This window comes from Paroedura picta, chromosome 6, assembly GCF_049243985.1.
Source record: "Paroedura picta isolate Pp20150507F chromosome 6, Ppicta_v3.0, whole genome shotgun sequence".
Classification (NCBI taxonomy): Eukaryota; Metazoa; Chordata; class Lepidosauria; order Squamata; family Gekkonidae; genus Paroedura; species Paroedura picta.
In genome coordinates, this window is record NC_135374.1 from 10,142,419 (window position 1) to 10,213,622 (window position 71,204).

Sequence of the window (71,204 nt, forward strand, 5' to 3'; positions counted from 1 at the left end):
GAATTGATGATGTTACTTCAGGGTCATGTGGGCAGTGAAAGAGACATGTCCTGTGCATTGGGCGGACCTCCCAGCTCCTCCCGGGGAGACCCCCCATCCCCTGCTGTTTGCCTGGATGTTGTTGTTGTTGTTGTTGTTAGGTGCAAAGTCATGTCCGACCCATCGCGACCCCATGGAGATTGATCCTCCAGGCTTTCCTGTCCTCTACCAATTGCCTGGATAGACTTGGCAAATCTATCTGCCCCTGTACGGGAGTCACTCTTGAGTCTCCAACTGTCTCCCCTCTTCCCTTCTTCTGGATCTGCCACCTTAGAAATTCCCTTGTCATTCATTGAACCCACTTTCTTCCAATACAATAAAGCCCGGAGTTAATACAGTTATACATTCACCAATCCATTGGAAGCAAATGGGACTATTAGGTAAAGGTAAAGGTAAAGGTATCCCCTGTGCAAGCACCGAGTCATGTCTGACCCTTGGGGTGACGCCCTCCAGCGTTTTCATGGCAGACTCAATACGGGGTGGTTTGCCAGTGCCTTCCCCAGTCATTACCGTTTACCCCCCAGCAAGCTGGGTACTCATTTTACCGACCTCGGAAGGATGGAAGGCTGAGTCAACCTTGAGCCGGCTGCTGGGATTGAACTCCCAGCCTCATGGGCAAAGCTTTCAGGCGGCTGCCTTACCACTCTGCACCACAAGAGGCTCTTGTCAAATTCCTTTCTTTTCATATTTCCATTTTGTATCTGTTCTGTCCAGGTCTTTTCGAGAAAACCTCGCCACATCAAACTGGGACTTGTTCATCACCATGATTCACAAGGTCAATGTCCAGCCTGTTCAGCTGTCTGGGAGAACATGTTCCTGCTCCAGAAAGATGGAGAGGAGTCATTTTCTAAGGTAATCGATTTCCCCTGTTTATGACAAGCTCTGTCCGGGTAGAAGTTATGAAGCTTTTACCGCTAACGTATTTCTTTGGCTTAGTTGTGTCCTGTTAGATAATCACTCCTGGAATTAAGTGTTCTACTGATTTGGGGTGTGTTAAGATCAATCTTAGTACTTGAGTTGTAAACGGTTGTTAGCACTGTGTAGGTATTAGAAAATTACAAGTGGGAAACCAGTAGAAGGGGCATCACATTTCCCTTCTCTCGCCCTCTTTTCCTTCCCCTAAGCCCCCATAGCCTCTTTCTTTTACTCCTTCCTGCCCAGCAGCCAATGTACCTTTATACGGCCCCCTGTTTTCAGCTTTCCCTCCCTTCATCTTCCTGGAAGCCTCTCTCCAAGAAGACTATACCATAGATGCTTAGGGCTGATCCTACGTTGAGCAGGGGATTGGACTAGATGGTCTGTATGGCCCCTTCCAACTCTATGATTCTATGATTCTATAGTAGAGGAAATTCCTAGAGTGCTGCCCAGAAGTGACATCACGGGCTCTTAAAGCTCCACCCTCCTTAGGGACAACCCTAATAATCTCCAGGCATTTTGTCATGGCCTTTCCCGTCAGCTCTGACAGCTCCTCTGAGGAAGAGCTGGACATGTCTGCAGAGGCAGTGCAGGCACCTGAAATTAATCAGTTTACAACCCAGTCAGAAAGAAGCAACAGGGTGTTTGAGACCAGAGGAAATTAGTCAGGCTTCAGACACTGACAGTTCTGACTCTCCTCCTCCAGCTCCTAGGTGCAGATGGAAACTTAGGGCAGAACTACAGAACAGGTGGAAATCTGCTCATCTGCAAAGAGAGCGCTGCTTGCAGGAAGCAAGTTCTGAATAGCTGCAGAAGCAATCCCCAGGCAAATAGCACACTAGATTTAAGGCTCGCCTGGGAATAATGTGGTGTGAAAGCAAATGTGTGTCAACCTGCAACAGCCTGGCTCCACCTGCACATCTCAAATCTCCTGGACTAGAACCCTGACCTTGCATTTGGAAACATCTTGTTTATACGGCTCTAACTTCTCGGCTTGCTTTTGGACACTCCTGTCTCTGGTACAGTTTGGTGTAGTGGTTAGGAGTGCGGACTTCTAATCTGGCATGCCAGGTTCGATTCTGCGCTCCCCCACATGCAACAAGCTGGGTGACCTTGGGCTCGCCACGGCACTGATAAAACTGTTCTGACCGGGCAGTGATATCAGAGCTCTCTCAGCCTCACCCACCCCACAGGGTGTCTGTTGTGGGGAGAGGAATGGGAAGGCGACTGTAAGCCCCTTTGAGCCTCCTTCGGGTAGGGAAAAGCAGCATATGAGAACCAACTCTTCTTCTTCTTCTTCTTCTACTCCTCTGGTGTTGACTTCTTGGCTTGTAGATGTCTCTGCTAATTGGGACATGCCTTTCAGTGCAGTCCATGGCTGCAGGAACTCTAGTTCCAATACAGACGGTGTTCAGTGACTGACACCTGACCTGCCTGGCCAGCACAGCTGGGAAACTAGGGTGCCAGAGCCTCCGGTCATGTGCCTTGTCCCAGGACTCAGAAAGAAACTTGTGCTAAGACTATACAGTAAAGAAAGGAAGTAGTTCCACAGATCTTATGGGGAGCCAGTCCCCTGCATGCAGCTGTTCTCCCAGCATGAACTCTCTCCTCCCAGGTTTTCTAAAGCCAATGTTTTTATTTTCAATCAAGGTGAGGCAGATTTTAAAATTATAGTGCATAAGGTTATGTTTAAAGTGGGGGGGGGGAGGAGACACTCAGAGTATAATTAATACTATTCAAACACTGTGCCTGAACACCTGTTCTCCCTTTTTTCTAAGCCACTGGAGAGTGTCCAATGTGATTTATACTCTTTTATCTAGATTAAGGACCAGCCGGAACCTGGGGGGGGGGGGGGGGGAGACGCATACTAAACTCACTTCTTAATGTACTTGTGTACATTTTGAGCTGATGCGTAGCCACAGCGGGGATGCCTAGCAATTTGCTTAAAAATTATTCAGAAATAGGTGTGGAGCCATCACACGTGATTCCACCACCCTGTGCTTGTTGCCTATTTCTCTGCAGCATTTTGCTGCGTTCACATGGTTTTTTCGTTTCCTTTGCCATCCAAACTGGAATGTGGAAATTTGGGGAGGGGGGGTAGCTTCCACACTATGGCCCACTTTCTAAGTTTTCAGCTCTTAATTAGCTCCAGCACCAACCAGAAACACTGAACAGAGAACATCGGAATGACATGAGCTGTTTGGCTCGCCAAATTGGTCTTTATCGCAGGCTACTCATTGGTCCATGAGTCGGCTTAGCGAGAGTCAGGGATTGGTTCGCCTACAATTCCTCATTTGCATAGCGATCAGTATTAGCACTCTGGAATCCACGTACAAATGCTTCTTCACAAAAGAGGTTTGAAAATGCCCAGAGCGTCGTGACTTGGCTTCCTGTTCCAAAACAGGAAGTGAGATCCCAGCACTGGTCAGAGCTGCTTGATTCTCCATTTCTCCCACAAACAGTGCACCATTGAGTGAGCATTGCACGGTAACCAGGCGTGGCTTGGTGACCAATGAGAGACCAGGGACAGGAACATGGGGAAGTGGGCATCAGTGACAGCTTGATGTCACTTGGGGGGGGGGGGACTCTCATAAGTTATGTGATGCCTATCTACAAACCACCAGAAGTTCTAGGCTCAAGTAATAGAGCTTCTAGCAATTCCTAGGCCCAACTCTTGGAACTGATATTATGCCCAATGGTGCTTTTAAAGATGATTGTTCTCTCTCTGGCCACAGAAGGGGTATCAGGAAACAGGAATTCCGCCACTCTGTTGGAGGCTGACATCTTCAAGAATTTTAAAGGGTGCCTTATAGAGGATGGAGCAGGGTTGTTCTCTCTTGCCCCAGAGGGACGGACCAGAACCAATGGGATGAAATTAATTCAAAAGAAATTCCGTCTAAACATCAGGAAGAATTTTCTGACAGTTAGAGTGGTTTCTCAGTGGAACAGGCTTCCTCGGGAGGTGGTGGGTTCTCCATCTTTGGACATTTTTAACCAGAGGCTGGACCGCCATCTGATGGAGAGGCTGATTCTGTGAATTCTGTGAAGGCTCAAGGGGGTGGCAGGTTACAGTGGATGAGCGATTGGGATGTGAGTGTCCTGCATAGTGCAGGGGGTTGGACTACATGACACATGAGGTCCCTTCCAACTCTATTATTCTATGAATCTATCTCCCATAAGGTTTACCATAGAGTTTGCAGCAATTCTGAGAGAGCTATGAAATTATTGTTGGCCTGATGGCTGTTTTTTGTTGTTGTTATTGTTGTTTGTGGGTCTTTCCTCCTGCCACCACTCCAAGCTGCGTTGAGAAATGGGGTAGAGGATCCTCCATCCCCACTGGGGGGGGGGCTTCTAGGGCATTGCTGGGAGGTTACCCCTCAGAAGAGGCAAGTAGTATTCCTTATTCCAAAGGAACTGGTTCACAAGCTATTCTGCACGGGCTGTATGAACAGGAATGTGGCCAAAAGCATCCCAGAGTTAAGCCAGTGCGGTTTCTAGCTGGAGTCGTACACAAGTCCGGCTGTAAATATACCTAATCAGTGCCCATTGTGAGTATCGGCCGTTCATTCCTGGATAAGAAAAGTGCCTTTGGAGTATCATGGAGATACTGCTAAATTGAGAGCTCTCTCCTGGCAGTGAAGCATTAGACAGCGAAAGGAAGGAAGGAAGAGTAAATTGGAATCAAGGACATTGAATCCCTGCAAGATGTTTACAACTCCTGCCAACAATGATGTTCTTGTAATCTCTAGTTCAAAACAAACTCTTTTGGAAGAGAAGTTATCCTCAATTGGCATCTAGTCACTGCTGCCTTCTCTTAACACTCCTCGGCCCGATTCAAGGTAATTCGAGGACAACAGCTTTTCGATGAAAAGTGGAGTGTTTATGCTGAAAGGAAAGAAGTAAAGAGAGCCCCTGTTGCGTAGTGATAGAGCAGCCTTTTAGAAAACTTTTTTATTGTTGAAGGACCCCCTGAAACGTTCTTCAGGCTTCGAGAAACCCCAGGAGTGGCTTGATTGTGCAGAATATGGTAGGGAAGCAGAGCTGTGGACACACCCATTTGGGGCCCCTCCCCTTCCCACCCCCTCCGGGCCCATCATTGGCCATTTGGGGAGGATGGGTGGGTTGTCAGGACCATATATGGTCCTAAGGTAAAAGTATCCCCTCTGCAAGCACCAAGTCATGTCTGACCCTTGGGCTGACGCCCTCCAGCGTTTTCTTGGCAGACTCAATACAGGGTGGTTTGCCAGTACCTTCTCCAGTCATTACCGTTAACCCCCCAGCAAGCTGGGTCCTCATTTTACCGACCTTGGAAGGATGGAAGGCTGAGTCAACCTTGAGCCGGCTGCTGGGATTGAACTCCCAGCCTCATGGGCAGAGCTTTCAGACAGCATTTCTGCTGCCTTACCACTCTGCGCCACAAGAGGCTCTATATATGGTCCTATCACCCGATAAATGTTAAACAATTTTAAAAAATATGTTACAAATTAATGAACTCCCTCCCATTCGGGAAACCCTTCCAGGGCCATCAAGAAACCCCAGGGTTTCACCCCAGGCTTTCCCTGGTTGAGAAAGCTGGTGATAGAGCACCAGGCTAAGAGACAGATACTCAGATACCCACTCTGTATGAAAAGGGAAAGGGGAAAGATTTCTTTTATGTCTATAAACTAATAGAATGTGTGGCACCAGATAACTATGGAAAAGCTAACAAGAAGGAAACAGGTTAAATGCTAACATGCCGATGGCCTCCAAATCCAAATTCGAGTGGCTTGACCAGAGATCTGAACTGATGCCACAAATCAATTACCCAACAACCCTCCGAAACTCCAGCCTCTCCAGGCTCCCCCTCCCCAAATTCCACCCTCCCCACTCTCCAGGAATTTTGCACAGCAGAAGTGGTGACCCTTCAGTGTTTTTATGGCATGTAGCAGCAAACTTTTTCAGGCATAAGAATAATGCATCCCTTCACTTGTAAATCCAGTCTCCATTCTGAAAAGGGTGCCTCTGACTCATAAACCTTTGGCAAATAATGGAGTATCCAGTCCAGGACTAGATCGACCTCCGAGGGTCTGACTCTGCAGCCCATTAGATCCATCTGTGTGTCTCCTCTTCTATTTGTTACCATTTTGCCTCAATTCAAAGCAGTCTCTAAAAGCCCCCACCGTCTTTCCCATCAGACCATAGCCTGATCTATGCAAGCCTTCGGCCTGTGTTCCGAAGGCAGTGAGCTGATTTTCAGCCGGAGCGCTGGGCTTCTCTCAAGGAAAGATTTATCAATTATACATCCCGTGTTTGAAAGGAAGAGGTGGCATTTGGTCCTCTAACTGAGACTTATGGGGATGTTCCAACATCTTGGGCTGTCCTCCAGAAAATTAGATGGAGAGAAAAATACCAATCCCTTGCGTTGCCAGTAAAAGTCTTATCCTTGGCTTGAAGATTGCCTGAGCGTTGCGCGCCATAAATCCCAGTCTCGTTTTAATCATTTCCAGACTTCCTGTCCCATGGTCCGTCAATTTTCTTCTCTCTTCCCCTGCTGGCCAATATTGCCAAGTTCCGGTTCATTGCTTTCACAGGGGAACAGCCTCTCACAAAGTCTAGCCCATTCTTTCTGGAGCCAAGAAGTTATAGAGAGCATTCATCACTGCATGGAGGAAACTCATACAGTGGTGAAACTCGGGGAATATGGCTCTCATGACAATGCAGATATCAGCCATGGGGTCTCAGTGTGAGTCAGACCCCTAGTGCTGGGAAAGCAGGAGGTTGGCATCCTCACACATAGGGTTACTAAGTCTCTCCTGGCAATCAGGGGCCAAGGGACCAAGCCCTATGAAGATAGGTTGAGGGACTTGGGAATGTTCAGCCTGGAGAAAAGGAGGTTGAGAGGGGACATGATAGTCCTCTTTAAGTATTTGAAAGGTTGTCACTTGGAGGAGGGCAGGATGCTGTTTCCATTGGCTGCAGAGGAGAGGACACGCAGTAATGGGTTTAAACTTCAAGTACAACGATATAGGCTAGATAGCAGGAAAAAGTTCCTGACAGAGTGGTTTCTCAGAGGAAGAGGCTTCCTCGGGAGTTAGTGGGCTCTCCATCTTTAGAAATTTTTAAACAGAGGCTGGAGAGCCATCTGACAGAGAGGCTGATTCTGCGAAGGCTCAAGGGGGTGGCAGGTGACAGGGGATGAGCGAGAGGGTTGTGATTGTCCTGCATAGTGGAGGGGGTTGGACTAGATGACCCATTCGGTCCCTTCCAACGCTGTTATTCTATGGTGCTATGATTTATTGGGTGATATGACCATATATGGTTATGTTAAACTGCTCTCGCCCAAATGGCCAATGATGGGCCCGAAGGGGGGGGGGAAGGGGAGGGACCCCAGGTAGGTGTGTCCACAGCTCTGCTTCCCAACCATATTCAGCACAATCACACTAATCCTGGGATTTCTCAAGCCTGAAGATTGTTTCAGGAGTTTCTTGACTGTAAAAAAGTTGAGAAAGGTCCCCATAGAATCTACCTTCTGTAGCTGCCATTTTCTCCAGGGAAACTGATTTCTGCAGTGTGGAGGTCAGTGGTAATTTGGGGAGATTGCAAGGCCTCCCCTGGAGCCTTTCTTTGGAGCAGCATTTCCACCAGAGGTCTTTGGTCAAGGTCTTTGGCCGAGCCACTCAAACTCTGCGGTGATTTGGGGTCATTAGCGTTTCAGCACCCCGCATCTTTCCTTCTCTGTGGGTTTTGCAAGAAGAACCTTTTCCCTGATGCCACCCAATACATTTGCTTATAGGTATTAAGCGAAATCTTTCCTCTTTCGCACGGCCGGGGATTTAACTCTGGCTGCCGGCTGAGGATGAGCAGATTAGCTGCAGGATAAGAGAAAGCACACAAAGAAATCCCCACTTCTGCATGCATCGTTACATATTTATGCTTTTGGGCAAATAAAACCTGGAACAGGAATTACCACGAAGCTTGCTGTCTTTGCAAGGCGCGCTGGATGTCTCGGGCGTCAGAACCACACCATCTTTCCTGACACACATTATGCACACTGCAGCCCACGCCAGGGTGTCGCCGTTCTGTTGCAGTGGGGCAAAAAGCCCCGCCATTCCCCGCATATGCATGGGAGAGGGGCTCCCCCGGCACACACTGGCTGCCCCAACGCAACGGCCCTGCGCACGCAACGCGAGGCCGGGAGTGCTCTGTAGCAGCAGTGGCAGCAGCAGTGGCAGGGGGGGATTGGGGGTATGCTGCTCTCCCACAATGGTGAGGGTGGGGGACGCCTCTGTCAGCTCCGCTAAACTGCGGAGCTGGCAGGGGCGAGAGACGTCCCTGTAGGGACTCCGTAGGTTGAGGGAGGAGCTGGACCCAAAAGACCGGCTCCTCCAATTATGCACTGGGCTAGCCCGACCTAGACCTCACCTGCACCCTTGGTGGACCCAAGACTGCGGAAGAATCCATGTTTCCTTAATGCAGGTCTTGGATGGTGGCGACGCTGAGCATAATCAGGGATTTTCCCAGAAGCCCTGTTGTCGCCATCACGGGCATTCCAGCCTGTGCATAATGGGTCAGAAAGATGTAAACTTTAAAGCAGAATACCAAAGGAGGCTGAAGTGTGTGGCTCATGGTACAATGAAGCTCAAAATAACTGCTGCAGGAGGTTTCTGTTCTGAATGTGTAGTGTTTGTTTGTCTATCACCCTGTTTTTGAAGAGCTAGAGTAGCACAGATAATGGTATTGCTCCTCTTCTGGCTCTGGAAAGTGGTTCAGAGATAGAGACCGGCACAAGGTTTTTGAAGGATTTAACTGGGAGATTTGGAGAATTTGGTTTTTTTTAGTTAAGGACAATTGCTCTCTTTCTTTTCCTCTTGTGGCATCTGGTACACATTATCTTTGGCATTTTCTTAAAGAGTTCGATCTTCTTTTTTCCTCCTTTTCCATTGGGTTTGAGGATGGTGTTTGGGGAGGGCAGACTTTGGGAAGGATGCGACATCACTTTTGGTTGCTGCTCTAGGAGTTTTCATTAATCTCAGTGGTAAGACTGCAGAGATATGGGTGAAATTCCTAGAGCATCGTTACGGAGTCCATATTCTAGGCATCTTTTCTCCCGCCCTTCAGTTTCTTGAGCGTGGTGAAATGGTCTCATGGGGAACAAGATATCTGCCATGGGCAAGCAAATGACAAGTCTAATGTGGGTCTAATGCGGAGGGCAGGGATCAAACCCCACTCAGTCATGGCATTTAATTTTGCACCACTCACACTTCCTCTCCGCCTGGCCTACCTCTCAAGATTGTTGTGAGAGAGATAGAGGAAGCAGGGAAAGCCATGCATGCTGCCCTGATGATACACCCCAGGTATGCCCTTCATTGTCCAAAGAGGAAAGCAGCTGCAATCCTCCATTCCTCTCTTGCACCCAGTCAACTCTTTACTTTCATCTGTATGGTTGTGTTTAGATTAGATTGTATGCATGTTGTTAGGGACCATTTCTGTTTCTTTAAGTAAAAATCCTTTTTATTAATCTTTAGAACTGCCGTTGTGTAACATTTCTGACCAGATACACAGGTGGAGTATCTCATTTGTTGCCCCTCCTGCATTGCTTATTTGTCTCCTAGAATTGCTAATTCCCCCATCATAAATTCAGAAGACAGGTCTATTTCAGGTAACTCTGACTTTTTGGAAGCAGGATACAAATGTGATGGATTTTAAAAGTGACAAGACAGCTGATATGAACCACGGTAGGCCAGAAAGCTGAAGCCAAGTGAGGGGGAGAAGTTCCGAAACAAGAAACAGAGAGATATATTCACCTTGTTTCCTTGGAGACGTGCGGCAGAACTGTTCAGGAAAGAGAGAGAGAGAGAGAGAGAGAGAGAGAGAGTGCAGAGTTCAAGTGTTCACAACCTCCTGTGAGGAAACTCCTCAGTGACAGCAAGAATTTGCTGGAATTGCTACTTCTGGGTAGTAATTTGAAACTATAAGGTGAGAAAAGCATTACTTCTGACTGTCATGAGGTAGAGTTAGTGGAGGTGACCTCCTTGAGCGCCGCTTCAAAGTAATTAAAGGAAGCCGTGCTAAAAAGAGATGCTTGGCAGATTACTCCTTCGGTTTCCCACCTGCACATCCACCCCTTGGGTCTCTTTCCCTCACACCTGTCTCCCTTTTCATAGCTCTCAGCAACTCCCGGTTTTTGATTTCTTCTGGCTCATACTGATTCTTCCACAAATACGTGCATGGCAGGTCTAAATCTCTACTCCGTGGAGTTGCCAACTTCTCTTTCTTTGGACTGACCATGTCAGGGGTAGTCAAACTGCGGCCCTCCAGATGTCCATGGACTACAATTCCCATGAGCCCCTGCCAGCTTTCGCTGGCAGGGGCTCATGGGAATTGTAGTCCATGGACATCTGGAGGGCCGCAGTTTGACTACCCCTGGACCGTGTGCTTCTGCCATTAAGAGCAAATTTAGAAAAATAGTCCCCAAAACCTCTCTCTCTCTCTCTCTCTCTCTCTCTCTGCCATGCATAATACCCCCAGATCCCAGTCCTACACATCAGCCAGTACACCATGCTGGCTCTCCTGGCTCCACACAGCTACTCTTCTCATGCAGAGGTCTAAGGAGGCCGCTGCCAAACTGTTAATTGGCCCATAAAACTTAGCATTGAACAGATGTTTGACCCGCCTCTGTTAGCGGGTGCTAAATGTTCACTTCTCCCTGTGGGCAAAATCTCTGACTGGGTATTCCGGCGTATCACGCAATTGTTAAAAGACCAAGAGAAGAACTGGAGAGGGTTTCCTTTCTGGCCTTTTATCACCAGTTGTTTTATTTCCCCCTGCCATGTGTCAGGAGCAGGAGACAACCCAACTATGAAGTGCATTATGAGGCAGTAATAAAACACATTATGTGTGCCAGGACATTAGCATGGCTGCATTAGAATATACTGGCCTAGTGGTGGGTATTAAGCTAAAGTGCCTTTTTACATTTACGACACATTGGATAAAATGCAGGAACACACCACATTTTACTACTGAAAAAGGAAAGGTTCCTTCAACGACGGAGCAGGTGGTGAGTGTACAGAAGAAACAGGAAAGCTTTCATGCCAAACCACCTTGGAGTATTTCCTAGGACAACAGGGCTGCCAACCTCCAGGTGGAGCCCGGAGAAATCCTGGGACTACAACTAGAATCACGGAATCATAGAGTTGGAAGGGACCTCCTGGGTCATCTAGTCCAACCCCCTGTACTATGCAGGACACTCACATTCCTATCGCTCATCCACTGTCACCTGCCACCCCCTTGAACCTTCACAGAATCAGCCTCTCTGTCAGATGGCTCTCCAGCCTCTGCCTAAAAATCTCCAAAGATGGAGAACCCACCACCTCCCGAGGAAGCCTGGTGGGTTCTCCATCTATCTAAAATAAGGCAGGTAAGAGATGTTCAGAGATGGCCAGCCTCCACACCACAAGCCCTAATATTCCTTGAAAGAACTAACACCCAAATCCTTGGAGGTCTCCCAGCCAAATAATAGCCACGGTCAGCCCTGCTTAGCTTCCGAGATTTGATGGGTTCGAGATTGCCTGGGCTATCCAGGTCAGGGCACTATGTGACAGATTGACAACGTGGCAGGTTGCAATAGACAGAAGACTGACTTGGCAGACAGCGTGGACAGAAGGACGGATGATGTCGGGAAAGACGGCCTATTTCAGGCAGCGCAGTGTGATCCTGGGGCCTGTTTCATCGAGCGGCTGGTGTTCTAGCAAAAATATTTTGAAGTCCTGCAGCAAGAATAGGTCTGCAGGCCATGATTTGGCTCTCTCTCGCTTCCAGGCTGCTCAGGTCCATATGGCACCACCTGCTCTGTTATGTGAAGCATGCCCAAATTTTCACACGGCTGTAGCTTCACCAGCGAGCTGGGTTCGGACAGACGGGAGCCTGCTGCTTTGGCTGCTGCTGGGCTGATGGCTTTCCTTTCATGACATCGGCTTGGGATTTCACCTGTTTTCCGTGGCTTTGGCCAGCGTGCCTGGCATAGCGTTCACCTCTGTGTGCTGCCATTGGAGAGGAAGGAGGTTAAAAAAGGACTCCAAAGCATCTCTTTTCCGGGTTGCGGTCCATGATTTCTCTCTTTAGGAGGTTGCTGGAATGGTTTTGTTTAGGACTGTGTTCAGTTTGGACCATGTAGAAGATGGAGCACAGTTGTCCTCTCTTGCCCCGGGGGGACGGACCAGATCCAATAGGATGAAATGAATGCAAAAGAAATTCCATCTAAACATCCGGAAGAAGTTCCAGACATTTAGTCCCAGCATTAGGCTCTTCTCCAGGGAGTCCTTCCTTCTCATGAGGTGGCCAAAGTATTTGAGTTTCATCTTCAGGATCTGGCCTTCTAAAGAGCAGTCCGGGCTGATCTCCTCTAGGACTGACCAGTTTGTTCGCCTTAATATAGGTCATATATTAAAAAATGAATTAACTGCCACCTATTTGGGAAACGCTTCCAGGGCGGTGAAGAAACTCCAGGTAGATTCAAGTGGGTAGCCATGTTGGTCTGAAGAAGCACAACAAAATTTGAGTCCAATGGCACCTTTAAGACTAACAAAGATTTATCCAAGGGACGAGCTTTTGTGTGCATGCACACTTCCTCAGAGAATGGAACATGGATCATAAGAGGACAGATATAAAGAGAAAGTAAATTAGAAGCAAATTAGTCAACAGCATCACAACGTCCCTAATATACAGTACGATATTTCCTGGTTGAGAAAGCCTGTTGTGAGCAAAGTTAGAATTGTTCACATAGAGGGACAAGAGGGAAAATCAGCATGGCTTCCGCGAAGCAAAGTCCAACAAGGGTGTTGACAATGGTGGCCTGGTAGACATTACATACTTGGGGTTTCAAAAGGCTTTGGCCAAGGGACCTCCCCTGAGTAAACTTTGCAGTCATGGAATAAGAGGAGGAGTGATGTTGTTATGTTTTGATGGTCTGATTCAGTATAAGGCAGCTTCATATATCCATGTGTCTGACTCTTTGAGGATGCATTTGCTCACTCACACACCCATGCTGCTGCCCCCACTGCAGGCGGGGGAAGGGAACACACAAAAGGAGCAATGGCAACAATTATAAGAAGTGCTGGCATTCTGGTTTCTTGAGTCAGGACACAGGAGGGAACTCGCTGGGACCTAATAATAAAATAACTAGATTCAAGTCCAGTAGCACCTCTCAAGAAAAAAGATGTGTTGGTTTTTAAACCCCTCTGCACTACCCAAAGGCATCTCAAAGGGGCTTCCAATCGCGTCCTGTGAGGGAGGTGAGGCTGAGAGAGCCCTGAGATTATTGAAGAAGAAGAGTTGGTTCTTATATGCCGCTTTTCTCTACCCAAAGAAGGCTCAAAGCGGCTTACATTCGCCTTCCCTTTCCTCTCCTCACAACAGACACCCTGTGAGGAAGGTGAGGCTGGGAGAGCCCTGATATTACTGAAGAAGAAGAAGGGTTGGTTCTTATATGCCACTTTTCTCTACCCAAAGGAGGCTCAGAGAGGCTTACAGTCTCCTTCTCTTTCCTCTCCTCACAACAGACACCCTGTGAGGGAGGGGAGGCTGAGAGAGGCCGGATATCACTGAAGAAGAAGAAGAAGAGTTGGTTTTTATATGCCGCTTTTCTCTACCAGAAGGAGTCTCAAAGCGGCTTACAATCACCTCCCCTTCCTCTCTGCACAACAGACACTTGGTGAGGCAGGTGAGGCTGAGAGAGTTCTGAGAGAACTGCCTTTAAGGTGCTACTGGACTTGAATCCAGCGGTTCTCCTGCAGGCCAAAATGTCTACCCACCCGAAACCCTCTAGGATAAAGTAAGACAGAGCTTCGCCGAGCCCTTACAAGGACATGGAAAATATCCAAATAAACTGTCCTTTGTTTTCTTTTAAGCCCCTTTTGTCCAAGCCACAGAAACCCCAAGAGTGCACCTTCTTCTTCTTGCTGTTGTTGTTTGCCTAGTTAGGGAGGCACTTCCCTGCCTCCCACCGAGGTCTGTGGCTTCAGAGTCGACTTGGCAACTGGATCTGACGCTAACGAGACCCGACAGCTTCGTTGCACCAGGGCTTGTTGCGGTTCCTGCATATGTCAGGAGCCCAGGACGTTAAAGCCTCGTCCTCCTGCCTTGACAGGAGCAGGCAGCGAGAGCCGATTGGGCCAAATAAAGCAATGCTGCTGGTGCCGCGGATGCCTCTGATCGGCCGAGCCCCATCGTGCAAAGCAGTGGTTCCCAACCTTTCTGAGGCTGGGGACCGGCAGGGCATCGGGCCGCGCCCGCGCATCAGGCCGCGCACGCGCATCGGGCCGCACACGCACATTGCGCATGCGCAATGCGCGGGCGCGGGCCACTTGGGCGCGGCCCGGCCCTGATTCCCTCTCCCCGCCCTCCCGCAGTAAGAAGCTTCCCAGGCCGCAAGCTTGCGGCCTGGGAAGTTTTTTACTGCGGGGGGGCGGGGAGAGGGAGCCGCGGCCTGGCGCCATGGCCTTCGCGGCCCGGCACCAGGCCGCGGACCGCAGGTTGGGGACCACTGGTGCAAAGGATGCAGGGCCTTCTGATTTTTTTCCTGCTCCTTTTAAGACAAAGATAGGATTGCTGGGTGGAGTCTGCATGGGGCTTTTTATCCACTCCCAGTCTGAATGAATCCCTCCCGTCTACACTGTATTCATCTTCCATTTAGATTTTGGGCGCTTTAAATTTTCCCTCTGCAATATGCAAGATTGAGCTGTGGTGACCCTATCTTTCCCCCGTGATATCCAAGAGCAGAGATAACTCGGTATAATTGATCCAGCCACTGAAGTAGGGAAGCAGTCTGTTCCTGATTGTCTGGGCACCAGTTCAAAAACTTCCTGGTTGCAAAACTTACTTCCCAAGATATTATTTTCCCTCTCTGTTTCCCTCTGGTATCTGTTTTCAAGTGACTGTGCTCCAGAACCAGCAGTGATTTGCCTCGTTCTCTGAGCGGCTGCTGTTGGCTGCTCGGCTCCCCCGGCACGTTAAGAAAGACAAATCAGTTTTAAAGTGACTGTGCTCCAGAACAAGCAGAGATTTGTCTCGTTCTCTGAGAGGCTGCTCCTGCTGCTGGCTTGGCTCCCACCCCCCTCCACACTTGTTAAGGAAGAGAGAGATGAGCAGCCTCATGCTGCTCTAAGCTTCTCCACCGGCATTCAAAAGAGGAGAAATAAAACATGCCAGCTAGGGTTCTGTGATTCGGCTGCCGAATTAGCTGTTCACGCCCAGTGCAGCCAGTGTGTGTGCTTCACCCGGCATGCCGGCACCCGCACCTCCCCCCCCCACCGCGGTGCAGCGCTGGCTGTGCCAGGCACGAATGGCCGCTTTAGCAGCTGAACCAAACAACCCTAATGCCATCTGGAGTTTCTCTGCTCTCCCCCCTCTCAGCTTCCCCAATGAAGTGCAGAACACTTTCTATTTCAAGTCGGGGGAAAGCAATGAAGAAGACCCGGGTTCAAACCGATCTGAATTCATCAGGATTGACGATGGAATAAACAAAGTAAGTGCAGAATCAGCCCTTGTTTGGGGATAAGACCTGCAGTAATGGGTTTGAACCACGTGTAAAACAGTCCCGGCAAGATAGCAGGAAAGAAATGTTTCCACAGCCAGAGTAGTTCAGCAGGGGGAATAGGCTGCCTAAGGAGCCTTTGTCCAGAGCGACGTCATGGCCCCAATGTCCAGGCTTGCTGAGCCGCTCTCTCCGAGAAGAACTCCAGCCATGAAGTTTCAGGGCTGCTTAACACCCTGTTTCTTCGCACCTGGCATTTGCTTCTCATTCTCTTTAGCCTCAGGCATAAAGCTGAGTTTTCATTAGTGGGCTGTTTCCCAGCCGTCGCTTGTGGCAGGCATCTACTTACCAGGCGCCTGTTTTTAGTGGTGGGTTTTGCCGAAAATCAGAATCCTAATTTCCTACCGTTTTCTGCAGAGTTCCCCCGATTACCCTCAGGCACTGCGAGCTCTCGGAGGAGCTGAGCTGGGAGCTAACCGGGCTGAATTGCAATTGATACCGTGCAGTCTGTATAAGTACCCCGTCCAGAATTCTGGGCTGGAGGTTGTATGGAAGAAGAGTAAAGCCCCATAACTCCAAGGAGGGCCCTATGAGGTCTTTGCTTACAGGAGTAGTAAGATACAGGCCAGGGCTAGAGATTCTGTGTCTCAGAGAGAAAGAGAGAGAGAGAGAGAGATAGCAAAAGAAAGCGTGACAGGTGATCCCTAAGGAAGTGAACGCTATACTTAAATGGTATCATCGACGGGCTTCCCTTTGCAAACATTTTGTTCCAGGGATTCAGTTTATTAAGACCTTGTGGGATTTATTGATCAGCGTGTTAATGCGAAGATAAATTTGTTCCTCAGATCCCGTTCGGGATGCTGTGGTGGATTCTGACGAGGGCCGCAAATTTCATTTAGCTACGGTAACGCTTTGTCAGCATTTGGTGTTCGGCATTTGATGATAAAGGGGCTGCAAGACCTCCTGGAATGCAGTCTTACTGCTATGCAGGATCAACAAAGAAACAAAGCAGTCCAGGCCAGGTGAATGAGCAGCCATCCTGACACTGTGAGAGTTGGCTGGCAGGTGAGCCAAGAAAATGGCACCTGTCCAGGTTTCTACGGACAGGGGCCCAAGAGAACGGGTGGTAGCAGTGCCCGGACAGATAATATCTTTCTCACGTCCTCGTCAGACTCTTGTGGTGTTTTGTTTTTAAGAACATAAGAGAAGCCATGCTGGATCAGGCCAAAGGCCCACGGAGTCCAACACCTGTCACACAGTGGCCAAAACTCAGGTGCCCTCAGAAGTCCAGAAGCCCTCCCAGTGTGACCCTCCAAACCACAAGCGCCAAGACTGCAGAGCATCCCTGCCCCAGACATAGGAACAAAAGAGAAGCCATGTTGGTTCAGGTCAGTGACCTATCCAGTCCAATACTCTGTGTCACACAGTGGCCAAAGCCCAGGTTCCATCAGGAGGACCACCAGCAGGGCCAGGACTCCAGAAGCCCTCCCACTCTGGCCCCCCAAGCACCAAGAAGACAGAGAATCACTGGCCCCGACAGAGTTTTCCATCTATAAAAAGAAAAAAGGTAAAGGTATCCCCCGTGCAAGCACCGAGTCATGTCTGACCCTTGGGGTGACGCCCTCTAGCGTTTTCATGGCAGACTCAATACGGGGTGGTTTGCCAGGGCCTTCCCCAGTCATTACCATTTACCCCCCAGCAAGCTGGGTACTCATTTTACCGACCTCGGAAGGATGGAAGGCTGAGTCGACCTTGAGCCGGTTGCTATGATCGAACTCCCAGCCTCATGGGCAGAGAGCTTCAGACTGCATGTCGGCTGCCTTACCACTCTGTGCCACAAGAGGCTCTTTCCATCTATACATTGTGGCTAAGAGACACTCATGGACCTCTGCTCCAGATGTTTATCCAATCCTCTCCTGAGGCTACCTGTGCTTATAGCTGCTACCACTCCTTGTGCCACTGATCCACATGTTCTCGTTGGGTGAAGGAGCACTTCTTTTTCTCTTTTCTAAGCCCACTACTTTAAAAGCAAACAGTTGGACAAATGGGAATGAAGGAAGTAGCAGGAATTGTAACCCGAAGACTCACTTTGTTCTTGGCCGCCTTCCTCGGCTTGCTGGGGTTGCCTGCCAATTTCAATAAATCTCAGTGCCCTCCGATTCCCCTCACTTATCTTCTCAACCAGCAGAGATCTGCAAACAATAAAGGCAATCCAACCCTGGATCAGCCTTTTCAACCTCTTGACCATGGAGAAGCCCCTGAAATAATTATTCAGGCTTCAAGGAGCCCCGGAAGTGATGTCAGCTGGCCACACCTCCCTGCCACACATGCACACACACACTCCTAGATAAAATTGAAAGGGTACAGAGGAGAGCGACGAAGATGATCTGGGGCCAGGGGACCAAGCCCTATGAAGATAGGTTGAGGGACTTGGGAATGTTCAGCCTGGAGAAAAGGTGGCTGAGAGGGGACATGATAGCCCTCTTTAAGTATTTGAAAGGTTGTCACTTGGAGGAGGGCAGGATGCTGTTTCTGTTGGCTGCAGAGGAAAGGGTTTAAACTACAAGTACAATGATATAGGCTAGATATCTGGAAAAAAATTTTCACCGTCAGAGTAGTTCAGCAGTGGAATAGGCTGCCTAAGGAGGTGGTGAGCTCCCCCTCACTGGCAGTCTTCAAGCAGAGGTTGGATACACACTTTTCTTGGATGCTTTAGGATGCTCTGGGCTGATCCTGCGTTGAGCAGGTGGTTGGACTAGATGGCCTATATGGCCCCTTCCAACTCTATGATTCTGTGATTCTATGATTCACACACACGGAAGTGGGAAGTGACCTGTCACTGGAAGTGATTTCATTGCCCCTGTTCAGGCAGGGGAGCAATGAAATTGACCAATCCCTTAGCTCAGTGGTCCCCAACCTTTTTATCACCGGGGACCGGTCAACGCTTGACAATTTTACTGAGGCCCGGGGGGGGGGGTTAGTCTTTTGCCGAGGGATGTTGCCATCGCCTGAGCCCCTGCTCCGCTTGCTTTCCCGCCAGTGCCCCTCTCTTGCTGCCGCCTGCTGGGGGGCGCTGCCAGCAGCAGCTGCGCAGTGCCACACTGAGGGGGAGCCCCAGCCATGGCGGCCGCTGGAGAGCACCAAAGGTGAGCCGGCGGCAGAGTGGCAGAGCAGCCCCCGAGGCAGCAGCCAGGGAGGAGGACGAGGAGGAGCCGTGGCCCGGTACCGACTGATCTTCGGACCGGTACCGGTCCCAGGACCGGAAGTTGGGGACCACTGCCTTAGCTTGTGTCTGAGTCCATTAAGGCAGGATGGGAAAGATCATGGACCCCCTCCAGAGCTCTCACAGACCCTCGGGGGTCCACGGACGCCTGGTTGGGAATCCCTGTGCTAGAAGAATCAGAACAGGCAAATTTGTCTCAGAATTTCTCTTTAGGCAAAAATGTAGTGTTAAATGCAGAGACAGGCGATCTGAAAGAAGCTTAGCAATGCGTTGTGCACCTGGTGGAACTATCTAAAACCTGCATTGTACACCTGTTGGAGTCTTTAAGCCCAGCACAAAGAACTGACTAGTTAACGCAATTCGTATTGTGCGGATTAATCAGGAGCCTCTTCAGGCATTTTAGGGGTTAATTTCTTGCCACAGCTGGTCCGTGCGTTCCCTGCATTTTGCTGTGATTGCACTGCAGACACCGTTCCCTGATTCTGTACATTTTCCAAATTTAGAAAGAAGAAGTCAAGTGGCTCTCTTGTCTATCTGAGATGGCTTTCATCTTTCGCTTGAGTCGAAAAATACATAAAATATATATAAAAGAAAACCCAGTGCGGTCATTCCCAAACCTGCTTTACTCCAGTGTTTTTGGGAAAAAGTACTGTCCAAGTACATTATTGCACCGTCCGAAAATAATAGGGAGCATTTACTTATCCTACCTAGCTCCCACCCAAACCTTTGGTGGTGGTTTTCATGAGCAAAAGCATGCAGGAGAGGAAGTTAACCATCTCTCTCACACGCATTTTAAAGCCACTGAAACAAATTTTAAAGCCTCTGAAGCAATCTAGTCAAAGATCCCATGCTGTCAGTTTGGGTTTTGCCCCAAGTGTCCAGGTTAAACGTCATCTGTGCATCCAGCCAATGCAGGGGTTATAGAGCCTGCGTTCAAGGCTGGAAGAACCTTTTTTATTAGATATTTCATTAAAACTTTTACTAGCCATCATTCTCCCTTGCAGAAATCAAGGCAGCTTACAATAGAAATAAAACCATTCCAAAACCACAATTAGAACCGTATAAATAAAACAACCATTAGATAGGCCACCAGTTAAGAAACAAACCAACCCTGAATCACTCAAACACAGCCCTAACTCCCTTCTTCAACTGACTTCTGAAAATTGACAGTGAGAAGGCCAGGCATTCCTCCCTCGGAAGGCTGATCCATAATTGTGGAGCTGCCACCAAAAAGGCCCTGTCTCATGTACCCACCAGATGAGCTTCTTTTATTGATGCAACGGTCAGGATGGCCTCCCAGGGCAATCTTAGGGGCTTTCCGCACCGGGATCTTTGTAGCAAATTGCTTGCTAAATGAAAAATCGCCATTTAAAATAGTGGAATTCGTCGTTATGCATACCTGCCTTTGTAGTGGAATCCAGTTGCGTTTTGTAGTGTTTCCCACAGGCTTCCGGTCTCAGCAAATATCGCTAGAAAGGAAGCGCTATTGCCAAGCTCGTCCCGCCCCTGGCCGTCAAGCAGCCTATGGGCAGCCGTTAGCATGCTCCCAAACAGCCCCTTTCCCTTTAAGAAAGTTAAAAAAAAAAAAAACACCCGTTGCAACGAATCTGTGTTGATTCGTTGCAACGGAGAGACCCATCCAGCTGCCTGGTGTGTTTGAGCTGTCATTTGATCGTTGCCACGCTCCCTCCGAGTGAAAAAAAAAAATCCCCCCCCCCCGTCTCACGGGCCCGATTTTCGGCCAGAAACAGTGTAAAAAATAAAGGGAAAATACATCAGCAAACGGTTTGTGCTTAGTGACTCTGGGGAGGGAATGAAGCCGGGGAAGCCTTTAAACAGAAAGAGGCTCGCTGGTGCGTTTATCCCCGCTCGCTCGGAGAAAAAAAAATGGCAATCGCTTCGCCGGAAGATCAGAGGAGAGAGCCAGGGGGAGGGACTTTGTAGAAACCACAACAATGTTAACGCACAGGTCTTTTTCGCTAGTGTTGCAGATTGGTTGCAGGAGTGTATCGCTTTCCGGAGGGTGAATCCACTTTTGGGGATTTCCCTGAAAGCGCTACAAGGAAGCGCTTTTTGCAGATCGGTTTCAGGTGTGTGGCAGATTGTCAATGACGTTGTGCATAACGGCAAATCAGTAGCGTTTTCAATTGGCAACCATTGTGCGATTTTGAAGGTGTGCGAAAAGCCCCTTAATTCCCACGCAAAAACAGAGAAGACATTCCTTCAGGTACCTTGGTCCTTCAGGTTGATCCTGCATTGAGCAGGGGGCTGGACTAGATGACCTTAATGTCACCTTCCAACTCTATGATTCATAGAATCATTGGAAGGGACTTCCAGGGTTATGTAGTCCAAACCCCTGCAGAATGCAGGAAATTCATAAATTCTATGATTTAAGGTCGAAACCAATTTTGCTTGGGAACAGACCAGTAGCCAGTGTAATCCCCTTAGCATCAGGGTCATATTTTCCTGGTAGTGGGCACCGACTGGAAGTCTAGCCAGAGCATTCGGAATCAGCTGCAACCTCCACACTACAAGGGTAGCTCCAAGCAGAGCACATTGCAGTAGTCCAGCCTAGACGCAACTACAGCATGGATCACTGCAACTACAACTGACTTAACCAGGAATGACACACCAGCTGAAGCTGGGCAAAAACTACTGTAGCCACTGGTTTTCTAAGATGAACCTCTGCACCACTCCCAGGCTACAAACCTGGCTTTTCAAGGGAAGTATAACGCAATCCAAGAAAGGATTCCTTTTCTCAAGGGATGTGTGACCTGGCTTGTCCTTGAAAATATCCAATTACTTGAAAGGAATTTGGCCTGTCCTCCCCGTTTCTCTTTGCATAGTATCACTTAAAGGTAAAGGTATCCCCTGTGCAAGCACCGGGTCATGTCTGATCCTTGGGGTGACGCCCTCTAGCGTTTTCATGGCAGACTCAATACGGAAGGGGGTAGTCAAACTGCGGCCCTCCAGATATCCATGGACTACAATTCCCAGGAGCCCCCTGCCAGCATTCGCTGGCAGGGGGCTCCTGGGAATTGTAGTCCATGGACATCTGGAGGGCCGCAGTTTGACTACCCCTGCAATACGGGGTGGTTTGCCAGTGCCTTCCCCAGTCATTACCGTTTACCCCCCAGCAGCAAGCTGGGTACTCCTTTTACCGACCTCGGAAGGATGGAAGGCTGAGTCAACCTGGAGCCGGCTGCTGGGATTGAACTCCCAGCCTCATGGGCAGAGCTTCAGATAGCATGTCTGCTGCCTTACCACCCTGCGCCACAAGAGGCTCTTATAATATCACTTATCAGCAGTTATTTGCTTTCGTTATGACATCGCTAGATGTCTTTATGCAGCGCTTGGCAAAGAATTATGATAATCTCTCCTGTTTCCCTTACGAGGGCTGCAGTGCAATATTTCTTCGATGTTTCAATTGAGATAATTTTCACCGGTGGTGTTTTTTTTTTTTAACTCTCTAGAAATCTTTTTATCACGGCACGTACAAACAAGTGTCTGGCTTGTAGCCCATCTTGGTGACAGGTACATCTTTCCAAATTCATATTAGTTCTCTTAATGAGATGTCTCTTTTTATGAATGTTCACTGTGTGATAATCACTTATATCTTCTTTAACATCGGTGAGACAATCTGCCGCGGTTCCGTTTCTCTCTCTCTCTCATTTGTTCCTCTTCTAATTTCACTTACGGACTGAGAAAGAAAAAAAAACACACATTTCTTGCATTTTTCTAGAGACTGTCGGTCTCTCTTGCCGGGGTGGCTAAACTATAGCTCTCCGGATGTCCGTGGACTACAATTACCATCATCCCCTGCCAGCATCGAGGCTAGATGGGCTACTGGTCTGATCCAGCATCATGACTATCATAGAATAGAATCATAGAAATCTCGAGTTGGAAGGGGCCATGCAGGCCATCTAGTCCAACCCCCTGCTCAACGCAGGATCAGCCCAAAGCATCCTAAAGCATCCAAGAAAAGTGTGTATCCAACCTTTGCTTGAAGACTGCCAGTGAGGGGGAGCTCACCACCTCCTTAGGCAGCCTATTCCACTGCTGAACTACTCTGACTGTGAATTTTTTTTCCTGATATCTAGCCTATATTGTGTCCCCTCTCAACCTCCTTTTCTCCAGGCTGAACATTCCCAAGTCCTTCAACCTACCTTCATAGGCCTTGGTCCCTTGGCCCCAGATCATCTTCGTCGCTCTCCTCTGTACCCTTTCAATTTGATCTACGTCCTTCTTGAAGTGAGGCCTCCAGAACTGCACACAGTTCTCCAGGTGTGGTCTGACCAGTGCCGTATACAATGGGACTATGACATCTTGTGATTTTGATGTGATGCCCCTGTTGATACAGCCCAAAATACCACTCACCTTTTTTACTGCTAGATGGACCACTGGTCTGATCATGACTAGATTAACCACTGGTCTGATCCAGCAGGACCCTTCATGATGCTGGCAGGGGCTTATGGTAATTGTAGTGCATGGATAACAAGAGAGCCAAAGTCTGGCCACTCCTGCTCTGTTGTACAACTCTTTGATGCTTCATGAAGGAGGCAAACAAACATCTGGTGGTAAATGACCACAGTGTCTTAAGTCCCAGAGGGGCCAAGCATGTATCAATTGCATTTTTTTAAAAAGACAGACCTCCTTCAAGGAAGAAAGGGTAGTACTCCTGGCTCTCCTTTCTCTGTTTTACCCTACCCTATGAGATAGATGAGCACTGAGCTTCTGAATACAGAAGCAACATCAGGGAATGACCTCGGCTTCCAGGCTCTGTTGTTGACCCTCCAGAGGAACTGGTTGGCCACTGTCTGAGCCAGGATGCTGGACTAGATGGACCACTGGTCTGATCCAGAAGAGCTCTTCTTATGTTCTTATGAAGGCCTTGGGCTCTATGCCCCATTGTAGGCTCTCCAGAAGAACTTATTGGCCATTGTGTGAGACAGGATGCTGGACTAGATGGACCCCTGGTGTGATCCTGCAGGGCTCTTCTTATGTTCTTATTAGGGAAAGGCCTCAGCCTCTCTGCCCTGTTGTCGGCCCTCCAGAGGAACTGGTTGGCCATTGTGTGAGACGGGATGCTGGACTAGATGCACCACGTCTGATCCAGCTGGTCTCTCCTCATGTCCTTATGAAGACGATGGCCTCTATGTCCTGAAGTTGGCCCTCCAGAGCAACTGGTTGGCCACTGTGTGAGACAGCAGGCTGGACTAGATGGATCAAGTAGAGACCCCCTGTCTTGTGTCTCAATAGCCTGGTTTTGCTCCTTTTGAGGTCTGCAGATTCATGGAGATTTGGGGGTGGAGTCTAGGGAGGACAGATTTGGTGGACAGGAGGGACCTTAGAAGTGCATAACTCAGCCTTCCAGCGCAGCCATTTTGTCCAAGAGAACTGTTCTCTGTAACCTGGAGTCCAGCTGTAATTCTGAGAGATCTCCAGCCAACACCTGGAGACTGGCAACCCTAGAGCAGTGACATTCCTATTAGATGCAGATGGTATGTTCGTGATGACCTCTACCTTGCAGGATAACCGCTCTTGCTGACCTTCAGTCAATCTGCCATACGGGGATGATCTGGCCAACCCTGCAGGGTTGTTTTACCTTCGGACCCCGGACGTGCACAAACGCTCAGCGTGTAGGCGATGTGGTGGCATAAGAATCCACAGAGGCTAATAGCACAGCAAAGAAAATTTCCCGCACCAATTGAACAGCATCACTCAAATCCTCATTTTGAAAGCTCAAGCTGCGAAAGCCTTAATTCTGAATTACGGAGCATTCATTCAGGGATCTCATTTAGCTCTGCAAATGAGCTCAGTGCACAAAGGCAGCTAACTAACTACCCAGGTGCTTTTGGAATATTTGCTCCCTTGCACGCTCCCTACCAATTAGCTACCACTTAAGCTGTATGAAAACGGCACTCTCAAAATGGAGGGGGTGGGTTGGGGGCGGGTGGAGGGGGACAGCACCCCCAATCCATCACGGCAAAGACAGCATCCATCTTGAATGCTTCAGCTTCCTCTGCGGCTCCAAGGGGCTCTGAGCCTCTGCTGCCTGCGCTGATTTTTGTGAGTTGAGCTGTACAGGTTAGGGGAGGGGCTGTAGCGAACGAGGTGTAGTGGTTAAGAATGGCAGCCTTTGATCTGGAGAGCCGGGCTTGATTCCCCGCTCCTTTACATGCAGCCAGCTGGGTGACCTTGGGCCAGTCACAGTCCTGTTAGAGCTGATCTCTCAGTTCTCTCACAGCTCTTTCAGGCCCACCTGTCTCACAGGGTGACTGTTCTGGGGAGAAGAAGGGAAGGCGGCTTTGAGACTCCTTTGGGTAGTGAAAAAGCTGGTTATAAAAACCAACCCTTCTTTTTCCTGAGTGGAAGAGACTCTGCTTGGCATGCAGAAAGCCCCAGGTTCAATCACTGGCACCTGCTGTATGAAAGGACCGGGTAGTAGGCAATGTAAGGGGCCTCAGATTGGGACCTTGGAGAACTACTGCCAGCCTGAGTCAACAATACTGCTCTTAGAATCATAGAATCATAGAGTTGGAAGGTACCTCCAGAGTTATCTAGTCCAGCCCCCCGAACAATGCAGAAACTCACAACTACCTGCCTACCTACAATGACCCCAGTTTCAGGCATTGTTTCTTGGTTAGAACTATGGGGGGAATTGGGGGAGGGCTTTACCCAGAAATTACCAATTGGACCAATGGGAGCAATCTTAAGTTAGTCACATCAGAAGTAAAGTCTTTGTTTTCAATGGCTTACTCCTAGGAAAGTGTTCTTTGCCCTTCAGCCAGAGTTCCCAGGCAGTAGTACAAGAAACTATACGTGCAAAGTATTTGTGAAACAATTTAGAAATGTCAATAGTGTGTGAGGATTTTTTCCCCCCTGAGCATTCAAAGATGCCTCTCCCAATTTGTGGTCAAATTATATTTTGCATGCAGGAGTAATTGTCCATCTCTAATTTAAATATCTGTATTTCTTAATGGGGTTCTCAACCTAGGGTCACCTTGGAAATGCTGAGAGTTGTGGCCACAGACACAATATGGCTGCCATGGGAGCTGGAGCCAACCACAAAATGGCTGCCACAGAAGGTAATGCTAATGTCTCATAATGAGGTCATGCATAACTCTAATTCAGGCAGACTTTCTGTTTAACAGGATGCCTTTTAAGGTTTTTAAATCTTTGAATTTTCATTATATGGTTTTGTATTCATATTTCATGCTTGATTACTTGTATTTTAAATGTCGTGTGGAATTGTATTTGAATTTTGGTGTCACCTGCTCTGAGCCGCTAAGGCAGGGATTCCCAACCACGGATCCGTGGTAGTTCTGAAGTGGCTTGGTATGGGGGGGGGAGGTCCGGGTTATTTTCTCAGCTCCCACTCTTCTTTCTGGCCTACATGAGGCAGGGCCACCATAGTTGAAGCAAAGGCAGGGAAGGGAGCAATAGGAGGGCTAAGTGTGCGGGTCGTGATGTCACTTCCAGGGGTGTGGCCAGATGACATCACTTCCGGGGCTCCTTGAAGTCTGAAAAATTATTTCGGGGGCTCCTCCACAGTCAAGAGTGAGGGAGGGGAAGGGGGGATAGATCAAAGAGCTCTGGAGCAAGTACATATTCCACAAACCCATGAGATTCTGGGTGTCAGTACATTTATTTTAAAAACTGACACTCTACCAATTTTATGAAGGGGTGCCTTTCTCCCACGGCTGCTCAGAACAATGGCAGGAAAGTGGGGGGGAGGACAAGGGACTTGGAAGCCCTATCTGGAGCCAACTACAAGATGTTGTTCATGAGATGTTTCCAAACCTCAAAATGATGCCTCCTGGGGTTTGGAGAAAAGGTGGTATCAGCTCTTTGCTTTGGGGAATAAGGAAATGGGCTCTGGATATATAGAGCAGTGAGAACCATGTTCATTGAAATCATTAAGACTTCAGTTCCACATAAGCCTGGATATGGTCAGGCTTCCTGTAAAATGAAGCAACGAAAGGTGCAGAAAGAAAATATAAATGTTAATAATTGAACAACCCCTCTGCCTTTCCCGTGAAGCTTTTGTCAGTGGTGGATTTCAGATTCTTCTGGGGCCTGTTGGCCAAAAGGAATATAAAATTTCTCCTGATGGAAGCTGCATACAAAACATGTTGGGGTTGATAAATTATAGAAGATTCTTTCCTGCATTCTACTGGGGGTTGGACTAGATGACCGTGGAGATCCCTTCCAACTCCATGATTCTATGAATCTTCCTTCGGCACCTTCTGTTTCTTCTTCTTTGTTTTGCCTTGAGATAGCCCTCTTTTCTCTTTTCAGGCCTCATGGAGCCAAGGAGCGATTAGGGTAAAGTGACCAGATTTCAACATTGGTAAAGCGGGACACCATTGACCGGGGAGGGTCAGGGGTTCTTGCTTAAAATTTGGTCTATATGGAGCAACAAAAATTTTCATCATAGGTACAACTTGCCAGGTGCCCCCAGATGTCCCTCCAAAAGTAGGACAATCTGGTCACCTTAGATTAGGGCTCTTCTTCCTCTTATTAGACAGCCGCAGAGGGGATTGCCAAAGGCAAAAAGATTCTTGTTCCTACACATTCAAGCAAGGAGCATGCTGAGAGGTGGGTCATCTCACCCACAGCCCTTTGGAAGACCAGGTTCCTCACCTTACTCAAGGTAAAGGTATCCCCTGTGCAAGTACTAGGTCATGTCTGACCCTTGGGGTGACGCCCTCCAGCGTTTTCATGGCAGACTCAATACGGGGTGGTTTGCCAGTGCCTTCCCCAGTCATGACCGTTTTACCCCCCAGCAAGCTGGGTCTTCATTTTACCGACCTCGGAAGGATGGAAGGCTGAGTCAACCTTGAGCCGGCTGCTGGGATCGAACTCCCAGCCTCATGGGCAAAGCTTTCAGACTGCTTATCTGCTGCCTTACCACTCTGCGCCACAAGAGGACAGCCATCTATACTCCTGCATCCAGGGAAAAGTTGCCTTATTCTCATCTGCAATAGAAGTTTTACGTCCACTTTTTATTGTGACAATACGCATGTGTGCAGGCTGGGTCCCATCCTGAGGCCCACATATCCAAAATCAATGCAACTAATAAGTTGGAGTGAAGGCAGAACTAGAATTCTCATAGCTAACAGGCTAGGTTTCTATGCGGAGAGGATTTTTTGTGCAAACGTTCGGTTACAAGAGGCCCTGTCAGCAGAGCGAATTGGTGCTGTCCAGACACACAGTTGGGTCACGCTATGAAACTTGGCTGTACCAGAAGCCTGTCCTGCTGCTTCAGTCAAAATTAAAGATTAAGAAAAGGCATACAGCAGGCATTTTTGGGAGCTCTTTATTGTTGTGGTTAATGGACTGATTGCTCTTTTGGCTGCAGCGGCCTCCAGGTGGGACCTGGGTACCCCTCCTGGGATTACAGTTCATCTCCAGACTGCAGAGATCAGTTCCCCTGGAGAAAATGGATGCTTTGGGAGGTGGAGTCTATAGCACTGTGCTCCACTGAGGTCCCTGCGCATTCCAGGTGTAAGGAAGTTTGCAACTCACTTTTTGTCTTGGCAGGAACCACAGTCAGATGCAGCATGTAAAGCAGTGCAAGGATTTCATCCCTAAGAAGTTGAGTTCTCTCATGTTGATTAATGGCACCTGTGAAGGAGTTAGGCTAAGAACAGCCTGGTATTGAAGAACCTGAAGATCAGCACTTACACCTGATGCCTGTTAGGAAGGTGTTAGAAAGGGAACGATCAGCACTTACACCTGATGCCTGTTAGGAAGGTGTCAGAAAGGGAACGAAGGAAATTCAGAGACCTGGGCCTAGTCTGCACACAAAGGATAATGCACTTTTCAATGTGCTTTGGCAGCTGGATTTTCCAGCGCAGAACAGGAAAATCTACTTCTAAAGTGCATTATCTATTGTGTGCAGACTAGGCACAGGTCTGAAGATCAGTGAGTAGCCAGATGTTGAAGATAAAACAAAGAATATCAAAAGACTGAGCAACAAGCCTGAAACTATGCAGGTTTTTCTGCCTTTCTCGTCAACATCAGAGAGGTAAGTTGTAGACCTAGGGAAAGAGGACGTGGTTCTACCTATTTCACTTTCTCTGTGCCCAGATTAAGGTGGCCAGAATTGAACATTGGTAAAGCAGGACACCATTGACCAGGGGGGGTACTTGATTAAAAATTTGGTCTATATGGAGCAACAAAATTTTTCATGAAACCCACAGAACACAAAAATAGTATTGTAATATATATATATTTTTACTTGCAACGTAAGTACAATTTTCCAGGTGCCCCCAGATGTCCCTCCAAAAGTGGGACAATCTGGTCACCTTAGCCCAGATGGTCATTTTTAGCTGTCCGCTTTTAATTACTGATCGATTCAAGTGGGTAGCCATGTTGGTCTGAAGTAGCACAACTGGACTCTGTTTTTGCTTTTAATTACTGTTATCCATGTATTGCTTCCCCCCCCCCCTAAGATAAAACTGTGTTTTTTTCTTTAAGTGGTCTTGTGACAGCAGAAAAAAAACTAGCATTTTGGCTCATGTGTATCAATGCACAAAAGGGAGGCCTAATTGGGAAGATCTCTAACACATGAAATATCCCAAAGTTTCCTATTCGAAGATATCTAACACGTGAAATTTCCAAAAATTTCCCATTCCCCCATGATGGCTAAAGGCCAGGAGGTGACTCTGAATCCCAAGACAGTGTTGAACTGAAGGCCATGCAATTCTATTAGTGACCTGCTGGTGGCAGTGGAGATTAAACTCTCTTCTTGTGAAGCCTTTGTGTGGAGTGAACTTACTGGGGTCTAGAAGCTTGACACTTGGGCCGTGTGAGTCTTTATGGCAAAAACAAGGGACTGAGTTGCTGTGTCAACACACACGTAGCACGAGCCAATGCCAGAAGTGAGCAGTGACTCTTGAAAGCCCTGTCCCAGCCACAGGTTTGAGTCGTCTTTAAGATGCTTCTGGCCTCTTTCTCTTTTCTGCAGCTACAGACTAACACGGCCACCCATTTCGATCCATCTCCATGGAAGGCATCACGGTTGGCCATACAGAATGCACATCCACCAACCTTGTGATATAAGGACAGATGGACTCTCAATCCTGTTGTATCTGAGGAAGCGAGCAGCGGCTCCCAAAAGCTCCTGCCTTGCCACAGATTTTGCTAGTTTTGAAATTTGGCTAGCCAAATTCCAGAACAATGATGGAATGGGTCAGATGAAATCTCAAAAAACCTCACTCCCACCCCTGGATAGTAGTTCAGAGCTTATGGAAGATGCTTGGGAGATGTTTCCTACCCAAATTTCTCAATTGATTTGAGATTCAGAGTGCGTAATCTACCATGCCTCCTTTGATTAAAATTTCTGACTGTGTCCAGAACAGCTAGTCTACAACTCACCCCCTCTTTACAGGATAACAATGAGCAACAGAACACAAATGTTTTGATGGAAAGACTCCACAAACAAGGAATTTTCCTGTAAGTACACAATTGTCTCCAGATTCCTATGTGCACAGTGTTTTCAGGGATTTAATTCCCCCCCCCCCCGTTTGGCTGGAAGGCAGGCAGTCCAGACTGTAAGCAATGCCACTGCTTTGACCAGTAACGTAAGGCACCAGGGACAATCTGGTCATCTTTAAGGCAAGCCTGCCAAGTTCTTAAGAGAATTGTCTAACCGTTCAATGACACAGCCAGAATTTACATTCCCTGTAAGTGTGCTACAGTGCCAAATATATATATGCATATGCATATAACTCTTGTAACTCTTGCATATAACTCTTGTAAAAAAAGAAAATCCCTAGGAAAAATATTGAAAATAATGCCACCCCGTAACCGGTTTTGAATTTTTCAGGAACGATCAGCTCTTTGCTTTCCACGAACATCCCTTTAATCTGAGACGTGGCATCAGAACACCCGCGGAAAGCAAATTTCGGAATCTGGTTCGTCTCCCGCCTCTTTCATGAGAAAACCCGATCTGAGAAGTGGCTCTTTCTCGAACCGAACCGGGCCATTACCATCAAAGGCTCCTGGAGAAACACTCATGCAACTGGACTAAATCTGGAAAACAAAAAATTTCAACCACGTATTTGGAAGAGCTGCACATGTTCAGATCTCGGCGGGCGCTCGGGAGCAGCTGAACATGGGCGGGCGCACCACGGTGGATGTTTTCTTCACCAGTCATTTGCTCAGTTCCTGCGCCTGCAAACAGCTTGCCAACGGCTTAGGGTCGAAAGCAAGCTGAACAGCTGGCCAGCTTGGAGGAATTCAAGTGGGGCTGAATGACGTCCGGTTCAACGGGCTGCGTGGGGTCGCTCTCGCTGGCGATGATGTGTTTCACCAGGCACCTGGAAGCTTCGTCAATGTTTATGTTTTCCTGCAGGTTCAAAACACACGAACAAATGGCTTTAAGGGCTGAATTCTTTGGGAGGGGCTGTGGCTCACAGGTGTTTTCTCACCTGGAGGGTGGCAACATACATGGCAGAGCAGGAATTCAAATCTGTGTGTCTCACATCCTCACTCAGCACCCTAGCCTCTACGTCACACTGGCTCTTTAGTGTCAGCTTTCCAAACATGCAGATCAGATAGAAGAAAAGGAAGAGTTTGGTTCTTATTTCTCTACCAGAAGGAGTCTCAAAGCGACTGACAATCGCCTTCCCTTTCCTCTCCCCACAACAGACACGCTGTGAGGGAGGAGAGGCTGAGAGAGCCCTGGTATTACTGAAGAAGGAGAAGAGTTGGTTCTTTTATGCCGCTTTTCTCTACCCGAAGTAGTCTCAAAGTGGCTTACATTCTCCTTCCCTTTCCTCTCCCCACAACAGACGCCCTGTGAGGGAGGGGAGGCTGAGAGAGCCCAATTTAGAAGTCCACGCTCCTAACCACTACACCAAGCTGGCTCTCTTGGGGTAGTGGTTATGAGTGGCAGCTCCTAATCTGGCAAGTTGGGCTTGATTCCCCACTCCTCTATATGCAGCCATCTGGGTGACCTTGGGCTCATCATAGCCGTGATAGTGCTGTTCTAACCCAGCCATCCTGTTAGAGCTCTCAGCCACAGCTGTCTCACGGGGTGTCTGAAGTGGGGAGAGGAAGGGAAAGTGATTGCAAACTGCTTTGAGATTCCTTTGGGAAATGAAAAGCACAGTATAATATCCAGCTCTTCTTCTAATCCGAGTCAGTCCTCAGCTGCAGGGGCTGCAACTTTACAAAAGCAAGACTGACTTAGCAAGAGCATGTATACAAGCCAATGTGCAAAGCTGCCTTCTACCAAGGAGCCAATGTAGTGCAGCAGCTAAGAGCAGCAACTTCTAATCTGCCGAACCGGGTTTGATTTCTTGCTCCTCCACATGTAGCCAGCTAGGGGACCTTGGGCCAGTCACAGTCCTGATAGAGCTGTTCTCGCCGAGCTCCCTCAGCCCCACCTCCCTCACAGGGTTGTGGGGAGAGGAAGGTAAGGCGATAGTAAGCCGCTTTGAGCCTCCTTCGGGTAGAGAAAAGTGGCATCTAAGAACCAACTCTTCTTCTTCTTCAGTAATATCAGGGTTCTCTCAGTCTCCTCTCCCTCACAGGGTGTCTGTTGTGGGAAGAGGAAAGGGAAGGCGAATGTAAACCGCTTTGAGCCTCCTGCTGGTAGAGAAAAGCGGGGTATAAAACCAACCTTTCCTCAAGTCAAACCACTGATCCACCTAGTTCAGAATTGGGGCTCTGGGGGAAAAGGGGGTTCTTTCCCAACCCCATGAGAGACCCGAGATCCTTCAACCAGGAATGCTAAGGACTGAATCCAGAACACCCCCAGGCAGAGATGAGGGAGTAGCCAAGCATTCGTTGCCTACATGCCGACGTCTCACGATGGAATTTAGCAAGACAGAATGTTGGCACTGCCCGAGAACAACAGCTTAAGCCCATCACGCGACATTCTGAACAGACTGGCAAATTCCTCTGCTTTGCGAGAAGTTATTTTCAGGGAGCTGCAAAATGTGATTCGAGCAAACAAGGGAAGCATTAAATGCCACGCTCTCGGCTCCGGCTAAGTTGCAGGAAGAAAACTACGTGGCATGTGAATGCTTCAGGTGCCTAGATTAGGGCAGTGGTAGCTGGCAGGGGGGCTGTGGGCAGGGATATTGGAGAGGGGGCACGGCGCTGACTGAGGCATCACCTCACTTCCAGGGATTAAGAAAGAAGACGTCAGAAACACAGCTCAAGGAATGGCTGGAAACTTTATGGTAAAACCATAGGGTTTCCAGCCATTCCTAGAGCTACCCTTTGTAACTTCCTTTTCCCCTTTTCTTTCTTTCTTTCTTTCTTTCTTTCTTTCTTTCTTTCTTTCTTTCTTTCTTTCTTTCTTTCTTTCTCTCTCTCTCTCTCTCTCTCTCTCTCTCTTTCTCTCTTTCTCTCTTTCTCTCTTTCTCTCTCTCCCTCCCTCTCTCCCTCCCTCCCTCCCTCCCTTCCTTCCTTCCTTTCTGGAAATGATGTGATGCCATCACAGCGTAGGGGAGCATTTTTCTCCTGCCTTTGCTCAGATTGGGAGAGGGAGGGGGGACCAAGAGACTCCCTGCCTCAACCAAAGCCCTAGTTCAGGGGTAGTCACAACCTGTGGTCCTCCAGATGTCCATGGACTACAATTCCCAGAAGCCCCTGAAGTCCACGAACATCTGGAGGACCACAGGTTGGCTACCCCTGCCCTAGTTTAATTTATGGCCATTAGATAAGGGCCAAACCATCTCCACTAAGCCACACGCCTGCTTGTATGGATTTCCAAAGGACTCATCCACTAGTGGTACAAGCGGAATTGCATCTACACAGCACTTTGGGGTGACATCTTAGACTAAAGTCCTCTCTGCACAGGTCGCCTGCCCTGAGTTCAATGCTGCTGGGAAATATTTCCCTCTGCTTTGCCGTAGCCTCATGATGCATTCAACTTCTTCATCTTTTCCCTGATCTTGCTCAAAGCCGCTTAGTTCCTGTTCTGATTGGCATAAAGCCTAGGTAAATGCTCGGCGGGTGGAGAAATCCAGATCTTTCCATACATGTGGTAGCCATTTTCCCAAATTCTGTCCCTGCAACAGCCATTTCCACCCACCACTGCCAGAAAAAAGACTTTTAATTTTTAAAAAATGGCACAGGATGGCCTTTTTTTAAAACCACAGTATATGGTCCAAATACCAGAGTGTCCCTATGTTGTCAGGAGACAAGGCCTTCTCACAATGGTTTTTCAAAGTGACCATCCTGCAGCTCCTAGGTATGGTCTGGCAATAGAGGCGGGCCCATATTTGACTAAATCAGGTTTTCTCCGCCAGGGTTTCATGAAACCCTGGGTCTTCTTGATGGCCCTAGAAGGGTTTTCCAAATGGATGGGAGTTAACTATTTTTTAAAATATATTTTTAAACGTTTAGCGAATGATATGACCATATATGGTCATGTCGACACCATCGCCCCTCCCCGAATGGCCAATGACGGGCCTGGAGGGGGTGAGAAGGGGAGGGGCCTTGAGTGGGCGTGTCCACAGCTCTGCTTCCCAGCCCAATTCTGCACAATAGCATCACTTCTGGGGTTTCTCAAAGCCTGAAGAATGTTTCAGGGGTCTCTCAACCAGAACAAAGATGAGAAAACCTGGACAATATCAATAAGCGATTGTCCAGGAAAGCGTCGTCCCCAAGTGTCCTTTTGGCAGGGGACATGGGTAAAAAGCGCCAGAGGCTTCCTGGCTTGAGTGCACCGTACTTTTCTTCCTTGCTGCAATATTACTGCCATGGATTACTCATCCAACCAAAGATCGCACAAAGAGTTTTATCAAACGTGTCTCTGAAAAACCCCATGATACAGTTTAGTATTCTTTACCGGTACCCGTCCTGTATCTTTCATCTCTCTTTAATGCAAAGGCATCGCATTAACATTCAGATCTTTCAGACTTAATATTAGAAATAAATTCCCTTCGACCTGGGGGGCTCGGCTTCCTTGACTGCCGTAGCGTGCCTTTATTAGTTTTTATGGGCCTTCCACGCTTTCCAAATGAAATATTTTATTATCGGCCATGGGACGCTCTTAGGATATCCAGTTCTTATTGTCCTGTGATACAGAGCAGCTTTGAGATTTATAAAGTGGGGAGAGGAAAGGGAAGGCAACTGTAAGCCGCTTTGAGACTCCTTCAGGGAGAGAAAAGCGGCATATAAGAACCAACTCTTCTTCTTCAGTAATCTCAGGGCTCTCTCAGCCTCACCTCCCTCGCAGGGGGTCTGTTGTGGGGAGAGGAAAAGGAAGGTGACTGTAAGCCACTTTGAGACTCCTTCAGGTTGAGAAAAGCAGCATATAAGAACCAACTCTTCTTCTTCTTCAGTAATCTCAGGGCTCTCTCAGCCTCACCTCCCTCACAGGGGGTCTGTTGTGGGGAGAGGAAAGGGAAGGCGATTGTAAGCCACTTTGAGACTCCTTCGGGTAGAAAAAAGCGGCATATAAGAACCAACTCTTCTTCTTCAGTAATCTCAGGGCTCTCTCAGCCTCATATCCCTCACAGGGTGTCTGTTGTGGGGAGAGGAAAGGGAAGACGACTGCAAGCCGCTTTGAGACTCCTTTGGGTAGAGAAAAGCGGCATATAAGAACCAACTCTTCTTTTCGTCAGTAATATCAGGGCTCTCTCAGCCTCACCCACCTCACAGGGTGTCTGTTGTGGGGAGAGGAAAAGGAAGGTGACTGTAAGCCACTTTGAGACTCCTTCAGGTTGAGAAAAGCAGCATATAAGAACCACCACCACCACCACCACCTCCCCCTCCAGATGATAACAATCATCCAGAGTTAGAACAATGGCCTTTGCTCTGTTGCGGTAGAGAGAACAATAGGAAAGACCCTTAGAGTCAGCAGCTGCCTTCTGCTGAGTAAGACCGTTGCAGGTTTGCCAGCATCCCGGACAAGGTGGGGAGCTGCTGATACCCAAGTCCCATTGCTTATTTTGCCTTCAAGTGGTGGCGGAAGGAAAACAAATAATAAAATGATGCTGCTGCATTCACCATTATGTCACTCCTGGGGAAAAAAACCTGGGAGTGGCAGAGGGTCACTGAGGAATTGCCACACATTTTTACCATAGAGTTTCCTGCAATTCCCAGAGCTACCCTCTATCATATCTTAGGTATTCCCCAGTACCCACGTAAGAGCACCCATGACAGTCTCCCATGCCCCTGCTCCCAACCCTCTAGCCCAATCTTTTTCAATCTTTTGACTGTGGAGAAGCCCTTGAAATATATTTCAGGCTTCGAGGAGCCTCAGAACTAGGCCGGGATTCAGGTCAGCTGGCCACGCCTCCCTGCCACGCCCGAGGAGGACTGAGAAAGGTGGCAAAGTGAAGCAGGCTCTACCCCATTTCCCAGGTGCGGTAACCACATGAGAATGCCACCCCAGGTCCATGGAAGTGACCAGTTTTCTGCTTTCACGGCAATGCCAGGAATAGCATCTGGCTGAGTCCATTAGGGCAGGATATAGGGGAAAGGCCGGGGTGCCCCTGAGGAGCTCACAGCTCCAGGGAGCCCTGGGTTGGGAATCTATTTGCCGGGCATTGCCTAGCAACCCTAGACCTCTGTGTTCGTGCTTTGGGGAAGCGATGCCGTCTGGATGTTAAAACTGCCTTCAGAATCATGGAGAGCTACTGCACTGGAAAGACCTATAATCTGGAAAGGGCACGAGGGGGGGAGGGGAGAGAGATGTGTCCCTTAACGCTGTAAATAGTACTTCAAGTAACGATACAGAGTTGGGTAGGGGTTAGAGCGGCCTTTACCACTGAGAAACATGTGAAATATTCTTCAGGCTTTGAGAAACACCAGAAGTAGTGCAATCATGCAGAATAGGGTTGGGAGGCGGAGCTGCGCACAGGCCACTCCCCTTCCCACCCCTTCCAGGCCCATCATTGGCCATTTTTGGAAGGGGACAAGGATCAACATGATTATATAAAGTAATATCACCAGATTAAAATTTTAACAAATTATCTATCTATCTATCTATCTATCTATCTATCTATCTATCTATCTATCTATCTATCTATCTATCTATCTATCTATCTATCTATCTATCTATCTATCTATCTATCTATCTATCTATCTATCTATCTAAACCACTCCTGCGAAGCGGTATAAATAAAGCAGTATGGGCTATCTGGGAGGAGAAAGGGGCGGGCTGAGTCTGTGATAAAAACTCGGGGGGGGGGATCAGGAGCTGCAAAAAATTACTAGCTAAAAAAGCCGCAAGGAATTACTAGCTAAAAATACAAAGGGTCAAGGGCCAAACTCCCCCGAAAATGCTCAGTGACACCTCCGCAGGCCTTGGAGGTTTTTGGGGGGACAGTGGCAGGAAGTGCTGGTGGGCACTCTGCACCGTCCCTCTCTTTCCTGAAAAGGCTTGCTGAGGCCTCTGCAGGCCTTGCTGGGTGTTTACGGGGCAGTGGCGAGAAGCAGTGGCAGTGATGTCGTGCCTCCCCTTCACACCCCAAAAAGGTTTACCAAGACCTCCACAGGCCCCGGAGGATGTTTTCGGGGCGGAGGTGGGGAGTGGCAGTGGGGACCATTCCCAGTGAGGAGCAGCCCCACCCCAGTGAGCAGGCCCACCGACCTCCTTTCCTGTTAGCGGTCAGGGGCAGACTGGTGGCGAGTGCGCCAGAGTGCTCCTTGCTGAGTTTGTTGGGGGCGGGTGCAAGTAGGGACGGGCCAATCAGGATGCACACAGCGGAAACAGAGGCTGGACAGGCTCCGCCCAGGAGGCCTCTGCTCAAATATTTTAACAGCTAAGTGTTAAAGTTATGGAATTTTGATATACATTCTTTTCCGGCTGGCTCTACAAAGCAACATCTTTTCTATACAGATGTGCTGAGTTCACCAACAGAATTCTTTTCTAAAAAAGGGAATCTTATTTAGTTGTGTTTCCTTTCATGTTGAGCAGGGGCCAGGAGAGCTCGGATTAAGCAGCCTCTGTAAGTCACCAGGGGAAAGCAGCGCACGGAGTGAATCAGAATCGCAAACAAACCCGGCTCTCCCAAGTCCCAGACCTCAGGTTGTTATCGCATTGCCAGGAGATGTTATAATTATCACCGCTAGCTCAGAACACTTCAAGGAAAGGGAAGCGTATGGAAACAGTAGCTGAGAGGTGGTAAGGCTGCCAACCTCCAGGGGGAAGCGAAGGCAACGAAGCTCAGTTCCCCTGGAGGGCGTGGCTGTTTTTTACAATTGGCTCTGCAGAACCATAACCCCAATGAGCTCTGACCTGAAATTTGGCCTCCATCCCCAAATTTCCAGGAATTTCCTATTCCAGAGCTGGGCTGTCCGAATTAGCTGAGGAAAGAGCTGAAGTCGGACCCTTTGACGCTAAATAATTAATACGTTCCACAGCTCTTTGATTGAGCTGTGCCAATCAGGTAAGGTTCCCAGGCCCTAAGGATATTCGGCTGGCTTCAACCAGAGCCGGGGCTTTTTCGGCCCTAGCTCCTGCCCGGTGGAATGAGCTCCCTGGAGAGATCAGGGCTCTTTAGGAACTCTCTGAGTTTCTAAATTATTTCTAAGTCTCGGGCCTCCCTCCCGCCCCCTTCCTATCCTCTTTTCCCCCTCCGATTCCTCCTAGCTCCAAAATCTGGCAGGCTACGAATTATTATAGGCTGCTAGCTGATGCAGCAGTACTTAATTGTGGCTTTCAAAAAGAATATATTTTATACTTGTTAATTGTATTGGTTTAATTGAGTTTTTAGATTGTGTAAGCCACCCTGAGATGGTCTGTCCGAGAGGGGCGGTATATAAACCCCTAAACCAGTGGTTCTCAACCTGGGGGTCGGGACTCTTTGGGGGTCGAACAACCCTTTCACGGGTCAGCAGCTTGGCTGGGGGGGGGGGAGTACCATCCAAACAACAGCCTTGTGGGGTAGATCGAGCGTTAGTCTATCTGGATCAGTGGAAAAGAACAAGATCAGCATGGTGGGACAAGAGACAGAACCGAACTGAGAAACCCCGGAAGAAAACCAGTTTATATACAATCATGAACAATGGATCTTCCCGCCATTAGTCAATTTTGGTTTAATTTCTGTGAAAGAAGATTTGCATAATTTCATGGTTGGGGTCACCCGAACATGAGGAACTGTATTAAAGGGTCGCGGCATTAGGAAGGTTGAGAACCACTGCCCTAGACAAATAAATAAACTATCAGGCATTCTGCATATTTCTTCCTAGCGCTGCACAGATGCAAATCAGAGCACATTTTATGTTCTTGCGATACTAATGATAGCACCCCTCACATGATCAGTCCCCTCTTCCCATGGCAGCTGTCACATTTACTTGGAGAAAACCTCAAGAGCATCGGAGAAAGTAGCCAGTCGCAAACTAGCTAAGATTTCACGTCTTTGTCTAGGGTTAATCCATGCCAGTGTGCAGCACTCGGTTCAAAAGCTGCAAGAGGGGCCCTTTGAGTAAATTTCCCTTCGCTCTCCAGAGACCTAATTACACTGCAGAGACAGCTCAAGAAATGCTGTAGCCTCTTTTGAACTGCTTTATCGAAACGTCGCTGAACATTGGAATAACAGTGAACGGCTGGATGAAACCAGACCCTGCACGAGAGAACTATCCCCACTGCTCCCGGCCTCAGGCAATCAGCTAGGTTGCTTCTAAACCTGGAGGTTCTGTGCCTACTATTTCCAGCACAGATGTTTAAATCTTTTTTTTTTTTTTGTAAGCCATGCAAAAAATCCATCAGCAGACGGACGGAGAAAAGAACCAAAAGTTCTTTTGTGTCTTTGTTGTGTCCTAAATCTTTGTTGTGTCCTAAATGCCTGAACTCTGCCTGAATTCTGCTAAGGATGGAGTTTGGAGATCGGAAGGGCCTCAGCAGGCTATAAACTGGAGTGTGCCAAGAGGAGGGCAACGAAAATGGAGACCAAGACGTATGAGGAAAGATTGAGGGAGCTTGGTCTGTTTAGCCTGGAGAGGAGGCAACTGGGTGATACAATAGCCATCTTCAAATACTTGAAAGGCTGTCATATAGAGCAGGGGTAGTCAACCTGTGGTCCTCCAGATGTCCATGGACTACAATTCCCATGAGACCCTGCCAGCGTTTGCTGGCAGGGGCTCATGGGAATTGTAGTCCATTGACATCTGGAGGACCACAGGTTGACTACCCCTGAGAGTTGTTTTCTGTTGCCCCAGATGGCCAGACCAGAACCAATGGGATGAAATTAATTCAAAATTTCCGGCTAAACATGCAGAAGAAGTTCCTGATAGAGCAATTTCTCAATGGAACAGGCTCCCTCGGGAGGTGGTGAGTTCTCCTTCTTGGGAACTTTTAAAGCAGAGGCTAGATAGCCATCTGAAAGAAATGTGGATCCTGTGAACTTAGGCAGATTGTAAAAGGATGGGCAAAAAGGATTGGGTCTGAGCTTGGCTCCCTTGGCCCCTTCTTGCATGCCCAGGGAAATGCTGATCGCCACATTGGAATCAGGAGGTGAATTTGATTTTGGGAGGGGCATCATCTGGGCATGGAACTGGGGACAATGTGGGTGGTTGTGAATTTCCTGCATTCTGCAGGAGGTTGCACTAGATGACCCTGGAGGTCCCTTCTAACTCTATGATTCTAATTCCACAGAACCCACCCTGAAAAGCAGCCGTTTTCCCCGGTGGAATGGATCTTAGTTGTCCGGAGACCAATTGTGATAGCAGTCGATCTCCAGCTGCCAACTGGGGACTGGCAACCCTACGTAGTCCGTCTTGAGGTCCCTGGAGAAAAGCGATCTTCAGAATTGTAATCGATGTGTGGCACATTGTGGCCATGAATTCTATCAATTAAATGCATCTGGTATGTGGGAGGGGAAGGACTCCCTTTTTTAAGTTGTGCCACCCATTTTATCGGATTGAGGCCAAATTCTGGGCTGGAATGGAGCATCCAGCTTGTGTGTTTGTGTGTGTGTGTGTGTGTGTGTGTATGAGAGAGAGAGAGAGAGAGAGAGAGAGAGAGAGAGAGAGAGAGAGAGAGAGAGAGAGAGAGAGATTGGCTTCTCTGTAAATGAAGAATTTTTTTTTCTGAACTCTGCAGCTGATTTCAATTTGTCACAGGCCAAATTATAATTATTTAGAATGTAATTGGGATTTCGTCGTAATTAGGATTTAAAAAAACACAATTGCTGTTAATTTACAGTCTCACTCTGACCTACTCTGGAAGTAGATCTAACCACAAGCTGGTTTGGTTCCATTAGGAGATGCATTTCTAGCTCTCAGTGGGCCTGATCCGGAAGCTGAAAGCTGACACTGACGTAAAAGACATTCTGACCCACTGTCTTCCACTTCTAACTCTGTAACGATGAACTGCTGGCTGTAAGCTCGCTTTTATGTACAGAATGATAAAACCTGTTTCAGTGGAGAAGTGAGAAGAGGTAAAGAAATGATCCTTTCTCAGCTTAACCTGAAAATCAATGGGATGAAATTAATTCAAAATAATTTTCGGCTAAACATCCAGAAGAAGGGCCTGACTGTTGGTTTATTTCATTTATATACCGCCCTCCTCAGTGGAACAGGCTTCCTCGGGAGCTGGTAAGTCCTCTTTCTTAAGCAGAGGCTTAAATAACCATCTGACCAAGATCATGATTCTGTGAATGTAGGCAGATTGTGAGTCGCTAGGCAGAAGGGATTGTGTAGGTGCTTGGCTCTTGTGGCCATTTCCTGCATTGAGCAGGGGGTTGGACTAGATGGCCTGTATGGCCCCTTCCAACTCTAGGATTCTAAAATTCTGTGATTCTAAATAAAAGCAATATAAGAAACAAGGTACTAGTCCCCATGGTTTCTGCGTGTCTCCTAATTCTAGGGAGAATACATGTTTCTCTCCACCCTTGTTCTCCCGCTTTTACAACAGCTTTATAGGTTAATAGAATCATAGAGTTGGAAGGGAACTCCAGGGTCATCTAGTCCAACCCCCTGCACAATGCAGGAAATGGCCACAAGAGCCAAGCACCTACACAATCCCTTCTGCCTAGCCACTAACAATCTGCCTAAATTCACAGAATCAAGATTTTGGTCAGATGGCTATTTAAGCCTCTGCTTAAGAAAGAGGACTTACCAGCTCCCGAGGAAGCCTGTTCCACTGAGGAGGGCGGTATATAAATGAAATAAACAAACAGTCAAGACCTTCTTCCAGCTGTTTAGCCGAAAATTCTTTTGAATTAATTTCATCCCATTGATTTTCAGGTTAAGCTGAGAAAGGGTGTATACTGATGGTATTTATCAGTGTATTTATCTATGGGACCGCCTTTTCCATTGGACCCCCCAAAGAGCGTTGAGAGCAAGCCATCAAAACCCGAATTCCCGGGTCCAAGAGATAAAACTGGCTTCCACCAGGGCCCTGTGGATGAGATCAGGGCCCTGTGGAATTTCAAACAATTCTGCAGGGCCTGCAAGATGGAGCTTTTCCACCAGGCCCATGGCTGAAGCCAAGAAATCATACCCAGAAGATGCGGGCCTTCCTAACTGAATAATCCCATCCAATCAACTAAACCCTCCAAATTCTAATTTGTCAAGAGGAGGTAGTTTTTAAATAATTTTAAAGCCTTAAATTTACGTTTATAATCTTGGTGTTTAACTTAGGTCATATGCATAATTTCTGCGTTTTCATATTCTTTTTAAGCCAGATGTGATCTGCCCTGAGCCTGCCAGGGAAGAACGCAAAACAAAAATAAAATAATAATTACAATAAAACCAGAGTCCGGTAGCACCTTTAAGACCAACAAAGATTTATTCAAGGCGTGAGCTTTCGAGGGAGGAAGAGTGCTTGCACTCGAAAGCTCACGCCTTGAATAAATCTTCGTTGCTCTTAAAGGTGCCATTGGACTCAAATTTTGTTGCGCTACTTCAGACCAACACGGCTACCCACTTGAATCTAACCTGTAACAGTTCAGCTGTTGACCAGTCTTGCTTCCTTAGCATTCTCAGTCAGATCATAGTCTGACAAAGGGAGCTTGCACTCGAAAGCTCACGCCTTGAATAAATCTTTGTTGGTGTTAAAGGTGCTACTGGACTCGGATTTTGTTGTGCTACTTCAGACCAACACAGCTACTCATTTGAATCTAAAATAATAATTATTTACTGTAAGGTCTTTCAAATTTCATACCATGCTATTCTAATGCTCATCTCATCTTGCTTGTCCCAGCAAGGGGCTTGCTTGTGCCCAATGTGTTCTCTACAATAACTCTTATTTCCTTCTTTCCATCTGAAACTAGCGCTCTGCACTTGCTCAGAGACAATCTCGGAGACTCCTTTGAGTAGTGAAAAGCAAGGCACAAAAAGCCATTTCTCCTTCTTCTAAGGCAGTGGTTCTCAACCTGGGGGTTGGGACCCCTTTGGGGGTCGAACGACCCTTTCACAGGGGTCGCGGCAGGGCAAGCAGCTTGGCCGGGGAGGCGTCATCCACACAACAGCCTTGCGGGGTAGATTGAGATAGAGCGTTCGTCTGTCTGGAGCAGCGGAAAAGAGCGAGATCGGCATCGTGGGACAAGAGGCAGGACTGAACTGAGAAACCCCGGAAAAAACACCCAATTAATATACAATCATGAACAGTGGATCTTCACGCCATTGGTCAGTTTCGGTTTAATTTCTGTGAAAGGACCCTTGCATAATTTGATGGTTGGGGGTCTCCACAACAGGAGCAACTGTCTTAAAGGGTCACGGCATTAGGAAAGTTGAGAACCACTGTTCTAGGGAAAGTAGGACAAAGGCCCTCACCTTTGCCGATGTCTCAAACCACCCCACGAAGCCGTTTTCCGCACAAAACTGCTCCATCTTCATGCCGTTGTTCACGAGGAGCTCTTTGCCTTGGTCGCATTTGTTTGCCAAGAGAACCGCCGGCACGGGGCTGCCGCTGGGGAGGGTCAGCTTAGTGTCCAAATCCTCTTTCCATTTGGTAACCGCCTCAAAAGTGGCCGGCCTCGTCACGTCGAAGACGATAAAGGCTCCCATCGCCTCTCGATAATACACCCGGGTCATGTTGCCGAACCTTTCCTGACCTACGACGAGAGAAAAGCGCACCGCGGTGAAAAATAAATAAATTATCCACACATTTCTCAAGGCTGCATCAAACGTTCCGTCGGATCGTTTCCTCGGCCCAGATTTAGGACTTGCTTCTGAAAAGACACCAAATGTATCCTTGTGGCATCGGACTGGGACAAAAAGGAGCCGGTGTGGTGTCTGCACTTCGTTATGCCGCTCAGGAGTGAGCCTGGAGTCTAGATGGGGCTCGTCCCCAGAGGGACAGACCAGAACGAATGGGATGAAATTAATGCAAAAGAAATTCCGTCTAAACATCCGGAAGAAGTTCCTGACAGTTAGAGCGGTTCCTCAGTGGACCAGGCTTCCTCGGGAGGTGGTGGGTTCTCCATCTTTGGATATTTTAAAACAGAGACTGGAGGGCCATCTGACGGAGAGGCTGATTCTGTGAAGGCTCAAGGGGATGGCAGGTGACAGTGGATGAGCAATAAGGTTGTGAGTGTCCTGCATAGTGCAGGGGGTTGGACTAGATGACCAACGAGGTCCCTTCCAACTATATTATTTTATGATTCTATGTTTCCATATGAGGAGCATCATGCACCCATGGGAGAGCTCAAGCCAACAGATCCCCTGGATTCTCTGCAAGGTGGCATGTAGGACTGTTCTGATGATTCCATTTCTTCGAATGGTTGCCTTGCAGCTGCAGTCACTGCCTGTGAGTAGAGCCACACTGTATCTCATATGTTAAGGGACACAGCACCCATGTCACCCTTGTAACCCTTGGTTCAATGCCAGGGACTCCTGATGAGCCCCTGGATTGAATGCCCTCCCTTGTGTACCCTGTCATTTTGTTGCTTCTGCGTTTGCTGTGCCCCATCCAAATTTAACCAGTCTTCCATTCAGGAGTTGGGGTTAGAGTTACACCACTGCTACCTGTCCTCTCTGCACCACGGCACTGGCCGCCTCGGGGTTTGGTGATTGCCGGAGCATGCAACCCTAGTTGGGGTATTGACTACCCATTGTTCTTCCACGAACCCTAAGATTCCTTAGGGGATTCTTCAGTAAACCAGCTCCAATGGGGCATATCTGAGAGACCCTACAACTAGTGGGGAGATCAGAGGCTTGACATGCTGGGAGATGGACACAGCAGGTGGGCGTAAGGGGACATCTTTAGGTGGTGGGTTGTTCTCTGACTGCAACCAGACCCAAGACAAACCAAAAGGTGATCGAGCCTCCGCGCCTGAGAGCTGGAGGCTGAATTTCTGCTGAACTACTCATTCGCGAACGAAAATCAAGTCAAAGGAGACATGCTACATTATGAAAAAGCTGAAACAGGATGGTACTTTTCCCCGCTTGAAGGAAATATAGCTCAGCGGTGTTACACAGAATAAAATGAGGAGCCCAGGTGATGTTTGATCAAGGAACCAGATGAGATTGGATCACTCGAGCAGATCACACTGTAAACACACAGCCACTCCGCAAGGGAGCCTTGAAAAAGCTATTACTTGTCCAAACCCCATCTTAAAATCAGTTTTATTGGTCAAGTCTTGTTGGGAACAGAGGATAGGACCCACAGTAAGAACGATACGGGCTAGATAGCAGGACAAAACATTTAAGTCAGAGTAGTTCAGCAGTGGAATGAGCTAACTAAGGAGGTGGAAAGCTCCCCCTCACTGGCAGTCTTCAAGGATTGGCTGGACAGATCCTTCTCCTGGATTCTGATCCTGCACTGAGCAGGGGGTGGGACTAGATGGCCTGCATGGCCCCTTCCCACTCTAGGATTCTATGAGTCTAGTTCAGCAGTGGAATGGGCTGCCTAAGGAGGTGGGAAGCTCTCCCTCATTGGAGGTCTTCAAGCATCGGCTGGACAGCTATTTCTCCTGGATGCTTGAGGCTGATCTTGCATTGAGCAGGGGGTGGGACTAGACAGCCTGCATGGCCCCTTCCCACTCTAGGATTCTAGGAGTCTATGACTAAGGAACTCCTTTAAGAAATTAAGCAGTAGGCGAGGCTGGTGGGATACTGGGGTGATGGAGATTCAGGGATCTATGACCCACCAACCATCCCCTCCCGTCACCACGGATTCTCCTACCCCCTTCTTGCATTTTCAGATGCACTGTGGGCCAAAGGTACCCAGTTGTAGCACGAGGAGTCCTCTTACGCTGACAATACTGCTGATTTGCAACACTAAGCTTTTGTTTAGCCAGCCGAGGCTCAACGTAACAGGGGGGCTCAATGCCATCCACATGATGCCGCAGCTCCGAAAGCCAACTCCTGTCCCGGATTCCTTCTGTTTTACACAACACTGCAACCCATTGATGGGATATGTACCGGGGAGGGGACCTGAAGGTTATTCCAAAAACCAGCCCTTACGGCCCGTTTCCTATAACGATGCCATATGATCTGCCTCAGTGGGCTAATCAGATGAGCAGGCCTGTCATGTGCTGTTCAGTCATTTCCTTGATGAGATCGCATCGTCTGCCAATGTGCCTCTACTGGGGGGGGGGGGGATTAAATTTCAGCCCAGCCTTGGAGAAAGGACTGTCCAAAATGCATCGCAGGAGGCTCTGCATTCTTGCAAGGAACCAAATCAAGTTGGAATATTTTTCACAGGGGGTTCTTTCGACCAACCGATCCAACTTTTCCTTTTCTGATATTTTATTTCCCGGATTTATGAGTCACTCTGTTTTGAATTCCTACAATGCATTTAGCTTTAGTTAGAAGAAGAAGAAGAAGAAGAAGAGTTGGTTCTTATATGCCGCTTTTCCCTACCCGAAGGAGGCTCAAAGCGGCTTGCAGTCGCCTTCCTATTGCTCTCCCCACAACAGGTACACACGCACACACACACACACACACAGAATCATAGAATCATAGAACCATAGAGTTGGAAGGGGCCACACAGGCCATCTAGTCCAACCCCCTGCTCAACGCAGGATCAGCCCTAAGTATCCTAAAGCATCCAAGAAAAGTGTGTATCCAACCTTTGCTTGAAGACTGCCAGTGAGGGGGAGCTCACCACCTCCTTAGGCTGCCTATTTCACTGCTGGACTATGAAAACGTTTTTCCTGATATATCGTGGTACTTGTAGTGTAAACCCATTACTGCACACACCCCTACCTAATTGCATTTCTGCATTTTTGAGCTATCAAACAAAACAGGCCTTTTACAGCCTCTCCTCCAAGCCCACAAGAAAGAGTAAACACACAGGAGATAAAAACCAGCAGATAAATACGTGAACCACAATGGAGTAATAGTTGTCTGACAATAAAGGATCGAAGCACAGCAAAGAAAGTCTCAGACCAAAAAGGATCCAACACGATCAGCCCAATGCAAATGCTCTCTGGCAAAGAAGGAATGGATCCAGACCGTAACGAGACCAAAGCCAAACATGTATCTAGAGAAAAGAAAGTTCAACAGCCTCAAGGCTACCACTAAGAAGGCCCTGCCACACTCTAAGGGCAATGGACGTTCGAGGACGAGTGGGCAGTGGTAGAAAATGCCGTCAAGTCGGAGCTGACTTGTTCAAGGCAAGAGACCAGGGGTAATCAAACTGCGGCCCTCCAGATGTCCACGGACTACAATTCCCAGGAGCCCCAGGGGCTCCTGGGAATTGTAGTCCATGGACATCTGGAGGGCCGCAGTTTGACTACCCCTGCAAGAGACGTTCATAAGTGGTCTGCCGCTGCCTGTCTCTGCGTGGCGATCCCGGACTACCTTGGTCGTTTTTCATCCAAGTACTAACCTGGGCTGACCCTGCTGAACAGCCGAGATCTGAGAAGGTTGAGCTAAACTGAGCCATGCAAGTCAAGGCATAGGAGCAGGTAGATAGGAAAATACTCAAATGCTGTTGAGCCGGCATGGTATAGCGGTTAAGAGTGGCGGTTTCTAATCTGAAGAGTTGGGTTTGATTCCCCACTCCTCCACATGCAGCCAGCTGGGCTAGTCACAGTCCTGTCAGAAGCTGTTCTCTCAGAGCAGTTCTGTCAGAACTCTCTCAGCTTCACCTACTTCACAGGGACCATTTCCGCACCAGGAATTTGCCCTGACACACCACTCATCCGGTGCCGGGGCCGATTACTGCTTCTGCATTATGTCGGCACCAGTCCGGGGCCATCCCAGGCCTGGCCCAACTCAGGCCCTTGTTTGCTCCGTGGCAAAGGAACATGGATCCACCTTCCCCTTTTTGCCCCAGGCATCAACAGGGACTATGTCGGGCCTGGGCCATGTAGCTGCAGAAGAGTCCAGCTCCTCCCCACTCCTATAGCATCCAGATGGTAGAATCTTGCTGCTTGGGGAGCACAAATACAGGGGGGGGGAGGTGCAGCAGGCCAAATGCTCCCCTGTGTGAGAGCAGGAAGAGGCGGGCGACCTGCCCCAGCGCAAACACCAGGCAGTAGTGCAATGCAGAGCCTACCGTGTGGTTAAGGTCAAGATATCTGTTGTGGGGAGAAGAAGGGAAGGCCATTGTCAGCCGCTTTGAGACTCCTTCCGGCAGTGAAAAGCAGGGTATAAAAACCAGCTCTTTGTCTTCTTCTGGGTTTCCAAGAAGCAAACCGGAAGCTGGGAGCACATGGCCCCAGCGGCTAGCCCGCATCAACAGACACCTTTGTTCCAAACTGACCTTTGCAAGAACTTTTCCAAGGCAGCTTTGGGAGGAGTCTAGAATTCCTCAGGGCAAATCAGACTTGTCCTGGGAGGGTCATAATTAACCTATCACCCTAAGTTGGCAGAAGACAAGCCTGGCCATAGCGGGTGCCTGGCGAAGTGGGAGTTAAACGGGGTGTTGGTGCCCACGCACACTGCAAATCTGGTCCTTTAGAGCAGTGGTCCCCAACCTTTCTGAGGCTGGGGACCGGCAGGGCAAGCTTGCGGCCTGGGAAGTTTTTTACTGCGGGGGGGGGGAGAGGGAGCCGCGGCCCAGCGCTGGGCCACGGCCCACAGGTTGGGGACTACTGCTTTAGAGAGAATAGGGCCACTTCAAGGGAACACAAAGTTGCCTAACATCAAATCAGATTACTGGTTAATCTAGGGTCGAGTCTAACCTTGCTTTTTTAACCTCTACCAGCCCAAATAAATACCTCCCCTCTGCATTGTATTTGATTTCCATTTTGATTTCGGGCGATTTAATTTTTCCCTCTGCAACATACATGACTGATCCATGGTGACCCCACCTTTCCCCAGTGATATCCAGGAGCAGATATAAGTAGCTATATTCGAAGACCCGGCTCCCAGTATGTGTAGATGTTCTGCATTTTGCGGATTAACTTCCTGCCCGTGTCTGCAATGCTGATGTTGCAAAACAGTCTTCCCTGATTGGCCAGGACGTCAGTTCAGAGCCTGCCTGGTTTACGGCTGCAAGGCTTCCCTCTCAAGACTTAATTTTGCCCTGTTTTAAAGTGACTGTGCTGCAGAAGCCCGCGCATTTCTCAGTAGAGATTTGCCTCTTGGACTTATTTCCCCTTCCTCACTCTCTGTGAGGCTGCTGTCTCCAATCTTCTCAATCTCTCCCCCCTCCCACCTCATTCAGGAAAAGAAAGAGCCTCCTGCTGCGCTTGACATACCTCCCCACTCTGAGCTTCCCCAATCAAGTGAAGAACACTTTCTATTTCAATTCGGGGGGGGGGGGGAGAGGAGGAAGACCCGGGTTCAAATCAGTCTGATTTCAGTAGGATCAACAATGGGAAAATACAAAGTAAGTGCAGAATCAGCCTAGGCCTGCACTGAGCATAACTAGAAGGGCAGCTGTATCACCTCCTACCTGATCCTTGTTAACTGGAGATGCTGGGGATTGAACCCGGGACCTTCTACAGGCTTAACATTGAATCACAGTCTCCACCGCCCGAGGGCGAAGGCTCCTGCTATGGGGAAGCTTTGTGCTGGAGGTCTTGTTGCCTACCACCTCTCAGACCCACGGGGGGGGGGGGCATTAATAAACAAAACGATGCCATCACCTGTGCTGCTAGGTCCCTCCCGTGGAAAACCCGGAATCCCTGTGGTTACTAGGAATTGCCAGAAACTCTGTGGTTACTACCAAGTTTCCATTGATTCCTAGAGCCACTCGACGTCACTTCCTCCGAGGGGTGGAGCTGAGGAGGCGGGGCTTGGGGAGCAGAGGGGCTTCAAGCCCACCGTCTAAAGCAGCCATTTTCTCCGGGGGAACTGATCTCTGTATCCTGGAGATCAGCTGAAATGGCGGGAGACAACCAGCCCGTCTGGAAGTCCTGAAGTTTCCCCGGAACTGATGCCATACCCTACCCTCCCTCCTTATGTCCTTGGCCCCAACCCAGTTAGTTGCAAGTAACAGAAAGCGTATTCCAGTCTGGTATTCCTGAACTGTTTTCCCAGTGCTAGGCCAGGGTCTGAAGCAGCGGTTTAAACCTGATTATCCCCCTGCTTCAGGTCTGAGCGCTGTCAGCAGGCCGTAATTGGGAAACTCTTATCAGGCCATGACTTCATCCTCACTGACAAGAGAGACCTTCCACTCCTTCAGGGCCAAGCCATTTTCCCCTCCTGTTTGAATAGAGATGGGGCAATTTTCGTTTGCTTTTCAGTTGTTTTCTTTCCTTCGACGCGAGGCCTTCCCAGAATCAGAATCGCCCGGAGCTGGACGAGACCTCAAAAGGCCATCCAGTCCAGCCCCCACCTTCTTGGGGGCTTAAAAATCACACCCCCCTGACAGGGGCTCATCCCATCTCCTTCTAAAAGGGGTGACCTCCTTCCTCACCCCTCTTGTAGTGGGGATGGGTGAGAGTTTTTCCGACAGGCTGGGATTTTTATGTCTTTTAACGGGGTTTTTAACGGGGTTTATAAGACTTTGTAACCCGCCACGAGCCCAATTCAGAAGTGGTGGGGAATAAATGAAAATATAATAATTAATAATAATAATAATAATAATTAATAATAATAATATAATGAGGAGGAGGAGGAGGAAGATTCCTTCACCCTCTGAGGCAGCATATTCCTTCTACGAACAGCTCTCCTCCAAGCTACACATCCCGAGATGCATTATCCTGTTTGTACATGCAAAACATTTCTACATTTATAATCTTCATGTTTAACTTAGGTCATATGCATCATTTCTTCGTTTTCATATTGTTTTTAAGCCAGATGTGATCTGCCCTGAGCCTGCCAGGGAAGAACGCCACACAAAAATAAAATAATTATTATTTAATGTAAGGTCTATCAAATTTCATACCATGCTATCATAATGCTCATCTTGTCCTGCTGCACATACTGAGAGATGCATTATCTTGCTTGTACGTCCAAAACAGAGGAGTAATGTGTCCTGGAGCATCTATCCTGGAGCTGAATAGCCTACCTGGGCTGGCTGTTGTGGGTTTCCCTGGCTGTGTGGCCATGGTCTGGTAGTCTGGTAATTTCAGTCCCTGACATTTTGGCAGTAACTGTGGCCAGCCTCTTCAGGGGCAGGACATGGCAAAACAGGAATCTCACCATGCCGTTTTGGCCCACCCCCAATTTTGCCCAGTCCTACCTTGCCACAGTTACTGGCGAAATGTCATGGATTAAAACAACCAGACCACAGCCACACAGTCTGGATAAGCCACAACCACCAGTCAGCTCTGGCCATAAAAACTTCAGACGGTTCACTGACCAACTTGGAACTGGGCATGTCCCCTGAGGTTTTGAAGGCCTCTCCTCCTGCAGAACCAGTCCTGAAATTCTCCCTGCCCTGCAGAAGAACTCAGAATTCATGAGGCTCATTAAAATCCACCACTTTTTTTTAACAAAAATAATTACTTCCAAATCTTCCAGCAGCCAGCCTAATAGCTACATCATATGATCCTTCGGTGGGCGATATGCTGTGGAACATTTTCATGCACGAGTCAAACGTTTTTGTAAAAGGAAGGTGCTGAGCTGCTGGATACCGTCCGTCCCCTGTGCAGAACGCTTTCACAAGGGCTTCGCTTCTGATTTACCCGGGCAACTGCATTTCACTCCATTTCCTCCCGGCAACGATTCATTGTGCTTACTGCAAGGTTGGGATTTTTAAAAAAGAGAGTTACCAACTCACACTTCCGCACATGCAGGTAACGGAAGTCCTTCTTTATGTGATACCTTGATATTTTGGAAGAGACGACAGTGCATTTCCGGCAGGATACATATGGCTGCCAACTCCAGGGTGGGAAATACTTGGAGATTTTGAGGGTGGGGTTTGAGGAAGGAAGGGGCTTCAATGGAGTACAATGAAGAAGAGAAGAAGAGCTGTTTTTTTGTGTGTGCCCTGCTTGTTACTACCCAAAGGAGTCTCAAAGTGGCTTATAGCTGCCTACCCTTCCTGTTCCTACAATAGACACCCTGTGAGGTGGGTGAGGCTGAGAGAGCCCTGATATTACTGAAGAAGAAGAAGAGTTGGTTCTTATATGCTGCTCTTCTCTACCCGAAGGAATCTCAAAGTGGCTTACAATCACCTTCCCTTTCCTCTCCCCACAACAGACACCCTGTGAGGGAGGGGAGGCTGAGAGAGCCCTGATATTACTGAAGAAGAAGAAGAGTTGGTTCTTATATGCTGCTTTTCTCTACCCGAAGGAGTCTCAAAGTGGCTTACAGTCACCTTTCCTTTCCTCTCCCTGGGGTAGGTGAGGCTGAGAGGGCCCTGATATTCCTGCTCGGTCAGAACAGTTTTATCAGTGCTGTGGCGAGCCCAAGGTCACTCAGCTGGTTGGATGTGGGGGAGCGCAGAATCAAACCCGGCCCACCGGATTAGAAGTCTGCACTCCTAACCACTACACCAAACTGGAAGAAGAGGGGTCTCGGGTGGGCGTGTGCCCAGCTCTGCTTCCCAACCATATTCTGTGTATGATCTGCCACTTCTAGGGTTTCTTGAAGCCTTAGGAATGTTTCATGGGTTTCTCAACAGTAAAAAAAGTTGAGAAATGCCACTATAAAGACACATCGCTTTCTATAGCAGGAAAAAGGGGACAAAGACGGCCCTGATCGGGTGCAAGTCAGTTCATGCCACAGTGGTTGCTAATATTAGCTGCTGAACAGCGGGTAGGTGCAGGGCTCCATCGACCGGCCTTTGCCAAATACATACCACAAGCCTCGAAAATCCCTTAAGTCCAGAAGTATGTTAGGAATTCAATTTCCTTGGGTTTGGTTGTGTGTGTGTTTTTTTTATGTAACTCCAGAAGAAGAAGAAGAAGAAGAAGAAGAAGAAGAAGAAGAAGAAGAAGAAGAAGAAGAAGAAGAAGAAGAAGAAGAAGAAGAAGAAGAGTTGGTTCTTATGTGCCACTTTTCTCAACCAGAGGAGTCTTAAAGTGTATTACATTTGCCTTCCCTTTCCTCTCCCCACAACAGACACCCTGTGGGGTGGGTGAGGCTGAGAGAGACCTGATATTACTGCCCAGTCAGAACAGTTTTATCAGTGCTATGGCAAGCCCAAGGTTACCCAGCTGGCTGCATGTGGGGGAGTGCAGAATCGAACCCGGTGTGCCAGATTAAAAGTCCGCACTCCTAACCACTACACCAAGCTGGCTCTCCGTGACAAGGTTCTTTTGTCTCATGCGCATCAGAAGAGCAGGATACACCTCCTAGAAGTGACCAGAGGTATTTCAGATGTAGCATAGAAGACATTGGATGTGAGCGAAAGAAGAGAGCCCCTCCCCAAAAGGTCGAATGAAAGGTTACAAAAGGGGAACCAGGAACTGAATGCAGGAAGAGCTTTCAAAAAACAAATTCCTTTCATAACACTTCCGCAGAGATCCCTTGAAAAGCTGGGTTTGATGAGATCGGCAGTCACACTATGGGAGAGGAAGGAATTATTGGCTACTCTGAAGAAGAAGAGTTGGGTTTTACACCCCGCTTTTCACTGCCTGAAGTCTCAAAGTGGCTGCCGATCGCCTTCCCTTCCTCTCCTCACACCAGGCATCCGGTGAGGGAGGTGGGGCAGAGAGCGCTCTGACAGAACTGCTTTCTGAGAACAGCTCTAACAGGACCATGACTAGCCCAAGGTTACCCAGCTGGCTGCATGTGGAGGAGGAGCGGGGAGTCAAACTCAGCTAGCCAGATTAGAGGCTGCTACTCTAAACCAGGGGTAGTCAACCTGCGGTCCTCCAGATGTCCATGGACTGCAATTCCCATGAGCCTCTGCCAGCAAACGCTGGCAGGGGCTCATGGGAATTGTAGTCCATGGACATCTGGAGGACCACAGGTTGACTACCCCTGCTCTAAACCACTACACCAAGCTGGCTCGGTGATGCCATGCTGAATCCTCACCTCCCCCAGGAGGGCTAAGGAAGTATATTTATTTTCACGTGCACACAAAAGCATCTACCCAGAATTAACCTTCGTTGGTCTTCAAGGAACCACTGGATTCAAATTTGGTTCTGTTTTTTCATCCATTCAGAGCTTCCAACAGAGACAGCAGACCCCAGCACGAACCTACTGCACTCATGCTATCTAATTATGCCGCAAAATGCACATCCATGCAAAAGTTTGCAGCAAAATACATACATCTACATAGAATCATAGAGTTGGAAGGGGCCATACAGGCCATCTAGTCCAACCCCCTGCTCAACGCAGGATCAGCCCATGTTGGTTGCATGTTATCTCCAACATGAAAATCCCTTTCTTCGGGGGGGGGGGGGGAATTACAGTGCCCAAAGTCCAAAGTTATCTTTGGCCGTTTCTGTATTTTTTATTTTCAGTTGCGATGCCGCCTTGGAAAATAGTGGGCAATACAATCATCTCCTTTTCTTTCTTACGTAAGAAATAACTTTTGGAAACCCATTTTAAAGGGAAGTGAAGAAACTTTTCTGGCATCCCTTAAGATGAGAGCACCACGGTGTTGTGAGATTTGCATTTACAATGTGTTATCCTATTTCGCAAGATTCCGCAACAGATCTCTGCCCCGGGGAGATCGCCAAAATAAAGTAGCTATTTCTACAGGACAAAGTTTGAGTCCAGTGGCACCTTTAAGGCCCACAAAGTTTTATTCAAGGTGAAAGGTGTCACGTGCAGGCTCACAATCTGAAGAAGAAGCTGAAGGAGTCTGGATTCACACAGAAGTTTATACAAGGGCTTGGATTTATACCTTGGATCAAACTTTTGTGGCCCTGGACTCAAACTTCGTTCTACTGCTTTGGATCAATGTCCCCTCCCCACACTTATTTCAATGAAAAGAAAACGGTTCTTGTGCTCTAGAAAAGGGGTAGTCAACCTGTGGTCCTCCAGATGTCCATGGACTACAATTCCCATGAGCCCCTGCCAGCATTTGCTGGCAGGGGCTCATGGGAATTGTAGTCCATGGACATCTGGAGGACCACCGGTTGACTACCCCTGCTCTAGAGGGTGCCCTCTTCTCTCCTAATTTTCCCAATGCGTTCAGAACATTCTTACCCCTTGGGTTAATTTCCCAACAAAATTCTTGGGAAACTGGTTTGCATCAGCAACAATTAAAAACTTTTCACACCAGCCGGCCAAACGTACGGCTGTCTAAAAACCCCAGCGAGGGGTTAAATCCATTCTTAAATCCCTTTTCTGCTTAATCCAAAGGCAGGATTTGACTCTGGCTGGCTCGTGACCTTCTTCGCGTGAGCCTTTTAGCAAACGTTTACAAGTAAGCCTGCAAGCTCTCCTACTGCAGAAAGAGCCTATGAATGTGCAACCCAGTCCTATGCATCTTTATTCTACCCATTTCGGTAGAATTGCCAGGGGGATGGAGAGCTAGGATTGGCAGAGCCAGGTTGGGAAACTGCTAAAGATTTGGAGGTGAAGCCTGGAACCTCTGTAGGTGCAATGCCAGGGAGTCCCCCCTCCAAAGCTGTAGTCAGAAGACGAGCTGTAATTCCAGGGGGTCCCCAAGCCCCGCCTGGAGGCTGGCATCCCTACAAGTAAATGCAGCCACTGAACAACCAGCGCAGCAGAGCACTGGAGCGCGCCTGAGAAGAGGTGGGTTCAAATCCACACCAGCAGCATACAAACTCACACATTTGTGGGAACGCAGAGGCCCTGTCCGTCGCCCCAGGCTTTTCTGAGGAAGGGCAGAGTCAAAATGCAATCATGAAAAAGAAGAATGGAGTACGGCCTACGCATGAAGTTTCCTCTGACTGATAAGATGGCGGACACGCCTCTGAAAGACCGGCGGGAGCTTATGGAGTCTGAAAATCATTAACTTTTATTAGGTCCCCAGCTCGACACCTCCTCAGAAGAATTCCCCTCCGGGAGTCTCTGATAGGACTCCTGCGACTGCACAATGCAGAGATTGGCTGGGTCCTCCCATAACTTTCGAAAACCCCTTGCAAAGGGAGGCAGTTCTGTCCCCCATGGAGAGAGCCATCGTGGCCCAGAGGTTGGAAGGTCAGGCTAGGATCTGCAAGGCCCGGATTCAAATCCCCCCCCCACACCCCCTCTCTCCTTTGTCCCTCTTGCTGCTTTGCCTAACCTGGAAGAGAGAATGATGCACGCCCCTCTCAACTCCTTGGACCAAGGGCAGGAAGAGGGTCTCACAATAATGATATTAATATTGTATTCTGCCCTTCCCGGACTAGAAGATAGATATATAGACAGACCTCCAGAGAGAGAGACAGAGAAAGAGAGAGATTCAGGTGTGTAGCCATGTTGGTCTGAAGTAGCAGAACCAAAGTTTGAGTCTGGTGGCACCTTTAAGATCTACAGAGTTTGTCTGGGAAAGGGAGCACACACCTAGAATAAAACTTCCTTGGTCTTAAAAGTACCCCTGGACTCAAATTTTGTTCAGAAAGAGACAGGCAGGCAGGCCAGTGTAGAAGATAGATAGATAGATAGATAGATAGATAGATAGATAGATAGATAGATAGATAGATAGATAGATAGATAGATAGATAGATAGATAGATAGATAGATAGATAGATCTGTATCTCTGTTCAGAAGCTGGAGTCTCTGGGTGGTTCACGCAGGGGACAAAGTTCTGGGAGACCTGGGTTAGAATCTGCCCCAAAAGCTCACTGGGTGACCTCGCGCCAGTCACACCCGCTCAGCCTATCCTACCTAACAAGGTTGTTGTGAGGAGAAAAGCAGAAGAGAGGAGAGTGCTGTCAGCGCTTTGGATCGCAACATCGATCGCACTCATCCCCATGCAAGGCAGCTGTTGGCACCCCACCCTTCCTTCCTTCCTGGACAGATCTTTCTCCTTCCTTCCTTCCTCTCTCCCTCCCTCCCTTCCTACTTTTATACTTTCCTCTGTTTCTGTTCTCTTTCAACTTTCTTCCTTTGTTTCTGTTCTGTTTCCTTCCTTCCTTCAATCCTGGACAGACCTTCCTTCCTTCCTTCCTTCAATCCTGGACAGACCTTCCTTCCTTCCTTCCTTCAATCCTGGACAGACCTTCCTTCCTTCCTTCAATCCTGGACAGACCTTCCTTCCTTCCTTCCTTCAATCCTGGACAGATCTTCCTTCCTTCCTACTTTTATACTTTCCTCTGTTTCTGTTCTCTTTCAACTTTCTTCCTTTGTTTCTGTTCTCTGTTTCCTTCCTTCCTTCCTTCCTGGACAGATCTCCCTCCCTCCCTCCCTCCCTCCCTTACCGGCGATGTCCCAGAGCTGGAGGCGGACGACGGTCTCGGCGTCCCAGGGGAGCACCTTGAGGGCGAAGTCGACGCCGATGGTGGCGCGGTAGTGGGGCGAGAAGTTCTGGTGGACGTAGCGCTTGATGATGCTCGTCTTGCCCACGCCCAGGTCGCCGATGACCAGCAGCTTGTAGAGCCGCTCCTTGGGCCGGCCCGCCGCCGCCTTCTGCATCCTGCGCCCCGCGCCCCACGCTCTGCCCGCGCCCGGGGACGCCTGCCGGGGAGGCGAGGCGAGGCGAGGGCGGAGGCAGAGGCAGAGGCGGAGCGGCCGGGCGGGGACGGGGACGGGGCGAGGCCGGGCGGCCTCCCCGGAAGAAGCGCTCGCCCGTCGGACGATGCGCCCAAGCCGGACTTTGGAAGGAGCGGGATATAAAGTCCCGGGGGAGGGGGACGCTTCAGAGAGAAGGGATTGCTCGCGAGGGAAGTGGCCCAGCCGCCGCTGGCCAGAAAGGTTTATTCTTCTTTGCCCCCAAAGGCAATGGATTCACCTCGCAATGAAGAAGAAGAAGAAGAGTTGAGCTTTATACCCCGCTTTGCCCAATTATGTCATTAGAAGGGAAGATGTTGCGGCTAAAGCTCACTTACTTTGGGCACATCATGCAATCAAACTCGCTAGAAAAAATCATTGATGCTCGGCAGGGTCAGCAGCAAAAGGAAACGTGGTCATCAAAGGATCCGCTGGCTCGACTCGATCAAAGCCGATCCAGGGATGAACATGGACCAACTGAAAGAAGCAGTCAGAGACAGGGGCGCATGGCAAAGACTTTCCTCTAGAATCGACGAGGGTCGGAAACGACTGAACGGATGACATCGTCATCAGCATTGCCCTACCCGAAGGAGTCTCAAAGCGGCTGACAATCGCCTTTCCTCCCCCTCCCCGGAATAGGTGCCCTGTGAGGCAGGTGGGGCTGAGAGAGCCCAGAGAGAACGGTGAGAGAGCTCTGAGAGAACTGTGAAGGACCCAAGCGGGGTGTAAAAAACGACTATTTTCTTCTCTTTTTCTTCTCTCGGCAGCAGAAAAGAGCTAGAGGCCAGCGGCACCTTAGAGACCGACAAAATCCGTGGCAGAGTAGGACCTTCCATGAGGCCTTGCTGGCTTCTTCAGATGCTCATGGTGTGTGTGACTCCTTTGGGATCTTGTTTCTGTTTGTGGCAGGCGTCCCAGGAAGCTGACAGTAATGGGCCATTTAATTATTTGCTGGCAGTCACAGCGCCTCCAGCTTGCAAAGCTAAAAAACAAAAGCAAACAACCGTGGTTTATTTAGAGAATAGGCCTGTAGCTTTATGAGAATTGCTCTAAATGCCCTTTGAGGCCCCACTTGAGAGTCACCTTGAGAATGTAGGAGCTGTCTCAGTGGAACCTCCATGGCCAGAGGCAGTATACCTTTGCATACCAGGTGCTGGGGCAAAGCTGTTCCCATTCGCGCTGTGTGGTCTCCTCGGAGGCTGGCGGACGTTAGAAACAGGATGCCGGATTTGATGGAATGACCAACCAGGGCCCTTCTTATATTCTGGTGCATGCTGCCTGCCAAGTAAAGGCACAATCGGTCCCATGTTCTGGTTTCCAAATTGATTAAGTAACTGAGTCACGCTGTATCCCAACCGCACAGGCTGTCTTCTTCATCAAGGCATTGGTCTACCAATTGTCTGCTCAGATCAGGGATTCCCACCCAGGGTTCTGGGGAACCTGGGGATTAGAGGAGAGCTCCCCAGGGGCATGTCACCACTTCTGGGGTTCCTCAGAGCATGAAAAATATCTTAGGTTTCTCCATGGTCAGAAGTCCAAAAAAGGCTTGGTCAGTGGCCAGTTTGGTGTAGTGGTTAGGAATGCAGAATCTAATCTGGCAAGCCGCGTTTGATTCCTCACTCTTCTTCTTTTTCTCTTCTTTTTCAGTAATATCAGGGCTGTCTCAGGCTCACCCACCTCACAGGGTGTCTATTGTGGGGAGAGGAAAGGGAAGGTGATTGGAAGCCGTTTTGATAATCCTTTGGTTAGAGAAAAGTGGCATATAAAAACTAACTCTTTTTCTTCTTCTGCAGGCTGAAATCACCCACTACCTGGGAAGAAGAAGAAGTAGAAGAAGAAGAAGAAGAAGAAGAAAAAGTTGTCAGAATTTGTCAGAATTTGTCAAAATTTGTCAGAATTTGTCAGAATTTGTCAGAATTTGTCAATATTCGGAGAGAGATTGGGAGTGAGCCACTGATGAAAGCCCCCTAATTTCTGAAAGTGAGAGTAAAAACCTCAGATCTGGTTTCCTGTTGACTTTGATTTAGTCTGCGACACGATATACAGAGGAAAAAGTTTTGAAAATTTCATAACCAGAACTTTATTGGACTGCCATACAGTTGATTCTTCTCTTCGGTGGAACTGAAGAAATTCTGCTGTTAAAACTGGTATCCAGACGGCCGAGGTCTGTTCTCTTTCAGAAAATGTCTCTTTTGGTGGGTTGACTCCCTGGTCCTTTTCCCTGCGGAAGACCCTCCCCTTCCCAACCCATGCCTTTCCCAGCGCCCCCCCCTCAATCCTCCACACAGTATAAAATAGACAAGAGCACACAAGAAAGAAAGACCCAGGACCACTGTAATAAGCTTAAATTTATGTTATTTTATTGGGCTAGTTTTAGATTTGTTTTAGGCCCACCTTTTAAGTCATTGGCTAGTTGCCACTCAATCCGGGGCCCCTGACCAATGAGGACAGTGCAGAGAAGGCGAAAAACCTGAGTCCGGGCCAACGTGGGCAGGAAACCAGTAAAAAATTCCTTCTCGGCTCCAATTGGGGCAGCCAGCTCTCCGCCTGCACTATCATCTTAAACCCTGGGCAGAGGGGAGGCTGAAAGGGTGGCCTTTTATAGGGGTGGCCTGAGGGCCTGTGGGCAGGGGGTATTGTGAGGTCGGGGAGGGCGCTTGGCTGCATTGTGACTCAGGAGATGGGCATGGCAGCCCTCTGACCTCATGTCCAGGTTTCAGATCCTTGCTAATTTTTTAAATATCAAAATATGAATTAATTGATGTAATTCTTTTGTGCCCCACCTTTCCCCCAATGGGGACCCAAAATGCCTTTCAATGTTCTCCTCTCCTAGCTTCAGTGCTCACAACAACCCTGTGAGGTTGAGAGAGTGTGAATTGCTCAAGGTCACCCAGAGAGCTTCTCTGTCAGAGAGAACAGTGCATATTATCAAGAGAAGGTGTCCACTCACACAGAGAACAATTCCATGGCTTTGTCAAAAAAGAACCATCGTTCCACAAGCATCCTTAAGAGGAGCTGAACCCAAGGCCATCACGGGGGATTGCATGACAATTGAATAAACCAATAAAAATAAAAATGCAATAAATCCCTGGGCCTTCTATGTCCTACTAGAAGCCAGACTGACTGAGGGGTCCAGCTTTTTCAGCTCATAATATCAGGGCAAATTAAACAACTGTGCATGCTCAGGGGCCATCGGTTCCCTAGGCCAAAGTCCTGAAGTGTATAATGAAAATATTAAAACAAAACGACACAGGATACATGAGGGTGGACATTTTCCTTCCCCCTTTGGTCTCTTCTCTGGAAATTGGGGACCCTTGAGCTAGAGGTGCTTCTTTCCCCATCAGGCTAAATGGCCCAGGCCCTTCAATGGGACCAAACACATGTTGTGCTATGCACACGTTATAAAAGGGTGAGGTAAAATACGGAAACGTTGATCAACTTGGGCACTTGAGTCTCATGGAATCTATTCTGTGTTCCAGAGGCTGGTGGGAACCCTGTTTCATCCCCTTGCTTTGGTCTGTCCCTCCGGGGCAAGAGGGGACATCTCTGCTTCATCCTCTGTATGGCAGACTTTAAAATACTTGAAGATCGTGATCAGATCTCCTCTCAGTCATCTGGGAATGTTGCCAGAGGAAACACCTTCTACGAATACTTAACACACCAGGTGGACTTAACAAGATTTGGGATCTTTTTTTTCTTTTTTTTAATAACAATCATGTATTTTCAGGCACACCTTCATGGGATCTGTCCCCTTTCAGGGCCATTTGACTACAGACACCTGTGATGCTCCTGCTCTCCCAGTGGCACTCTTGATTTGGAAACGGGCAAACGTGAGCCAGGAGCCCATTGATACATGAAGGTCATTTTGATCGTATTTCTCAGGATCACATGATCTCTGCCTTGAATTGTGCTTCACCTGGGTGACTCCATCTTTTCCAAATGTGTGTTTTATGTGTACAAAATTCAACTGCAGTGAGAGTATATTTAGATACAACAGAGACATTGAGGTATTTTTAAACTGGGGGGTACAAATATTCAAGGTCAGAATCCCACTATGGATTATTAATTTGTCAACATTCTGAGAGATTGGGAGTGAGCCAAAGATGAAGGCTCCTGATTTCTGAAAATGGGAGTAAAGACCTCAGACCTGGTTTCCGGATGACTTCTATTTGGTCTGCGACAGTATACACAAAGGAAAAAGTTTTGAAAATTTTATAACCAGACCTTTATTGGACTGCCCTACAGTTGATTCTTCTCTTTGGTGGTAACTGAAGAAATTCTGCTGTTAAAAATGGTATCCAGACGATGGAGGTCTGTTCTCTTTCAGAAAATGTCTCTTTTGGTGGGTTGACTCCCTGGTCCTAATTTTGGAGGATTATTACTAGGCCAAGTTCTAAGTGAGGATCAAGCAGTGATCCAGTGATCTATCAACAGGGCTTCCCAAATTTATTTTTATTTATTTATTTAACTTATATATCTCCTTCCCTGGCCCCCTAATTTCAGAAAGGGAGAGTAAAGACCTCGGATCCGGTTTCCTGTTGACTTTGATTGGTCTGAGACAGGATATACAGAGGGAAAAGTTTTGAAAATTTCATAACCAGAACTTTATTGGACGGCCATACAGTTGATTCTTCTCTTCGGTGGTAACTGAAGAATTTCTGCTGTTAAAACTGGTATCCAGACGGCCGAGGTCTGTTCTCTTTCAGAAAATGTCTCTTTTGGTGGGTTGACTCCCTGGTCCTTTTCCCTGCGGAAGACCCTCCCCTTCCCAACCCATGCCTTTCCCAGCGGCCCCCCCTCCATCCTCCACACAGTATAAAATAGACAACAGCACACAATAAAGAAAGACACAGGACCACTGTAATAAGCTTAAATTTATGTTATTTTATTGGGCTAGTTTTAGATTTGTTTTAGGCCCACCTTTTAAGTCATTGGCTAGTTGCCACTCAATTCGGGGCCCCTGACCAATGAGGACAGTGCAGAGAAGGCGAAAAACCTGAGTCCGGGCCAACGTGGGCAGGATCCCAGTAAAAAATTCCTTCTCGGCTCCAATTTGGGCAGCCAGCTCTCCGCCTGCACTATCGTCTTAAACCCTGGGCAGAGGGGAGGCTGAAAGGGTGGCCTTTTATAGGGGTGGCCTGGGTGGGCAGGGGGTATTGTGAGGTCGGGGAGGGGGCTTGGCTGCATTGTGACTCAGGAGATGGGCGGGGCAGCCCTCTGACCTCATGTCCAGGTTTGAGATCCTTGCTATTTTTTTAAAATATCAAAATATTAATTGATGTAATTCTTTTGTGCCCCGCCTTTCCCCCAATGGGGACCCAAAATGGCTTTCGATGTTCTCCTCTCCTAGCTTCAGTCCTCACAACAACCCTGTGAGGCTGAGAGAGTGTGAATTGCTCAAGGTCACTCAGAGAGCTTCTCTGTCAGAGAGAACAGCGAATATTTATCCAGAGGAGGTGTCCGTACACAGAGAACAATTCCATGGCTTTGTCAAAAAAGAACCATCGTTCCACAAGCATCCTTCAGAGGAGCTGAACCCAAGGCCATCACGGGGGGTTGCATGACAATGGAATAAACCAATAAAAATAAAAATGAAATAAATCTCTGGGGCTTCTATGTCCTGCTGGAAGCCAGACTGACTGAGGGGTCCAGCTTTTTCATTTCATAATATCCGTGCAAATTAAACAACTGCGCATGATCAGGGGCCATCGGTTCCCTAGGCCAAATTCCTGAAGGGTAAAACAAAATGACATAGGATACATGAGGGTGGCAGAGTCCTTTCCCCTTTGGTCTCTTCTTTGGAAATTGGGGACCCATGATCTAGAGGTGCTTCTTTCCCTATCACGCTAAATGGCCCAGGCCCTTCAATGGGACAATAGACATGTTGTGCTCTGCACACGTTATAAAAGGGTGAGGTGAAATACGGAAAGGTTGACCAGCTTGGCCACTTGAGTCTCATGGAATCTATTCTGTGTTCCAGAGACAGGTGGGAACCCTGTTTCATCTCATTGTTTCTGGTCTGTCCCTCCGGGGCAAGAGGGGACATCTCTGCTTCATCCTCTGTGTGGCAATCATTGAAATACTTGAAGATCGTGATCAGATCCCCTCTCAGTCGTCTGGGAATGTTGCCAGAGGAAACACTTTCTACGAACACTTAACGCACCAGTGGACTTAACAAGATTTGGGATCTTTTTTTTTTTTTAATAACAATCATGTATTTTCAGGCACACCTTCATGGGATGTGTCCCCTTTCAGGGACATTTGACTACAGACACATGTGATTCTCCTGCTTTGCCAAGTGGCACTCTTGATTTGGAAAAGGGCAAACGTGAGCCAGGGGCCCATTGATACCTGAAGGTCATTTTGATCGTATTTGTCAGGATCACATGTTCTCTGCCTTGAATTGTGCTTCACCTGGGTGACTCCATCTTTTCCAAATGTGTGTTTTATATGTAATAACCCTGAGCTGTCTGTGTTATAATTTAGCTTGGGAAATTACTGGGTGAGACTCTGTTATCTCCAGGAGGAGAACTGTCCACCATCCAAGGCCGAGGTGCCTCCGTTTTCACTCCTGGAGGAGAGCCCAGACTGGCACCTGTGAGAGGGGTCTTCTTCTCCCTGGGAAAATGTATGCTTGGGTGGGAAAGATCACCAGTAAATGTAACCGTTTTGTGTGTAGTGCTCAGATTTGACTACGAACGTCTAAGTGTCTTGATCTGCTAGCAATAAAGCTTTCGATTAATCCAGAAGTGTGGTTAGTCTGTCAGCCCTGACAATATTATTTAGGGGTGCATATTTGATAAGCCCGTTTTCTTTGTAGGAGGCATTTATTGATATAGTATGGTCTCAGTACAAAATTCAACTGCAGTGAAAGTATATTTAGATACAACAGAGACATTGAGGTATTTTTAAACTGGGGGGTACAAATATTCAAGGTCAGAATCCCACTATGAATTATTAATTTGTCAATATTCGGAGAGAGATTGGGAGTGAGCCACTGATGAAGGCTCCTGATTTCTGAAAGTGAGAGTAAAGACCTCTGACCTGGTTTCCGGTTGACTTTTATTTGGTCTGCAACAGGATATACAGAGGAAAAAGGTTTGAAAATTTTATAACCAGACCATTATTGGACTGCCATACCGTTGATTCTTCTCTTCGGTGGTAACGGAAGAAATTCTGCTGTTAAAACTGGTATCCAGACGACCGAGGTCTGTTCTCTTTCAGAAAACGTCTCTTTTGGTGGTTTGACTCCCTGGTCCTTTCCCCTGCGGAAGACCCTCCCCTTCCCAACCCATGCCTTTCCCAGCGGCCCCCCCTCCATCCTCCACACATGATAAAATAGACAACAGCACACAATAAAGAAAGACACAGGACCACTGTAATAAGCTTAAATTTATGTTATTTTATTGGGCTAGTTTTAGATTTGTTTTAGGCCCACCTTTTAAGTCATTGGCTAGTTGCCACTCAATTCGGGGCCCCTGACCAATGAGGACAGTGCAGAGAAGGCGAAAAACCTGAGTCCGGGCCAACGTGGGCAGTATCCCAGTAAAAAATTCCTTCTCGGCTCCAATTTGGGCAGCCAGCTCTCCGCCTGCACTATCATCTTAAACCCTGGGCAGAGGGGAGGCTGAAAGGGTGGCCTTTTATAGGGGTGGCCTGGGTGGGCAGGGGGTATTGTGAGGTCGGGGAGGGGGCTTGGCTGCATTGTGACTCAGGAGATGTCAAAAAAGACCCATCGTTCCACAAGCATCCTTCAGAGGAGCTGAACCCAATGCCATCACGGGGGGTTGCATGACAATTGAATAAACCAATAAAAATTAAAATGAAATAAATCCCTGGGCCTTCTATGTCCTGCTAGAAGCCAGACTGACTGAGGGGTGCAGCTTTTTCAGCTCATAATATCTGGGCAAATAAAATAACTGCGCATGCTCAGGGGCCATCGGTTCCCTAGGCCAAAGTCCTGAAGTGTATAATGAAAATATTAAAACAAAATGACATAGGATATATGAGGTTGGCAGTTTCCTTCCCCCTTTGGTCTCTTCTTTGGAAATTGGGGACCCTTGAGCGAGAGGTGCTTCTTTCCCCATCAGGCTAAATGGCCCAGGCCCTTCAATGGGACAATACACATGTTGTGCTATGCACAAGTTATAAAAGACTGAGGTGAAATACGGAAAGGTTGACCAACTTGGGCACTTGAGTCTCATGGAATCTATTCTGTGTTCCAGAGGCAAGTGGGAACCCTGTTTCATCCCCTTGCTTCTGGTCTGTCCCTCCGGGGCAAGAGGGGACATCTCTGCTTCATCCTCTGTGTGGCAGTCTTTGAAATACTTGAAGATCGTGATCAGATCCCCTCTCAGTCGTCTGGGAATGTTGCCAGAGGAAACACTTTCTACGAACACTTAACGCACCAGGTGGACTTAACAAGATCTGGGATCTTTTTTTTTTTTAAATAACAATCATGTATTTTCAGGCACACCTTCATGGGATGTGTCCCCTTTCAGGGCCATTTGACTACAGACACCTGTGATGCTCCTGCTCTCCCAGTGGCACTCTTGATTTGGAAATGGGCAAACGTGAGCCAGGGGCCAATTGATACCTGAAGGTCATTTTGATCGTATTTGTCAGGATCACATGATCTCTGCCTTGAATGGTGCTTCACCTGGGTGACTCCATCTTTTCCAAATGTGTGTTTTATATGTAACAACCCTGAGCTGTCTGTGTTATAATTTCACTTGGGAATTTACTGGGTGAGACTCTGTTATCTCCAGGAGGAGAACTGTCCACCATCCAAGGCCGAGGTGCCGCGATTTCACTCCTGGAGGAGAGTCCAGACTGGCACCTGTGAGAGGGGTCTTCTTCTCCCTGGGAAAATGTATGCTTGGGTGGGAAAGATCACCAGTAAATGTAGCCGTTTTGTGTGTAGTGCTCAGATTCGACTACGAACGTCTAAGTGTCTTGATCTGCTAGCAATAAAGCTTTCGATTAATCCAGAAGTGTTGTTAGTCTTTCAGCGTTGACAATATTATTTAGGGGTGCATCTTTGATAAGCCCGTTTTTTTTGTTGGAGGCATTTATTGATATAGTATTGTCTTACTACAAAATTCAACTGCAGTGAAAGTATATTTAGATACAACAGAGACATTGAGGTATTTTTAAACTGGGGGGTACAAATATTCAAGGTCAGAATCCCACTATGGATTATTAATTTGTCAATATTCGGAGAGAGATTGGGAGTGAGCCACTGATGAAGGCTCCTGATTTCTGAAAGTGAGAGTAAAGACCTCGGATCCGGTTTCCGGTTGACTTCTATTTGGTCTGCAACAGGATATACAGAGGAAAAGGATTTGAAAATTTCATAACCAAAACTTTATTGGACTGCCATACAGTTGATTCTTCTCTTCGGTGGTAGCTGAAGAAATTCTGCTGTTAAAACTGGTATCCAGGCGACCGAGGTCTGTTCTCTTTCAGAAAATGTCTCTTTTGGTGGGTTGACTCCCTGGTCCTTTTCCCTGTGGAAGACCCTCCCCTTCCCAACCCATGCCTTTCCCAGCGGCCCCCCCTCCATCCTCCACACATTATACAATAGACAACAGCACACAATAAAGAAAGACACAGGACCACTGTAATAAGCTTAAATTTATGTTATTTTATTGGGCTAGTTTTAGATTTGTTTTAGGCCCACCTTTTAAGTCATTGGCTAGTTGCCACTCAATTCGGGGCCCCTGACCAATGAGGACAGTGCAGAGAAGGCGAAAAACCTGAGTCCGGGCCAACGTGGGCAGGATCCCAGTAAAAAATTCCTTCTCGGCTCCAATTTGGGCAGCCAGCTCTCCGCCTGCACTATCATCTTAAACCCTGGGCAGAGGGGAGGCTGAAAGGGTGGCCTTTTATAGGGGTGGCCTGGGTGGGCAGGGGTTATTGTGAGGTCGGGGAGGGGGCTCGGCTGCATTGTGACTCAGGAGATGGGTGGGGCAGCCCTCTGACCTCATGTCTCGGTTTGAGATCCTTGATAAGCATTTTTTCAAAAGTACATAAATATGAATTAATTTACGTAATTATTTGTGCTGCATTTTTTCCCCAACTGGACCCAAATGGCTTCTGTTGTTCTCCATTCAATCCTCACAACAGGGATAAACTTTGTGTTCATACCCTCTTCATTAGATACGGTAAAACAGAATATCCGCATAGTTTGTGTGTGTGTGTGTGTGTGGGGGGGGTGTTAATGTTGCGAGTTTGCGTTGTTTACTTGGACAGAGGTCCAACCACCAGCAGAGAAGAGATCACTCACCAACACAGCCAAGTTGTTGCAAATTATTTACAGTGATTTATTTACATCCAGCATCCAGCAATACATTCATCAGAGTTTCAGAATGTCCTGCTTAGCTCTCAATGAAGAAGGCAGACAGAATAACACAATGCACACTTCATATATACAGATTAACAGCCAATCACAACAGTGCTGACTCACTCAGGTAATTAGCCACAGGTGCAACACCTTATTGCATCATCCCAATGCATTCCTATGGAGACTCAGGCTGACAACTAGAGACAAGCCCTTACATGCCCTTACATGCCTGGACATGCCCCTGGAATCCATTGCATTGACATACATTGACATACATTTATAGCATTGGCTGTATGATCAATACTTGACTGCCATATCCTGACAGTTAATTGCCTGGAAGGGCTAGCTAGAGTCAAGATGTGATCACACCATTATTTATGCATCTGGACTCTAGCTAGCCCTTCCTGGCAATTAACACCCCTCCACACACACAAACACACAAACCTACACACAAACACTCTCTCTCTCTCTACCTATATGAGGATATTCTGTTTTACCGCACCTGATGAAATAGACATGCACACAAATCACAGCCCTTGAATAACATTCTGTTGGTCTTAAAGTCCCTCCTGGGTTCAAACTTTGTTCCGCTGCTTCAGACCAACCCAGCTACCAGCCTGGATCCTTATTCAAGAAAATTGATTTAACTACACCTGTTGGTCTGCTGTCTGTCTCTTGTGACTCGGAAGCCAATGTCTTCTTGAGTGAGGGGGGGGGGGCTTCGCTGCAATCCTAAATAGGAACCAGGGGGTTCGAGCAGCTCCATTTCCTTTTGGGTTCGATCTCAATCCCAAAATCTTCCCGTAAAGTTTGTAAAGAACCAAAAGAATGGAGAGGGTGGGAAATGACCCATTTCCCCCCTGGGTCTGTAGATGCTGAGAAAAGGCATACCCTCGACTTCCCATTGAAGTAAACTAGATAGTAAAGAGTTAACTGAGGCCTGATTAGGGAGAGGGGAGGGAAGCTCCACCCCTCCATTTATTCTTTCTCCTGGCTTTCATCTTCCCATGTGTGTTGGACCCAGGTAGCAAAGAAAGAAGTTCTGTTCTGCAGCTCCTGTGAGTACATAGATTTATTAATTACAAAACCCCGTCAAGAAAATAGGGCATTGGATCATCCCTCCCATGGACAATGCACTGTGGAAAATGGCAGAGAGGGAGGCCTGATCCCATGCTGTCATGCTCACGAAAAGCGCCCCACCCAGCACTTTCACTGGAGAGGGCAGGCTAAGGGCCAGTGGTCTGAATTGGAGGCCAGAAGGAATTTCTGCCTGCACCCCACCCTGGCCCTGGTGGGCCTTCTCTGCATCGCCCTCACTGTGAAAGGTCTTACCCACCCATGACGCTCTCTCTGGGTTAGCCTCAGGTCCCGTGAATCCAAGCGGGCCTTTGGAGGTCTCCTGTTGAAATGTAGGTGAACGTAGAACATTAATCTACATTTCCTGTTCATCTGGGGAAGAGGGTGAGATACAGAGTCCTCAGGCACATCAACAGAGGCCAGAGGAGGCTGGAAACAGTGTCCCATGTACTTAGGCCCAGATGAGAACATGACGGTGTTTTAGGGCTGCCCATTTGGAAGATCAATATAGATAAATGGATTAGCTGCATATACATGACTGCTTCAGCATGCCCAATTAGGCTATAATAACCATTTGTTTGCGGACAATCCCCCCCCCCCAATTCCGCATGGAATCGTACCGCTACCGACGAGGTCCCAGGGCTGTCCAGGCGAGCACCCTCAGCCGGCGCAAAGCAAGGGGAAGCGCAGAAATACATGTTCCATTTTCTTGCTGCCGGATCCAATGGGATATGTGTCAGGACTGGGGCGTCTGGAAGTGGGAAAACTTGGGTCGATCCCAGTCCGACATTCCCCACTCTTGCTCCGCCCGCCCCCCTTGAGGATCACTTCTGTCATCTACCCTTGCAAAATGATCAACCGCATAATGGATTCCAATATGACGAAATAGCAGCACCTTTCCAGGTTTCTCTTTCTCCTTTAGGATTCCACTTTGTACTAAATTTTAGTGAGATCGGGGACAGTCTGTGTGTTTGTGTGTGTGGGAAATGGCGTGATGAAAACAGCCCAAGTTTTTGTATTACCTCCTTTGGATTGTTATAGTTTTGCATTATAATGTGAGGGGGTTTTTATTTTAAAGCCTTTGGACTTAGAGGAGGCTGATCCAATGTGACAAAATGGTGCTGGAAGGTGATTGGGAGTTTTCACCACGTGACGCTCATTGACCAGTGGGGAGAAGAATATTTGTCACAAACCACAGAACTTCACAAGTAGACGTTGCACTAAATCACCAGGGCTCAGAACTTGGCAACGATAATAGAAAGAGAATCTTCAGGATCCTTCTGGAAGGACACTCGGAACACAGCCAGTCCCAGGAAACCATGCCCAGGAACAGAGGGAACGAGAAAGTCCAAACTGGAACGTCTAGATATGCAAGGCTGCTTCCTTAATGGTCCTTGCTGTTGCTGCAGCTGCTCTGGAGTTTCTCCCTGGCCTGGGCCTGCAAAGGAGTCTGCAGTTTCCCCTCAGCCAAGCTTTGGGGCTTCTCTCGGCTGCTGCAGACCAGACGGACTGGCTCTAGAAAGAAGGTAGGGGAAGTTCTAAGATTCTCCCTGGCTGTTCGGCCCTCCACAGACCTACAAAGGAGTGAGCAGTTTTCCTTCAGTCAACCTGAGTCCTTGGCCAGGTGTTTTGGGCCGTGACTGAAAGGCTCCAGCTGAGTTTCCAGAAACTGAATGCCACGAAGATGGAGGTCCTGTGGCTGGGGAGGAAGGCCCAGAAGAGGAAGCAAGATGACCCAGCCTGGATGGGGTGCGAGCTTCACCCACTGTCAGGAAAGTGGGAGTGAATATCGTCGCCTGCCTTACTATGAAGGCACAGGTCACTAGAGGAGAGCGGCCAGCATCTTTCCATCTATGCCAAGTGAAGCTACTGGAGCCCCAAATGGTCCCAGAACACCAGACCTCAGCAATCCATGCAACAATCACCTCCAGGATGGTCTCTTGTAACTCTCGGTGAAAGCCCTGCAACCACACGCTTTGGCCATATCGCTCACATTCTTTTCATTCTTCTGTAGCTGTGATTTCATCTTATTATCCGTCATGTGTCACCTTCCCTGTTGAATGTTGAAGTAGAGTTCACTGAGGGTTCAGGTGGGCAGTTAGAGCCACAAATCCATTAGGGACTCGGGTGCCCCTTGTCTCCCTGACTTGGGAACACTGGCCTTTCGGATAATTTTCAGGCTTGTGAAGAACTGAGTGGGATTGAAGGTGGTGAGAATTGCAGTATGGATGATTAATTTGTCATTATTTCATTATTCAGGGGTTGGGAGGGAGCCACTGATTTCTTCAAATGAGATCTCCACTGCAAATATGAGCCAATGGCCTATTGAT

At 48.2% G+C, this 71,204-nt stretch overlaps 1 protein-coding gene across 2 annotated transcripts; it reads right to left on the reverse strand.

The window, feature by feature from the left end:
• Positions 1-27,990: 27,990 nt before the first annotated feature.
• RAB38 (RAB38, member RAS oncogene family) lies at positions 27,991-57,452 on the reverse strand. 2 transcript variants are annotated; one of them, XR_013231700.1, is made up of 4 exons: positions 57,164-57,452; positions 43,383-43,663; positions 28,428-31,044; positions 27,991-28,378 (listed from the first exon to the last, which is right to left on the reverse strand). XR_013231700.1 is itself a non-coding variant. In XM_077341406.1 (3 exons), the coding sequence occupies exons 1-3, from the start codon at positions 57,375-57,377 to the stop codon at positions 30,892-30,894; spliced, it is 648 nt and encodes a 215-aa protein (XP_077197521.1). In that variant the 5' UTR covers positions 57,378-57,452; the 3' UTR covers positions 27,991-30,891. The 2 variants fall into 2 exon arrangements, 1 of the variants encoding a protein (XP_077197521.1); XM_077341406.1 differs by having other exon boundaries at positions 27,991-31,044.
• Positions 57,453-71,204: the final 13,752 nt, after the last annotated feature.

Excerpts from the sequence above, each read along its gene's own strand:
- RAB38 (XM_077341406.1), bottom strand. The coding sequence starts at position 57,377 with ATGCAGAAGGCGGCGGCGGGCCGGCCCAAGGAGCGGCTCTACAAGCTG. Across the intron at positions 43,664-57,163 it reads CCAGCTCTGGGACATCGCCG|GTCAGGAAAGGTTCGGCAAC; the intron begins GTAAGGGAGGGA and ends CTCTCGTCGTAG. Across the intron at positions 31,045-43,382 it reads GGTTTGAGACATCGGCAAAG|GAAAACATAAACATTGACGA; the intron begins GTGAGGGCCTTT and ends TTGAACCTGCAG.